Source organism: Takifugu rubripes, chromosome 12 (assembly GCF_901000725.2).
Source record: "Takifugu rubripes chromosome 12, fTakRub1.2, whole genome shotgun sequence".
NCBI lineage: Eukaryota > Metazoa > Chordata > Actinopteri > Tetraodontiformes > Tetraodontidae > Takifugu > Takifugu rubripes.
The window spans coordinates 5,704,187-5,775,456 of NC_042296.1; the positions used below are offsets into that span (position 1 = coordinate 5,704,187).

Here is a 71,270-nt window from a genome sequence, read left to right on the forward strand (position 1 = left end):
GAGTATTTTGCCCCCGGCGATGCCTCCAACCCAACCAGCCGCCACCTCTGAATTGCTCCGACTCAACCGCAAAAACCAACCAGTCAGAGCCCTGACACTGACCCGGCTCGCCAGCTACGTTTTAACAGTGCACCTCTCCTCCCTTCAATCACCCGAAGCTGTCCTGACTATAGATGAGGTTAACTACAGCATAGGCCTCACTTCCAGGAGTCACCGGGGCCAATTATATCAGCCTGACTACTCTTCCCAACCTGAGCTCTCTGATGTGGAAAATGCAGTTCCACTGGCTGCATCACTGGGGACAGAATAGGCTAGTGCTGTCTGGAGCCTCAGCCAAGTGCAGGCCAATTTGGCATGCAGAGGTCTATGGAGAATAAGCCTGATGAAATATATATATATGATCTTCTTCAAACATGTATTGTTCCACACTATCAGACTGGCTCCTTGCTGATGGTTCTCTGACTTGGCAGAGCGAGACTCTACAAGGGAAGCTGATGTGGGCCGGTGCACACGGACTACTAACCGCCTCTTTACAATAAGGAGATGACCCATATCTGGCTTATTGATTTGACTTCAGTTGTTTAAAAATAGTTGTAAATAGCTCTAACCTAGTCTGGCTTTAAAATGTATAGATGTGTTTAAATTTTGAATGCATTTAGTTTTAGTATATTGAGGTTAATCTTTTGCGTCACACAATTGTACACGCACCTTCAGGATGCGCAAAAACCCCAACCTAAGTCTCCGACGACCCCTACTGGTTGAAAGGGGAAACTACATCTGACAATTCAAAAGGAATAGCTCTTTTCCTACACTCCTTTGGTGCGCCATAAAAACAGCGGTCCTGAACTCTGTCAGGAGCGGAAAAACCTTAGAAAATAAGGAACAACGTTTACAGGAATCATTTCTCAGATACATAATTTATTAACCAATATGGCAATTTATACAGAGTAGCAGACATGACGTGTTTCAGTGATGGTGCTTCTGTTTGAACCGCAATCCACAGTAGCCGCATGTGCCAATTTTTGTATCCTTATCCTGGTAAAAAGAATAAAATTCACAGTTAGGATCTATCAATATACAGGGTTACTGTATTATAGAACAATAAAGATATGTGTGCATCATTTCAAGTTATTTCTTTATGATGCTTCATTCACCAGGTTTATGTAGACTTTGGGATGCCCCAGAGCTCCTCCACCTCCATCACAGGACACCACCCTGGATTCAACATCTGTCACTGGCTCCTCAGCCACCAGCTTGATAGCAAAGTTCTTGTTCACCTTAACATAATTTCAGTTCTGTCAACGCGTTTCTTAAAGCTTAACAGTATAAAACTGATGACAACCCTGATTGAACACAAATTCCTTCACATAAAGTAAAACAGGTTTGGAGAAAATGTTTTGTGGCTTAAAAAAACATGATTAAAGTTTATGTGGTATTTTATACATGCATACATTTTCTCTGCATGTTGGAGATCAAATTCTTACCTCCTTTTGTCTCCCGGTGAATCTGGCTCTCCTGTAGTCGTCCTCGTCGTAGACCTGACAGAAAAACACCATCATAAACCAGCATGACCCAAACAAAAATATTTCATATTTTGCTTTTGAGAGACTCATTTTGAGAAATCGCTGCATCCAAACGCTTAGGCATCTCCACACGGATATTCAATGGCACATAAATGCAAGCGTACATGTTGTACTAGGGAACCTTCTAAAGAAATGTCAACTCAATAGATCTCTAAAACCCGAGAAATAGCTAGGTAGTAAGAGGCTAAGCTAATGTCGGAAAGACGGACGGTAAAGAAGAAAACCGTTTTAATCGAAGCTTACCTGGCCAGTGTGGGTAATAACCTCGCCAGTACTGGAAGTCTCAACACTGTAATGACTGACAGAACCAGCAGACAGCCTCAAAGGTGAGACCAATAGCTTAGCATTTTTACTGAAGGACAGAAGTCTACCCACAGCAGCGGCCATGTTTACAAAAACCTCTCTTCCCGTCCTGCATTGCGCGAATATTAAAGTGGGCGTTTTAACCCCCCAGTTTGGTCTTTAAGGTGAAGTGTACTTTAAACGGTATCTCGCCCAACTTATATTTATACTATAGCTATTGGTCAAAAAAGATAAAAATCAAAATTCATTTATATGTATATTCATAGGTAAGAATGATCAGGAGGGCAGTAACACGGCCAATAGAATGTCTGATAGACCTAGCTGAGGGTTTTATATTATAGCAACACCGGAAACGGTGGAGGAACACAGTAGCGCATTGCAGCGGTCATGTTGTAGCTTCTACTGGTTGATTTTACTATTCCCAGAATAACCGAGAGGTTAGTTTGCTTCCACTTAGTGTATGAAATGTTTATCAGCAATATGTGAGACGTTTCTTTTTAAGTCAGCATTTGTCAGCAGCAGGTCAGAATTTGTGGAGCATGTCCTCTTGGCATGCTAACTGTCCTGATGCCATCAGCTATAGTGGCATTTCCAATAACTGAAGTGTATGTAGAGACTCATTTAAGGTTTTTACATATGAATGTATGAACCCTTATTATTTTCTACCGATTATTGATCATTAGATTGGGGAAGATATTAGAGGAAGATAAACATAGTAAGCTTCCTGAGTATCGTTAATGTATGAGATTAATTATAGACTAGCGTGCATGTTTTGCCATAAAGTAGTACTATATGCAAACGTGCCCTAAACCTGAAATCTACGCTTTAAAAAAATCTTTATTTTGTCCTAACTGTTTGCATTTCAATAGTTCCTGTTTCCCTTTGCAGCATTTGCCACCATGATACCCATCGTCTTCAAACACCTGGCTTTTACCTTTTCTCGCCACCTGGCCCAGATGAGCAAATTCAATCTGACGTCTTCCCCAACAGTTCATGCTTTCAGATGCCTCTACAGCCTTACCACTGCCCCTCGTGCACTTGTGTCTTCAGTGAAAAGAAGTTCCATCCAGTCCTGCTCATGCAGTCCCACCCCTGAATCTGCTCCGTCTCTGTTGGGGCAGTGTCAACATGTCCCCTGCATCCAGCCCTCTGCAGGAATGAAAACCAAATCTGCTCTGAAGAGGCGTTGCAAAGACTGTTTCTTTGTTGTGAGGAGGGGGCGTCTGTTCGTGTACTGCAAAACAAACCCAAGACACAAACAAAGGCAGGGCTAAAATATAGATGGAGTGTTTTGAAGATGGCTTTAATGTTGTGAACATTTGCAAGAACTATGTTGGAAAATAAATTGTTTCAAAAAGACTGTAGATCTAATTTATCCTGTGTGACAAAAAATACTGCATTAATACATTTGTTTAACAATATAAATGTTTTTTTTCTATTTTAAAAACAGATGAGAATGAGATTTTATTCTACACTAATCTCATATTTCTCATTTAGAGACCTCAGACCTTGGAAGCTTCACATTAAATGCAGACCAAACATACCCAGTTTTCACTGCCTCCACAAGAGGGAGCCATACACGTAAACAGCTCCCAGCGAGTAAAACGACACATTTTCAGTGCAGTCAATTAGAACTTTAAAGATTTTCATCCCATCAAAACTAAGAAAAACAAGAATTCTCTCACACTAGAGTCAGTCACATACAATTGGCCACTATTTTTTTTGCTGATAACGTTTTTTTTTACTTCTATGAACTAGAGCAGAGCCACCTGGTAATACAATACTAAATCTGATGATATATATATTTTAAATGTTCCACGATTGCTAACTTCTGGATAGCATAAAATACATTCGTGCATGATTTTTATGATATCAGTACATTAGAACTATTATTATTATTATTGTTGTTGTTGCAGAACATGGAGTCATTTATAAGAATTACATTAAAACACACAGTATTTTAATGCTTGCAAACCTTGAAGGAAAAGCAGAAAAAATAAAAATAAAATGGATGGATTGTGAAAGCTAAATCCAGCCACTATCTGTCATAACTACCAAGAAATTGTGCATTCTAATAATAGTCGAATAGAAGTCTATGGGGACAAAAATGTTTTACTTAAATTTACTAACAGAATTAAAACTTGGAACTCTATACATATGCTCAACATGAAAGCCACCAACATTTTATTGAATGTCACATTTTTAACCGTGACGGAAGTTGTGATTATTTTACTTTTACAGCGAACAGGAAGCACGTGCCTTTGTTTTGAAACAAACAACCGGAAGTCAACTGCATCACCGCAGAGCTAGCTTGCTAACGATGTCTTCTCCTCTTCCTCCTCCTCCACGCCCAGCATGACTTTCTTGTTTGAGTGACAACAGCAGACACACGAGACTAAAGAACAGCGGGCTTAACGAACACTACGGGAAATTTCAGGCACCATTATTTCTTTTTACCCGGACTCTGTTCAGCCGGTATCGAGCGATGAATTCATCAAAAATGCGTCCCTCCAGGGTGGGTAGAAACCCGTTCATCCGTGACCTGAAATTCAGCACGTCAGAGAAAATAAAGGTAAGAAAGTTTAAGTACTCCATGGTAAATGTCATTTATCTCCAGTAAAGTGTTTTTCCCATTAACATGTTGCTGTTAAACTAACGCCCAAGGCACTTTGTGATGCCGTTTCGTAGGACATCTGGTGGAGGGATATTTAAATCCTTATTTCTTCTTGAGAAATGTTCTTGCTGGACTACAACCCAGGTGGGGATCCTGTTTAAAGACTACAAAAACATCGTAACCAGGGAAACGCTCGTCCTTCACTGTAGGTTAAGGTGATATTTACCTCAGGTTTGGACTTAATGTATGATTAGAGTCAAAACACGTGCAGAGATTCATGAAACAGCCCGTTTTTACTGTTACATTTTCACAATCGGTGATGTTTACACTTAATCCTGCACTTGAGTTCTTCATTTTGATTCTTTGAAAGTCTTATACGAGGGATGGGATTAGGATGTGCTGGTATTTATCTTTTCCTGGGGGTATCCTGGGATGGATTGGAGGTTTCCTTGGCCAAATATGCATTTCATTTTCAAATTAAATGCACTCTATATCAGCAACAGGCCATGCATTTGAACACAGCTAGCCTGGCTTATTCCAACTGCACTTCCTTTTGTTCTTAACATCATGTGCTGTTGAGTTCTACTTTTATAAATATAGTAGGTTTAATGACTAAAGTAGTCATGACTGTAGATCAGGCTGAACTTACATGCTGCAACATCAGTTCTCAAGACAGTCAACCAAAAAGCCATATAGAGACACGTTCTATCCCTGAAGCACCACAATGGAAATCAAACCCTGAAATTGATGGCGTGGAGGGCTGCAGATCGGTTGAATGTCGTCCTCATCGGTCAGCCACCGAGTCAATATGTGTCCATGCTGGCTGATTTGTGAGATTGACTGACAGATTGTTTGTCTTCCTTCGTGGGTGATTCTAGATTTTCAAAGAATGACGTATAATTAAAAATGAAAGACACAGCCACTTACGAACACTTACTAGAGTTTAAAAGTTGTCCACCGTCATTCATTATCATTTTAAGTACGCTGTTTGTGCAACGGGGCAGCAGCTTTCCAGTGAACGTAAAGCAGCCCGTGTGTGTATCTGTGTCTGCTTCTCATGGCCCCCACTTGCCTGTAACATAGCATTAAGGTGTGTTTTACCACTTCACAGTTGAAGTGGAAACACACAAGAGTTGAAGCTCCACACACCTGCAGTACATGTGCCAACAAACAGAAGTTCTTATTAATCAAGAAAAGTATTCTACAGTGTTTTTCTAATTAACACTGTAGTCAGATATGTCAGAATTGCCCTTCAGCTCCACTACTTGATATTCAGGTTTCTCTTTACTACCAAAACATGAAGGTGGTAGACTGGTCGTACGCTCTGACACCAGCAGCCTGCAGACAGAGAACCTGCATTTGGTACAGGACTGTTAGATCTCACTACAATAACGGAGGTAATTACAGCTCGATCTACCACATTTGGACTATTTCTGCCCTCCAAATTTCACAACCGGTGTCACAACTTCCCGATTGTTCTGCAATCAACAAAGCGATTTATGATGCCTTCATAGCAATTCCAGTAAAAGTGTCACACTTTACTATCTATTTGCGAAACAGAATAATATTAAATCCGCTAATTAAGTGTGGTACACGGGGAAAACGGGACAAACTCGAACTTGGGAGGTAATATTGTGATTACAATTACAAATGTGTATTCAAAGCTCATTAGTGGTGAGTCCTCACTTAACTGATGCACGTGACTGTTTTAATCAGGTTTAAATAAATATCCATAGGAAGTGGAGGAATAAGTTCAGAAATAATTAACACTTTTGTCCCCATCAACGTGGGCGGATGTTTTTTGCCTGATGCAAGCGATGTCTTTGATCTTTGGAAACCAAATGGGGCTCTTTAGTGTCTCCTCATCAACTGATCAGACCCTCCAGCCCACCAACTTTGTACCTGTTGTATATACTGCTGGAAGATGTTGCTGACAGGACAACCGGACAAACAGAGCGGCAGGTTAGGATGCAACCCTCCCATGTGGAAATCAAAGCCCTAATTGAAAACCACTCAACCAGTGCAATTACCCGTCACTGCAGGGTGTTTCTAGCAGCTAAATGGGTGTTGGGCTCTGAGCAGCTGCTGAAAAGGCATCACCATTTCAGTCAGTATCAGAATACAGAGCACACCTGCACAAAGGTCAGCCTTTATCATTAAAAAATGGTAGATTTAATGTGGCCTTTATACACCCAGGAGGTAGGTTTGGAGATGAAGGGAGCCTTCCTGAATATTTAACGTGCAGCAGATTGGCCAGAACCCTGAGGCCACTAGATTTTTCCTGCTGTTTTAGTCTTCCTCATCATTAAGAGCAGATAATTGGACAGTTTTTACATTTTCCCATTATTACTGTTCTCATTTGTCGTCCCCTTGACTACACGTGGACTAAAATAATCACAACCGGATGATGCTGCTAGTTGATCACAGTGTTACGGACGATGGATTTGGGGTTTCTCTTTTCTCTATCACTCATGTGCCAAGCTCAGTCTTGTCTTTAAGAACCCCGATTAGGACCTAGTGTTTAAATATGGTCTTTATTTTCGTTGGTTGGCCTAATTACTAGTTTAGTCTCCACTCAACCAGTTTAAAACAGGCTACGTGCTATTAGCCAACTCAGCAGAAATGTTGGAATTCCATTTTATTCATGCTGATCAATATCTGTCTTAGAATCGTATGAAGGTGGGAATCAGAACTAGAATTGCATATATGTATGTTTGTGTTGGGATTGTGAGCAGGTGTTTTAGAGCTTTTTTTCCGAGCCTAGCAGCAGAATCATAAAAACATAACATCAGTCACGGACTCTATATGGTGGAGATTGTGTTCCCTGCTACAATAGCAAGTTTTTATAGCAGCTTCCTAGAGTGGATGTGCTGGTGTAGTCATAAAACAGGAGAAATTGCAACCCCCGACCCCTCCCTTGGCTCATTGTCGTCCCCCCTCCTGAGAAAATGTCAGCGGATCCTCCCAGATGGATTCGTTAAGCTCGGGTGAGGAGTGCGGCATGCGTCAGCCGTGGGGGCGGTGAGCAGAGAGAGGCGTTAGAGCATCATAAATCACCTACATCACTGTTTATTTATTAATACAGCCCTGCAGTGTGCACCTGGGCTGCTCCGCTGAGGGAAATACACATGAAATAAAGATAGGATGTAAAAACAGGGGCTGGCTTTAGAGTCCCCAGAGTGGTCGCACAAAGCATCTCAATGCTCAATATGAGGGGGAGAGTGGAACGGAGAGCTGCCTGACAGATGAAGCTGAGCAAATAGACAAGGGGAGATGGAGCCCGATGGGTAGATTTGTGGAGACGAGAAGTCCTCTGGCGAATTTACACAGAATTTACACCGCAGGCCCTGACTTTGTGACCCGCCCCCCCCCATTATGCACTAAGAAAAAAGGCACGACGAGTCCGTCATCTGATCTTCGCCTCTTCATCTGTGGCACCGGTGCACGTCTGCACAGCAACACTTAGCACTTCCACATGACCCGAGTCTGAACCTCAACAGGCACGCCGCACGGTTGTGTTTGCCGTTGGTTATCTGTATGTGTGTGTAGTGAAACTATGCTGATTTAACATAAAGGCGGTTTCATAATGTTGAAAAGGTCACCCAACAGTCACACGTCTGACCAATTTAGTCTCCTAATGCACAAACTATTTAAAAAAAACCTATACTGCGTCAAGTATTTGGATTTGTTCTCACAAAAAAATCAAGCAGAGCGTTAATGGAACGCGTTCCTCCTCGTTCTCCTCGTTCTCCTCCTCCTGCCATATGATTGTGCACTTTGAATTGGAACGGCCTCATCAGGAGTCACCCCCCTCACCTTTGTTCTCCCTGCAGGTGGGACTGATGTCTGTGACGGTGTTCCCAGTGCGCCTGCTGCTGGTGTCCTTCCTCATGCTACTGGCGTGGCCTTTTGCTTTCACCGCTTCACTGGGACGCTCCCAGTTTGTCCTGGAGCCACAGACATGGTGGAGGAGGTGTGAGGATGCAGCCAAATGTTGTCCTTTTTTAGCAAAGAATAGAAATCAACCTTATGTGTGTGTGTGTGTGTCAGGTTTGTCGACGTGTGTTTACGAGTGATCATGAGAGCCATGTGGTTCTGTGGAGGTTTCCACTGGATCAAAGTGAAAGGGGAGCGGGCAGCATCCTCTGAAGCGCCCATCCTCACCGTGGCACCGCACTCATCCTACTTTGACGCCATCCCGGTCACCATGACGATGTGCTCCATAGTAGCCAAACAAGAGAGCAGCAGCATTCCCGTCTGGGGCAGTGAGTAACGGACACTCGCCTACCGTAGCGTCCCTTTGGAGGCACTGACCACAACGTTCCAGAGTTTCCTTTTCTTCTAATGGCCTCTCTGCCCACCACTCTCTCTCTGATTGTGCTGTGTCAGTGTCCTCTGCATATACTGTCTTCTGTTCTCTTTTCAAACAAGGCGTCTTTCTGTCCCCGCAGCCCTGATCAGCTACATCAGGCCGGTGTTTGTGTCTCGGGCGGATCAGGACTCCCGGAGAAAAACAGTGGAGGAAATCAGGCGGAGAGCACAATCGGGAGGGGTGTGGCCTCAGGTACTGTGCACGTTCAATATTGAAAGATGCTTTTGAACAACAAGAAAGCAAATATGTGTCAACGTGTCCCCATAATGGAAGACAATAGACGCTAGGCTGCTGTTGTGAATACCAGTAGTGAAAGTGGCTATTAATCCTCATCTATTGTAGCTGCTCTCAACACGGCATCCAGCAGCCATTTTCACTGTTTCACTGCACATAAATGCGCAGCAATTATGGCACATTCAACAATAAACGAGAAGGGAAACGGCGACCTCGCCTGAATGATGCAAGACGCTGGCAATAAAAGGAATTGGTCTCAAGATGAATAACTCTCTTTGTTTCAGATCATGATCTTCCCAGAAGGGACATGCACCAACAGGTCAGGTCTTATCTTATTCAAGGCTGGTAAGTGCTCAGTTCCCTTTACGAGCCTCAATCTTCTCTTCGTAAACTACCTGCAATAACTTGGGTCATTTGATCCGCTGTCGTCTGCCTGGACTCCTGCATGGTTATTCATACACGGAGGTGAACCTCAGCCGCGCGGTCTGACCGTATCAGTTTGACGCCGGGCTGGTCGGCACGTTCGCTTTTGGCTCCAGCGACCTGCTCAGAGGCAGGATGCAAAAACGTTGCACTCGATCATTTTGGCCCCCTGTGGTTGCATGCGTGTGTGCTGAACCATTGTTCCCGGGCCGCTCTGTCTAATCCCCTTTCTTCCAGTCAGTAATTCTGTCATTCCCAGTAAGCCCTGTTGGTCACACTCTGTCGTGCTGTGTTTGAGCGCGAGCGTGTTCCTGTGTTTTCCCAGGTTGATGTGTTACCAGTCCTTTCTGCATGTGTCTCCTCTTGTTATGTCTTTTCACTGACTCCCACAGCAACAGTACTGCACTCTTTCTGTGTGTGTGTGTGTGTGTGTGTGTGTTTTAATGTGCCCACCTGTGTGTTACCCTGACGATAATTCCACCCATTCTTTATTAGAGGAGATGTGGAGACTTTGGACTGATGTTTAGAGGCAGTTTTATGTTCTACCTTTTAAAATGTTGATGTAAAACTGTTTATTCTGTTTATACTGTTTATTCTATCTAAATATTTACGCAGCGAGGACAATTCTGGATAGCCGAATATGTTTTTTTCCAATTGGATACCACCAACGCTTGTTTTTGCTACAACCCTTCGTATCCTGTGATAAATTCCATTCTATTGATTATATTGGCATTGTGACATCCCACAAACTTTTAAATATTCTAACAATTCAGTATCATGTAATTTAAAAAATAGCTGCCGTTCTGCAGGTCTGTGCTTTTATCCCATCAACATCCACGCCAGGACCGATTTTATTAGCTATATTAGCTTAACAGCTTGTTGTTTCTTCCTACTGGCCAAAAAAAGAGAGTTTTAGTCTTTCTCACGTAACAAAAGCTCGTGTGGTAGCATCAACGATGCTTTGCTCTGAACAAAAATGTCGACTGGAGTTTCTTTTAGCCCGTCCGTCAACACCAGAACATCATAAATTGAGAGCCCGTCTGTGCAGGTTATTCTAATCATGTGCACACACGTAGTTGCCCTGTTGAGGTTAAAGCTATACAGTAAACTATACATTCCTGTGTGTTTCAGGTGCTTTCATACCAGCACTCCCAGTGCAGCCTGTGGTGCTACGTTACCTTAACAAACTGGTAATCTTTATCTCTCTCTTTTCATCTGTGTAACTTCACCTTCCTTCCAGGAATAAGTAAACAGGAGTGTGAATGTTGTCACACACCAGTGATGTAATGGTGTTTCTCACATTAGCGTGTGTTCCGCTTGTCCTGAACGACTTGTTCAGTTAGGATGATATTTCATCCACCTATTTATCTTTCAATGATCCTCTCTCTCTCGCTCTCTCTCTCTCTCTCTCTCTCTCTCTCACTCACACACACGCACACACACACAGGTATCAAGTCTCTCTGACAGCACCTCTCCTCACTGTCATTAATAACCTATTTAGGATGACGTCGTTTTCCCCGACTTCCTTCGAAAGCCTCGGCTGCAGCTTCCTCTGTCACCACCGTCCCCCTTCTGACAACATGGCAACAATGTTGGGGAAAGAAAACATGAGGAAAAAGCCATTAAGAGTCTGAAAATGACCATAAATGCTACCCAGATCGCTGCCAGACATGTTTCCATTCCATGTGGAAATAGAAAAAAATGAGAATTCTCTTTCCAAACTTTAACATTAGACACAAAAGGGCACAGGAAACTGGCTTTAGTAAAATAAAAGTGTGTTAAATGTAGTTAAATGAAACCTGGCCTATTTTAACTTCCTTTCCCCTATTTAGCTGTTAAATCAGCACATTTTACCATAACTTTAGGTATTTTATACCACCCAGTTTAATGAAGCAATTCTGTTGTTCACAGTAAGCACCCCCGGGTGACTCTCCTCCATCAAACCCCCCCACCAATGCTGCCTGAACTCACCAAAACATCCTCTGCGTGCAATGTAAAGAACATGTACAACCGGGTTTCCCCTGGCCTCCCTCTTAACGTCGTGCCGACACAAGCTCCCTCGTCCTCCAGGAAGTTCTGGAATCTGTTGGAATGTGGCTTCAAACACATCGTGCGTGTTTGCCCAGTAATGTTTCCTCTCGCCCTCTCAACAGGACACGGTTACGTGGACGTGGCGAGGCCCTGGCGCGTGAGTGTGCTTCTCTCTTACAGCAGTGCAAACACTCGTGTGCACGCACCCTCTATAGGAGCCTCGGCTGAGTGTGTAGTTCAAACACCTGTAGGGTTTCTGTGTTCTGTGCGCTACAAAAACTCTACTGTCTTGCAGGTTTAGGATCTTATGGCTCACTCTGTGCCAGCTTCATAACGCCATGGAGATAGAGGTAGTTTAGTTAACTCTTCTAATGTAATTACCTTGATATGTTAGGACTGCAACATGCAGTTTCATAGACGAACGTGGTTTTATTGTGTTTCTTTCCACAGTATTTGCCTGTTTACACTCCATCAGAGGAGGAGAAGGAAAACCCTTCCCTCTTTGCCAATAATGTGAGAAAGGTTATGGCCAAGTATGTGCGCTTGTGCTTGTTTTTCAACATGTGACACGTGTGCATCGGTGAATGTTCTTTCCTCTTTGCTCCCCGCTGACAGAGCGCTGGAGGTGCCGCTCACAGACCTGAGCTTTGAAGACCGTGAAATCATCCTATCAGAGGGCGAGCTGCGCATATTTGACTTCAGCAGCCTGCTGGAGTTCAACCACCTGGTTTGCCGCTTGGGGTGAGTTGAGGGGGGGCTGGACCGACCGGTTAGACTGGGCAGACTCGGTGTCAGCCGTGACTTTGGGGTTTCGAGGCTGGAGAAACGCTGACGCCTTGTGGTGGCAAGGAGTATTACACCCGAGCCGTAAAAGTGACAGGCTGTCAGTAACGAATCCAGCTCGGTTCTATAACTTCTTTAACTTTCCTTATGCATCATCAGGCTGAGAGCAGAGACTTCAGAGAAGCAGCTCGAGGAGCTGGTTAGAAGAGCCAGAAAGCTGCAGGGAGACAAGATGTCTCTGGAGGACTTTGCCCAGTTCCTCAAGCTACCAGTGACGGACACCCTCACACACATCCACAGACTCTTCGACCAGGTAAACACACTCGCTGGAAGAGTATAATTTACTGTGTTTCCCACAGACGTGGGAGAACAAACAAAGCCAACTGAATCAGTGATTTTGTTTAAAGCGTGCAGAAGGACAAATAGACATCAGACATTACGTCATCGCCCTCTCCACAATCTGCCGACCAAAGTCGATGGAGACGCTCAGGCTGGCCTTCTTGGTGAGAACGGTACCCACCAAATCTGGCATCATCCAGTCAACAAGGGTTGTAATGAGAGCGTGTGTTGGTTTACAGATGTATGAGAGGGAGGAGGGTGGCGAAATTCAAGGGGCCGAGCTCGCTGCCATCCTGGAAATAATGCTGGGAGTGAAAGAAGTGGAGCTATCGGGCCTGTTTTTATCTCTGGACGAAGACACACAAGCCATCAGACATGGTGAGATTGAGTCCGATCCTCTAAACTGTTCTCTTTAAAGACCCAGATTTAATAAAGGAATAACGCCCACTGTCTCTCCCCCTTTCCTAGATGAATTTGTCCATTTTTTAGAGCAGCACCCTTACTTTGTTCAGAATTACCTCAGCTTTAAAAACCACCCGCGGTGGCACTGCTACGGCGCTCACCACAACTGCGACGTCCAGGGCAAAAAAAAAGACGAGTGACGTTGCGGCCGTGGAATCGGAGGTCATGGCGTCTCCACCAGCTGCTGCTCTCAGACTGCAGCGACGTGGAGGCCTGAGGACTTATAATTGTGATTGTTATAAAGACACTCTTCTCTGCACATATTTATTTTCTTGTCTACAGATATTTGAGAGATTAGTTGATAAAAAAACAGGCTGGTTTCTGAGGCTGTTGTTACTTTAAAACTCTGAACAAAATCTGCTGCACGGATGTCGTCTTGACAGAGCGACAAATATAAGGATCAGACTGCAGATATGAAAGGAAATAATGTAAAACTCTAAAAAATGTGTCCACTCTTTGTATTCACGGTCCTATTTTTACAGATCCGGCAAACTTAGTTGTTAAGTCAACTCACAAGGTGTCAGAACAATGCTTAGTCTTTTAGATTTTAAATCACAAGGCTTAATGAGTGAAAGCTTCATTTGATGCGGGTTTGATGTCTTCCTCCTTTGAAAGGTCAACAGTGATGCTACTGCCTGTCTGTCTTTTATACCGCTGGATCAACTTATTAAACAGATGTTCTTAAAAGGATTAAAATTATGTTCGTGGCTAAAACTGAACAAGTTACCAAAGAAATCTGTGCCCAAAAACGTTCCTTTCATATCCTTTGTTTAGACTTTTCACATTTTATGTTAACTTTAGATGTTACTGTAGTTGTTTAACCTTTTGGTTAAAAACATCCAGAGATTCCATCTCAGTGAACTGCGCTGTTCATTTCACAAATACTGATCTCAGATGCTGGATTTACATATTTTGTATGGTATTTTAATGTCATGCCTCTTTTCCTATTAAAGACAAACACAATTATTATTATTTTTGTATTTCTCCTGGCGTCAATGCCCCTATTGTGATTGGCCACTAGGAGGTGCTGTTTTTCTAGAATCACCTGAGGGTCTCTAGTACGTAAAAAGAAAAAAGTGTTTTTCTTGGTTTCAGCAACCCATCATGTTAATGTTAAGCTGTTTATCTATTATCATGATATATTTTAATTCCAACTTCCTGTGTTTGGCGTATTTGCTTGTCATAAGTATTGCTCACTATTTCTTTTACACTGGTTCATCTCTCAGCGTCCACATGGTGGCGCTAGCTCCCTAAACCAGTTACATCCCAGACACCCCATGCACCAGTGCCCACCTGATGGACAGGGAAAGCATTACCTCATCCCTTCCTTTCATTCCTCCAGGTAAAAATAGACAGATTAAGTCTCGGCTGTGATGAGAGAAACCTACAAAGGAGGTGTGGAAGCAGGGAGAGGGGGATAGAGATGGAGGAGAGAGACTAAATGGATCGTTCTGCTCCAAATCCAATTCCTAATAGCTGGAGGGCGGGCGGGTTGGTGGGAGGAGGGAGAAGAAAACAGTCAAAGAAAGAGGAGAGGGGGAGTGGAGATATCAAGTCTAACAATTAAGACCTGCCTTGGGGCTCTGAAGAAGAAGCTTTGTTGAGAACATATAAATTGCTCATTGAGCAGGGCCTCTCCGCAGTCTCTCTCAGATACTCCTCAAAGGAATCTGCCATGAAAGACAGCAGACGCAGCCCCCGACCACCTGATCCCAGCGCACGTCCGCTGGAGCTGCTTGAGGCTCCTGTGCAGTTTACCGTCGTCGCCCGGGTTCAGAACCGGCCACCATCTTTGGTCCCCTTAGGTCCTGGAGATCCATCGAGAGTAATGAGACGTGATTGTGGCTACACTGAGAGCACGCATCAAAGCATGGATTATGGGTTAAAAAAGAAGAGCAGGAAAAACGGTGGCTTTCAGAAGATAAACATGTAATTAATGAGTTACTGCAGAGAAACTGTCAAATGGGCTCAATTATGATGAAGAAAGTATAAATCCTGCTTTAATTGATCCAAATACATCTACAGACGTCCCCTATTAATGGTTTATTCCTTAAAGAAGGTCCAAAGTTCGCTTTGAAACCATCAGTTTATGCCCAACCGATGGTGCATCAACAGCGTTACGGTCCCTCGCCATTAATTAACTGACACACGCGTTTCTGCACAGCCGACGAGGAGGATCCGTGTAATAACCACGGTGGCTGCGCGCCGCATGCAGCTATCATGTCCGCACGCTCACAGCTGCATCACAATTCTGATTAAACATGAACAAAATCCATCCGACCAAACGAAACCAACGTTTTGGGCAAATTAACAGATAAGGCGCAAAATGAGGCCATTAAATGAGGATCCAAATGCTCGCCTGGTGTCTCCCGAGGGGCCCGGAACGAGACCCACCAGTGGCTGACCCTGTATTAACGTTATTTTACTCAATGAACAACGCCTTGTGGCGTTTGTTCCATCGATAAACACGTTCAAACTGGTCCTGGAAGACAACCGGAGGGGAAAGCGCCACCCAGACGAACACGCGGGTTCACCCTTTAAACCCGCGCCCAGAACCCCCGAGAAGAGGCACAAAGGCCGCGGGATTGACGCGCACGGCGCCGAAACGGCCCCGTCAACCTGCGGTGATTTAAAAAGGCGCAAGTAAAAAGGTGTTAAAGGATAGGTGCACGCTCCTGCGCTCTGCGTGCTGCATATTGATGGGCACGGGGTTGAAGCCTCAGAACCCTGCTGGAGGAGCATAATTCATCCTTTATGGTTTTTACCTCCGCGTTGCGGATACGGGCCGGCGACACGCGTTTGATCAAGAAAAGCCCCACAATGAAAGAGCGGCCGTGTTATATGGAGTCCATTAGGCCCCCAGACAAGAAACCCTTGTGTTCAAAGATGGAGAGATGCAAAGAGAATGAGATTGTGGCTGAAAGGTTCAAGGCGAGTAGCAGGGGGATAAATCAGAACCGGGTTGATGCCGTTGTCAGCGCGCAAACTGGATCCAGGACGTATCAGGTAGAACATCCCGGGAGCACAATGGAGACGGCGCTTTGTGCAGAGGAGAAACGGCCGGACAAGGACAATTACAGTCGTGATAAATGCTCTAAGTGGAGATGGGCTACGGGCCTGGGTGTGTGCGGGGGGGCTCAGCGAGGTTGTTAAGGAAGCGCGGCCTACAGGGTTCCAACGGCCAATCAGGACCCACATCCTGCTGACTTCACGACGCGTCGCACTTATTGATGAGCCACCTCTGCGATCACCTCCCCTTCGTTTCATTTGGGATTAAAACAATCAATTAAAACGGACATTATGTTTAGCTGAGCAGCGGCGAGCGGGGCTACGGCCTCCACGCTTCTTCTCTGACTCGTCTTCTCTGAGGGACGGGGGGGCCTGGGGGGGGGCCTGTTTGTGGCCACCATTATCAGCCTGTTGTCGTCGCTCCCTTTAAGACCGAGAAGAGCCAAGATTGTCCGAGCCAGAAGCTCAGACAGGCGCTCTAGTGTTTGTTTCTGGGACTATTTTATGGCGTTTCCTGTGAGGACCAGGTTGTTTGTAGCTCGTCTAGATCCTGACCCTGTAGACGGAGACGGCGGAGTCTTGACCCAAAGACCCTCCGAGGGATTCTCTCCAGACCATCTCCTCCCAGACCGGAGGGCAGCCCTGTTGGAGTGGAAGGATACCAGAAATCTGGAGGGTAAACTGAGGAAAAAGATGGAAGGAAAGAAGGAAAAATTCGGGAAAAATGAGTGATTTTGTTTGTTTTTGTCTGAAAAATGAGGATTTACTTCATTTAAACGAGCAGCGATCGTTCAAAGTCCAACCTGGACCGACGCTGACGCAGTTAGGAGGTTCGTGAATGCCAGGAAGGCTTTAAAACAGTCTGAAGGCTTCTGCAGGGTGACCTGCGGACGTGAGATAGCACGGGCCTGCGTAAAGCCATAAGCCGGCAGTTTAGTGGGTCGTTCTGGAACCCGGCACGTCGGCGCCTTTGACATAACGCTGTTGTTTCCTCACGCCGCGCCGCGCTGAAACTCCTGCCGTATCTCACAAATTGCACCTCTGAACACCGACGGCTTTTTATTGGTAGCCATTTGCATGGCGTTATCTCATAACGAGGGCCTTCTGATCAGGTTTTTATTGACTTAACATGGCGGCGAGCGTTCTTTATCTCTGCTGCTGGATATTAGAACAGGGAGGCACGTTTGCCGGTGCTGATTACGCAGCGGACGCGGGTCTAATTTATCAGAACCTGTTAGCGGCGGGCTATCCCTGCCGAGCGGACGGGTCGTCAAAACGCTGCCGGCGGGACTGAGGCCTCGCCGCTTGCGTGTGAATGTCCGACCGGGCGCGTCGGCGTCGCTCCTTTTCACTGGATCCATAATTACCACTGTCTGAGGGTAACCAGCAGTGGCGGATCTCATTATGCCATGATATGGGTCGCGTCTGCATATGCAGGCGCGTACACTGGCCATTTACATATGAATGCAGCCCCATCTCCAAACCCACACACACACACGCGCGCTCATCTATCCACCCGCCCACGCTCACACACAAACATGGCATTTACATATAAAAGCATTAATGTGCAGCCCGCGCGTCGCACGGCGCGCACACACAGCAGCCTATTCATACATGCTCGTCACACGTGCAGGCTACTCATAAATTTAGACACTTCCGTCAGAAGGCCTTCGTCAGCCGACAGGGATATGAACCCAATATAGCATCCCAGAGATAAGCCGGTGACTCTGGAAGCAGAACTAATATTATTTGCACGGTGTCGAACGTTTATCTGGCGCCGCCTGCAAAGTGATGGTTCGGTGTCACTTTTGTTTAATAATGATGTGCCAATAGTAATATGCCTGCTGGCTGGAAACCTATTACAGTTCAAAAGATTATCCAAATACAATCTAATTTGGAATATTGCGTTTTGACAGCCTGTGACTGGAGGAGGTGGGACGGCGAGGCCATATTTTCTTTCCTTTTTTAAAAATTCCAATTAGCATTTTTAATGCTCGACACACCGGTGGCGACTGCAAACACTTCCAGGTGCCCGATTGGAAAAAAAAAATCTCCTGATGGCTTTCAGACAAAGACGGATGGGGGGGGTAACTTTCCCACAATGCAAACTTTTGACGAGGCGGGGTGTCACGTTCGGGCTCCCCCCTCAGCCGACTTTAAATTGACATTCTGAATAAGAGATAATCTTTAAATACACTGTCAGGAGCGACTGTAACAGCCCATAATCACACAAAAAAACCCTATTCCACACTCTTATCGAGGACGATACCAGTCAGTCACTTAAACTGCGCCCACGTTCATATAAAATACTTATTTCCATGTTTTCTAGATTAGCCGTATTAGAAAAAGGTTGATTTAACTCTTGAAACTCTCCGTAAAATCGATAAAATAATGGAGTAGGAGGTCGGCGCTAATTCCAAACTGTTGTTGCCCATTTCAGGTTATTAAGGCCCGTCTGGGCCGACCTGCAGCCTCAAATTTAGAGCTCTTATTAGCACCTTCCTCTCATAAATACTTAACCGCCATGAATCAACGGCGAACGGCCGAGACGTTTCTGCAAGTCGTTAAAATTTGTCATTAAAGCTGAGAAATTAACCCCCCCCCCCCCAGACCACGTGCTGTAGATCATCAATATCTAATGTTCAATCCTTGCTGTGTTGGTCTGTGATGAAGTGTTTTAATTTGCTTCATTTTTATCTCAATTTTCCGCTTTTTTTAACGAAGGAATTCCAGAAACACAGTTTAGTTTGGCTGCTCGGCGCCGGTGACTTTGTTGCTCGGGTCGTACGTTTGGGTCCTTGAAGGACTGAACTACAGCGGTAAACACGACAGCAATTTCAAATGTAAATTCATTTCGCTCTGTGGTCACGGGTTCGCCGCGATTTCTGTCGCTCGGCGGTGAAAAGAGGCTGCTGGGGCAGGAGCAGATGGTATTTTAATGGCGGTAATTTGCAAATAAATGAGCCTCCCTCAATAAAGTGTAATCCTCGGTAGCATTGAAAGTTTATGTTATATGGCGGCTTCTAGTTTCCCCCTCAACTCAGGTAATTAACTGGACATCCAGAGGCGCACGTCCATGAAGCAGCTGAAGACACATTTAAAGCAACCAAAATCCACCTTAATTAGCATAACTCCACCTCATATGTTCACCTGAAGCCACAGCATAGCAGCGGATGCTATTGCTAACGAAGCCTAAAATAGCCCCTGAGATGATAATAAATGATGCTAAATCAAATTAAAAATTAAATAAATCTAAACAGTGGAGATTGAGCTGCGGCTGCAGACGAAAATAACATCTCTCCGATGTGTGAGACGTTGTCGTGGTCAACTGGATCCCTCATGACTCCAATTTAGCAAAGGAGAGTGTTGAGTGACCTCCTGCTAGCTTAAAAAGCTCTAAATCTCCTTTAAAGATAACATTCAGTCCTGTGGTGCTTGATGATTCGATGCCATTTTGAACAAATTGAGTGCTGTTGCTCCTCTGGTGGGAAGTGCAAGATTTGGAGGGAGGCACGTAAACCCCCCGCAGAGCACGAGCACAAATCACCGCGATAGCGAGGCGCGCGAGAAAAACGCACGAGGCGACAGATGCCATTTTAAAGGCGGTAATAAGAAAGTAGCCGAGGACGGGAGAGGAGGCGGGAGAGGGTGGCGGCCTGTCAGCGATGGCATCTGCTCACGGGGAAGGTGGCCGACGGTGCTCGGATCAAACCTTCAGCGCACACTCGGTAAAAAACAACTCCTTCCAGGATCAGACACGACACAAAAATACCAGATTTCAAAAAGGAGATTGACGTTTACACGTTCCACCCCCCCCCCCCCCCCACACACACACACACCTTGTCACTCCATCCTTTTTTGCCTTCTGCTTGAATGGATGCATTTAAAAGCAATAATCATATTTCTTTTTCACCATTGCAGACCCCCCCCCCCCCCCCATCCCAGCTCAATTCAGCAGCAGATGAGTCTGCAACACACGGTCAGAGATGCAGCAGCCATCCGCTGGCATGTGCACTCGTCTGGATGGACAGGTCTGCCAATCAGAGTTGCAATCCTGGGCTCTCTGCAGCCAGCCGAGCGTTCTAGCCTCCATCTCCACAGGAAGTGCCCCCCCCCCCCCGCCTCCACTTCTCTGTCTCTTACGCCCTTACGTTCACTCACTGATAAACCCGGCGTGCTCAAATCACAACATCCAATCGTGCGGTCTGGTGTCACCCGGGACAGGAGATGGTTCCCGAGATGCTCCCAGGCGTGATGTGCTAACGACTTGGCCACAAAAGGGAAGAAAGATGAAGTAAACTCAACTTTCAAACCAACGGGACCAGTTAAACCTGCACCAAAAGCATCATTAGCCTATATGATTAATCACAATGTATAGAAAAATGGCATTACCCACTTCTCTGAAGCCTGACGTCAGCATGCTAATGCTACATCACTGTTAGCTGCTACAGTTTGCATTCACCTAGCATCAACCGTCACAACCGGTGGAAACGCAGCTATTTATCAATATTTAGACCTACTTTCTTTATTTTCCACCCACATTACGATGGACTTTGTTCGCTCGGCTAAATGTTTGCTAGCGTGCTCATGGGCCTTTTGTTATCACGACCTCACCTGCTGTCTGACTCACGTTTTTTTGGGGATTTTAGCCACGGTGCTAACTCCCTTCGCTGGAATTTCATTTGGAAACATGCCAACGCTACAAATTTTGGCACTTTTCTCGCACCTGTTCCGTTTTCCAGCAATCGCTGTTTCGTTTATGGTGCGTTAGCGTTAAACTGACGACAACAATTACCCAGCAGCTCTCATCCTGTAGGTCCCATGTGTGCGATTTGGTGACACGTCATGGTGAGAACACAAGGCCGAGTGCCAGAGAACCTCGGGCGGCTTCCAGGGAATGAAATTCATTTTTCCATGGCTGCACCCACGAGTGTTTCCTGTTCTGAGGTTCTTGTTGGAGATACAAACAAATTAGCGCCCGGAATATGCATTTAATTTGCTGACTGTGGTGCATTCAGGGGCCGAGCTACGTAAAGGAAAACACAGCGCCACATCAGATTCTTCTTTTCTCTGGTCGTTCCAAGCGTCCACAGATCAACACTTGTGACATTTTGCCTGTGTTTGTTGCTTGTTTTATTCACACATTGATTTTATTCACGTCGGTGACACCAAACAGCAAAGCATCAACATCTAGTGGAACATCCCCCCCCCCAACTTATACAGAAAGTAATTCAAGTCCGCCGGAGGACCTGATCAAACAAGTGGTCTCCAAGGTGCCGGCGAAAATTCCTCATCTCGACGTTTTACTCGCTACTACTGTAAACAAAGCGTCCGATTGGCGGGGACAGGAAGGCCGGGGAGGCGCCGGGCCGAGCGCTCTTTGTTCGCGGTTGAAAATAGAGCACTTGAAGCCCGACTGTTGCCTGGAGACGCAGATTTCAGGCAATTAGGGAGCGAGATGACAGTGAGGAGAAAATAGGTGATATTGTCAATGGAGCACGATTCTGAACATGTGTGGGAGTGAGGGCGAGTGCACGAGAGCGAGCGCGTGTGAGTGTGCGCGTGTTGAGCGCGTCGTTTCTGTCCTGAGCCGCTTCTGCAGGCGCGTTGGGAACGTTGGCGCGTGAGGACGAGATGTTTCTAATGTGTCCTTTGTGCTTTTGACCTTGGGAGGCGCACGTGACCGGCGTGCACGTCGCGGCAGTTTGTCCTCATCCCGTGAACAAACAGAAAAAAGACAACGCGGATGGCCGTCTTGTTAAAAGGACCCACAAAACTGGTGGGTGAGGTGGAACTAGGTAGGTTTTACAGTAGCCGGCCACCAGGGGGCGACTGAGGCGAGTGATTATGGGATGTGATTAGAACAATTTTGCCAGTCTAACGTTGATAGATCACAACAGACACAGAATCACATGTTCTTCAGCGAGGAGAAGGACATCAGCAGACGCTACCTAAGGACCCGGCTGCTCCGTTTGCACCTTGGACACCGTGACGGGGGTCGTCCCCTTGTCCACACCTGGTGATTTCGTCACCACTTTCCCCGCGACCCTCGGGGCCGACCCCGAGCCTCCGCACTCTTCCGCTCCCCCTGCTCGCCGGAAAAGCCTTTCTTTGACTTTGGGCAGCTGGAGGACCCAAACGAGGACCCCGACGGCCGCCAGGGCCGAGCCGAGGCACGAGAGCCCGATCCCGGCGGCGCCGCTGGAGTGCACCCCTCGGTTGAAGCTCACGGCCTGGTTGTCCACGAAGAACAAGTCTCCTTCTCCGAATGACTCGATTTTAAAAGCAGTGGAGTAGCTGACGGACAGGGTGGTGATGCCTGCGGTCAGGACGAGGACACCGAGGACCAGGGACACCTGGAGGGATTTCGGAAGGTTTCTTATGGGACGGCACAACACACCATGAAGGAAAGCGGACACGATCGCTCGGACAGAGATCCTCTACCTTCCATACAGCTGAGGTCTGACACCTCCGGCTCTGGACGAACCCCTGATCCTCGGCGTCCCTGTCCCACCCGGAGGACGAACACTCCTCATAGAAGTGGTGCAGATAGGAGCGGACCCCGAAGTGAAGACAGCTGGAACCTGCCTGGGGAGATGCAAGCCTGGGATGTAATAGATTACTTTGCTCCTCTTCTAGAACAGCTGTTTAGAATCAAGAGTCGGCTGCTCATGAACATCCTGAAGCTAGTTTATTAGCATGCACATGTAGCGGCTAGGCTAATGGTACAGGTACGCTGTGGCTAGCTAACGCAGACAGCAGATCCCAACACGAAAGGCTGCTAACCTGGACTCAGCAGACTTGCTGGACTTAGCTAGATCCAAAATAACCGCAACGCGTTCCGTTTTCCTGCCGACCGACCGTCTGAGCTGAGTTTGAAACCGCAGGCTCACCTCGCTCCCGGACGACTCCCCTCCCGAGCCGGAGACGCAGGCCTCGGAGCAGAGCGCCATCACACCTGCAGCGGGAGACAGAAACGCTGTTTCTACACCGGCACGGTGGAACTACTGAACATGGATCCCCCCCCCCCCAGCTGGGGGTTACTGTTGCCACACTGGCCCTGAGGTGGCCGAGCTGCCGCCCACGAATGAGTCATGCAAGCGTACACGGCGCTGCTCTCCCACACGGACGCACACGTCGCGCTGGCTCTCTTTGATCGATTTCGTTCATTCCGCGCCACCAGGCCTTTTTCCTTCCCAAGCAAGATGGCGCGTGGATGATCCCAGACGCCGGCGTTACTAAAATGTGGGCGATTTCATCCCGACGCGCTGGTTTTCCACGCGGTCAGTCTGTGGTGTCTCGGCCTTCGCTAGGAGATGTTTTTCACGATGCTACCTTGTTCTCCACTGCAGACTAGCGCCGTGGTGCCAGGCTGTGGTAGAAGGTCATCATCGGTTTTAAAAATGAACCAGGAAGCAAAACAGACTCAAATAAAGTTTCATGATGAGTCTCTTCAGCCTGTTTTGGTTTTTTTCCATTTTGTGCTAAAATGTTTGATAAATTGGGTGAATTCATTAGCTCTTCCCTTTTGACGTTTTCCTCTCGATTAAAAGGTTTTTCCACGTAGTTTCTCCACTCTGCTGTGATCGTTTGGATCTATTTAGGATCAAATGGAGTCTGTTTGCTTGTCTTACTGTAAATGATGAACGTAGCAGCTCCGTGCGTGATTGGAACGGAGCTTTGTGCTCAACTTGGCTGTGAACTTTCCCTTTTGACCCGGACGCGCGCGGTGAGCGCAACAGGCTTCGCTCCCTTTTTTTCCACCCCTTTGCGCGACGGACAAGACGAGATTTCCCGTTTGGACCGGACCTTTTCAGCCCAGGCGGACGCGAAGCCCCCACGAGCGTCGCGGGGGCGCGAATCCCAGACCTCCGTGACTCATCGCGGCCGTTCAGCCTCTCGTCCAGGTCTCACTGCGACCGAAGCGGCTCGTCGCGGTTCTGCTCGCCAAACGCAGCTCATCTGACTTCTCCTCCAGTCTGAAACCAGTGAAAGGCTGTCTTACCCAGCTCGTCGGAGCGCCCGCGCTCAGTGCGGATCCATGTGCCGTCGGACCGCTGGATCTCCGGATCACCGCTGCTGATCGTGGATCGGGGCGCGCAGAGACACTGAGCATGCGTAAAGATGCATCAAAACCCAGTAAACTCTGGGTGACACATGACATCTGCCTCTCAACCCGCTAACTAGGCTAGTTTTTTTTCTTTCTGAGATCTAATGACTTTGATCGTTGCGCCCAGTGGCGTAAAAATAAGGATTCTAATGAGGTTTGCTGCTCTTACATTATTTATTTAGGCCTATTTATGACACACGTCATAGGCAAACTGACTCTCAGACTTCATCTTCTACATCCACTCACGCTGCACCGACCGGAGCAACCTCCAGAATAAGACTGTCAGTGGGCAGCAGGGAATCAGCACCTAAAGGGGAATTTAGTGGAATTATTGAAAAGGTACTTTAAGACTGCCTCTGTTCATCACCCTTCGTGTGTTTTATGACTTCTGCATCAGTCGAGTTGGGATGAAATCATTCCTCGCTGGAAGGTTTTCCGTTTGTTTTTTCTGCCCAAAGGGCATTTAGGGCTTTTATCCACAGGTGCTTTAGAATGTAAAAGGTGTCCTGAGCTTTATTATAACCCTGCTAGGAGCTACAAATATTGAGCTAATGAGGTTAAAAAAAAAAAAAATCATTTGGAGTCCCACAGGGCTCACTTTTAGATCCAGTGGTTTTTTTAAACATCTGTCGTGATTTGTCAGTCTTTATTGTACAAATCCTGCTGATCAAATGAGTGAATATGGGTCTTATTTATCACAGGTAAAGAATTATCTCAAACCTTCACTGGCATAATCACATAAACAATTTAATGTCAAAATATTTCATACTCAAAAGAGTGTGTGTGTGTGTGTGTATTTATGTAATTCACTGCAGCATTTTATGTTGTGTATTTGATTTAACCTGCCAACAACATCATGGATCTCTTTTTCCTCTCTCTCTCTGTCTCTCTCTGTCTCTCTCTCGCACGCACACACACACACACACACACACACACACACTTTTGTGTTGTCAATTGTGTCATTGAGGAGGAAAGATTTCCATGGTTACACGTCCTCGGAGGTCAGGCGCAGGAAGTCAATGGTAGGTGTTGATTGGCTGGTAGATAATTACGCCTCCCTTTAAGATAATGTGCAAACATTTTTTCATCCACTCTATTTAGAATCTCTTGTAAAGCATTATCAATCACTTGGGCTGCACGCCTTAGTGCCTTTATTACTTTCTATTTTTTTCACTAACATGTGAGGCGTATCCTTCAGGGTGATAAATTATGTATCGCACTTGTGTGATGTCTTAAAAATAACCTGTGCATCAAACCTCACCCGCCTATAAACCTACAGGATACATAACAGTCCCTCTAGTGGAGCAACGGCATCACGTGTATTAGAAATGAATCGAGGATTAAACCTTTTCAAATATAGAACTGAAGGGAGAAAATAATAACGCTAAGCTAATGCGCACACATGGCATTTTATTTTCTAATCTTCAGAAAAGCAGCACTGTAAAATGTCTTAAGGATTCTAGGTCTTTACGCCAGTGAGAGTCTGTAGTTGTAGATTTTGGTGGCCAATAATAGCATTTAGAGCTAATATGTGGTAAAAGCGAGATAGTCGGATGAGCAAGGGTAAGCTAAGTCAAGCTATGCTAACAGTTCCTCATCTAAAATCTACAAAATCTCCAAACACGGGTACAAATATCAACAGTTCCTGCTGTTGTTAATTCCCCGAAACAACAAATGTGTAAAACCTTTAAGGCAGGAATGACAGCAGCGTCCTGAAGCTGTGAGTCAACAAAGAAACTAAGAAAGAAAATAAAGGGGTAGAAACAAGTTAAGACACCGTGGTTTCAGGACAAATGAAAGTCTAACTGATCCTGGCTCCGATAGACATCACCAGGCTTTCAACAAGAGCTACTTTTCCAGCCGAATCCACAAACGGTATCAATTTAGCGATCACGCACTTTAATTGCATTATAAAGTGGATGCAACATGCACATTTCTTCTCCCTCTGCGCATTTTATGGAGCGGAGCGGCGCTTCAGGCGGGGTCATGATGGTGCACAGTTCAGAAGGTCACTGGATGTGCTCGCGGGAGCGGGGCCCGCCAACGAGCGCGTTACATCACGCGGAGCGTCAGATAATGGCACATTAGCATGAATAATGCATACCGTGTTGACAAGCAGAGGGAAACATACAGAGTCTAAATATTCTATAAGGAGCCAAACTCATAGAATAGAATAGCACTTTGGGAACTAATGGGCCGTCAGGTGTCACATCCTATGATGAAGAGGCAGAGGACGGCGTGCACGCGTGCGTCTTGATGCTGCTCGTTATAGCTCCGTGGGCTGCGAACCTTTCTTCTGCCTCTTCTTTGTTTAAAAAAAACAAAAAAATGCTTCCCCATTTTTTTCAGCTTCTTGAGCTCGTGAATAAGTCAGTTTAGAAGAAAGAAAAGAAGCAGCAAGTGGGAAATGTTCCTTAATTGATATCCAAAGTCTGCAGGGGGGAAAAGTATGCAAAACTTTTTTTTAGCATGATTAGCTTCCTACCTATCTATCTATCTATCTATCTATCTATCTATCTATCTATCTATCTATCTATCTATCTATCTATCTATCTATCTATCTATCTATCTATCTATCCATCCATCCATCCATCCATCCATCCATCCATCCATCCATCCATCCATCCATCCTCGTGCTGGTGTTTGCTTGCGTCTCAGACAGACTGACCCACTTCTCTCCTCTTCCACCCAGATCACACACTTTGCCTGGAGGTGCGCCGCTCGCCCATGACATAAGGCCACTGCAGAGCTGACTGGTTCGGGGGGTTTCAGGGGATCCATCTCGACAGGCTTCCTCTTCCTCCTCGCCGCTCCCCTCCGGTCATTACGGTGGCGGAGGGAATGGATGGGTTTCATTCCGACGCGGCACTTCCACCTGCTTGATCATTCAAGGTCATATCGCACAGATCAATAAGTCTGCACTGGTGCATGGGGTGGGGGGTGGGGGGGGGGGGGGGTGGAGTCTGCAGCTACACCTGCCAGGAGCATCGCCTGTTGCTACAGTTCCAGGATCTGCCGCTAGATGTCAGTGGAACGCAGCACAGGGCTCCCTGGGCGGCTCGGACCTTTGTGTCTTTGCGCTAGAATAACTGCCTACATATTTGAAGCCTTATATGTTTAACAATCATTTTCTATTACAAAAGTCACACGAATCTCCCCCCGGTCACGTGTGAGCATGGTTTCAGGGAGTTAATGTAAAGAAGGCTACTGGGGTGTGTTTACTGTGCGACGGATTCCATCATTCATCTACGGTCTTACACAGAAAAATTTCATTTGTATGAAGTAACCAATGTTTTTTTTTTTAAAAAAGCTGTCATGTAGGTTAAAGTTAAACAGTCACATTTCTCAGTAAAAGCGTCTCTGTGGCGCGTCGGGACGATGACATTAATGTTGAACAGTCAGCGGGGCCTTGAATGCACCAGCGGTTTCCATAAGGCTGAAACTTTTATTTAAGACAGTGTCTGCTGTCACATCACCGGGCGTCAAACTCTCGCCATATAGATCCGTGACGCTCGGCGTGTAATCACATTACAACAGCGGAATCATTATCACATCAACAAGCCATTAATCTCTTGATGGAACGTGAAACGTGACTGGGTGTCATTTCAAACTGGCACATAGAAACTCCAGCAACTCATTAATGGATCCCAGTGTGGCATTTTCACATGGCTACATGCTTCCTCTATCTAATTTAATTCCTCAGCCTAATAGGTTGTAATTAATTGCTCCTTTATTAATCCAGTGATGTCATACCTACACGCCTAAAGCTAATACGAAGTGTCACCGGGAACGCTTCCTGTTCGCGCCAAGCACGCGCAGGAAGTGGCCGTCCAATTTCCACCGGATTTGGTCGTGTCAAAAGCCTGGTCACGCTCGCAAGACATCCCCTCGTCAAATCCATCGCTGCTCGGGATGACCGTGTGATTACAGCCGATTACCTCAGGTCGGGAGGTTCAACCATCACTGGGGGAGGATATTACACCTCGGTGGGGCATGAATATTTAACTGTCTCATTCTGGCGAGTGCTCACTCTTTGCCTAACTGGAGCCACAGGAGATGAAAATTAGCCTGGCGGACGAGGCTAACGACCCGGGATGGATGAGCGCAGAGGGCCGTGGAAGTGCCAGCGACATGGAGAGGACGGCCCGGTTCCTGTGGGGGGGGGGGGAGAGGGGTACGACCCTTTTCAAATAAACCCGACACACTTGTGGGAAAAGTTTTCCTTGGATCGGACGAAAAGTACGGCTGTAAAAAACTCCCCCAGACAGAAGCATCGGGGCCCCACAATGCTGAGACCACAAACCACAAATGCCCCCCCCCCCACCACGGCCAACGCTGGCACCGCATGGCTGTCGACCATCTGCCCCTTTGGTGCGCGCAGCCCCGTAACCTTTAGCAGAGCGTGTTTGCGTGCGCGTCGACGGGTGTTTTGACTGCGGCGCACGCCTGCGTATGCCGCGCGTGTTCCCGCTGCCGGGCGCCCGTTTGGCCGCAGAGCGTTGCCAAGGTGAGGTGGAGGTCACCTTTACACAGCTGAATCACCGAAGAGCGCCGCGGCGCTGCCAACGCCGGGGGGGGGCAGAGGACGCCATCATCTGCGCAGGGTTGCGCCTCAAATATTCGGCCGTCGTGCGTCCAGCGACACACATTTGGATTTACAGTTCAGCCCTCGGCTGCTGATTGATGTTGTTTGTAAAAGAGACATTTCCTTGTTTATCTTCACAGAGTTGGCGGTCAACGCCCCCCCCCCCCACACACACACACACACACACCACCTTTTCTGTGCAGGGACAAGATGCCCCGTCCCCACTGAGTGTTCCTGCCTTCATCCTTGGATCTGATCAATAATGGATGGGACTCCCACAGCCTCGCAGGCCAGGAAATGCTTCGATAAAGGAAATAAATAAAAAGAAGGAAAAACTCGGGAAAAAACAACCGCCGTCACAGCGCTGCCAGCTCTGTAGACAGGGCAGCGCTTTGCCTCCAATTAGCACCGGCGTTTTACAGTCGCTCGCTGGGCGCAACTGTTTGAAAACACGCTCAAAGACACACACTCGCGCGCACACACACACACCCACACAGTGGCAGACACCTCCAGAGAGCCTCTGACCTACTCCCCTAACCACTTTATTGATCTGCGGGCCAGAGATGTAAAAGCCTATTGAGGTCATCATTAATGATTCATCATATCCAGAAAATGTCAAATGTGGCTTGGGAGCGTCAACATGAATGCATCAGATGTTATGGGCTAATAAACATGTGAAAGCTTTGAAGAAATCCTCCGTGCAGCTATATGAATCATACATGTAAGAGGACAGGATAGACGGAGCAGAGCAGAGACGGCCGACAGATGGGCCCAAGCTCCTGTTTCATCTGGGTTTGTCCTGACGCCGCCACTTCTCTCAGCGACTCTCGAAAGGAGCCGTCGGAGAGTCGGAGCAAAACCTCCATTTGCTCCTTTCTGGGTCCTCCGCGCGATTCTCCAGGATTGTGTAGAGTTGATGGGACGGTATGGGGAGGCTCCATGCCTGGAGCAGGATGGCGCCTCTGCTGATTTGATGCTTTTACTTTGTCCTGTGATAAATATTGTAGTGCGCGCACACACACACACACACACACACACACACACACACACACACACACACACACACACACACACACACAGAGCACACATTAGCTTGTCCACTGAGACCCACACAGTCATGCTATCCCACAAGGACAGATTGAGTGTAACAGCAATCCACTCTGAGACATGCAATAGTGGGTTCAGAGACCTTTTATACTGAAATATATTCCATGACATGAATAAACATTCTCCTCCCATTTGCAGTGTTTTCATGGAGTTCTTGGGCCGTCCTGAAAAAAAAAAGTTCCCGGTCATGTTTCTATATTGGGCTCGTTTCTGTAATTTGGGGCCCTTCCTCCATAGAGGGCCCGTGTGCAGCACAGAGGGCCATTCAAAAATTCTCAAGTCTGGATTTATGCTTGGGCCTGAGCATTCACTGACCTTGTGTGGGAGCCCCAGACGACACCCGGGCAGGGGACATAAATATGACTTTATGAGGGGAACTCTCACAGCTCTGCACAACCCAACTTCCATTTAAGGAAGAACATTATTGGAGCCAACTTCGTTTGTTTGTTTGTTTGTTTCTCTTGTCTTTTCCCACAACATCTCACCCCAGTACTCTCTGTAGGTATTATCATATGACACTAATATATGTGTTCCAGCCCAGTAGACACACACTCACACGTAGGAGCAGTTCCGGGTCTCCAGTTGACCTAATGTGCATGTTCTTGGACTGTGGGAGCAAATCAGAGCACTGCAAGAAGAGCATGTAAACTCCAAATAAAAGGTCCAAATGGACAAGGCAACATTTGTGCATAAGCATGTGCACAAACATGCAGATGTTTCTTATTCTAAATGTTCTGTTTTTATCCCGTATGATGACCCAGGGCACTGCACGAGGACCGGGCCCCGGACCTGCACGAGGACCGGGCCCCGGACCTGCACGAGGACCAGGCCCCGGACCTGCACGAGGACCAGGCCCTGGAGCTGCACCCCGAGGAAACATTAAACCCTAAACAGTGTCAAATTATTCACTCCTTTACTCCGAAAGGACGGTGTGAAAGTGGGCTTATTAATAGATGTCAAGGTAAAAAAAAAGGTTACGTTGAAAGGAGGAATTCTCAGCATCGTACGGAAAAAAAGGTTGAAGAAAAAAGCAAAATGTCACAAATGTCTGAGTCTCAGTTTCTAGAAACAAGGAGGAGCACCAAGAGCAGAGCTTCACTTGTGATTCTGTCCTTTCCTCTCCACACTTCTTATTAGGCCGGGACCTTATCTCCAACTGAACAATGACTTCATGTCTTAGCAGTTAATTATCTGTCTGATCCAAACCATAGAGTGGAATGAATGAACTTTAACTCCACGCTCCACACACAGGCCACGCTAATGTCCTTTCCATAGAGGCGGGCACGGGCCGAGTGAGGAGACGGAGCTATTAGACCAATGTAATGAGTTTACGTATGAGTAATGGCGGCTCACTTATTCGCACGGGGAGCTCTCCGCGTATTGCTTCCACAACAGCTCCCTTCCGTTTTTTGAGTGCGGCAAATCATCCGGCTAATTCGGCTAAAATTATTTTGGGCAAACAGCTTCTGTGTAGAAATCAGATGTTGTTACACCGCGTCTGGGCGTGTCGCAGCTCTGGGCTGGCGTGGAGACGTGCACGGGCGCCGCAGACGGGATCAAACCCAAACGCTCTCATTTCCAGCCAGAGCTCCTTTGTCGGAGGCAATAACTGTGCAGTATATTAACCTGAAACGCCAGACTGGCCCCAGCGGTGGTGCGGCGTGCGCTGAGCGCTGCATCAGTGCGTTCAAGCACCTCAGCCATCATCCCGCGGCACCGCTGTTTATTTAAATGGCTCTGGTCTGCCTGGGCTGCAAAAAGAGGAGGCATAAAACACTGAGGGCCGCTGAATTACCAGCAATAAAGCTGCAAGTCGAGCCTGTTGACTGAACTTAGCCGAGGTGGGCCAAACCGGGCCGTGCAGGACCACCAATTCCCCAAGTCGGCCTCTGACAACACGCCGAATTTGCGCTAATTGTCTCTCGTTGTCATCCCTGTTTACTCAAGCCTCACCACTCTTCCCGCCATAATGGATTCAGGGGCTCGACAAGCCATGTTTGATTGATTTCTCTCCCTGACCATCCAGTGGAAGGTCTCCTGGCTGCGTGCCAGCCGCACGGTGGGCCATCCAGGGTGTGTGAGCGTGTGTGTGTGTGTGTGTGCCTGCACCAGCACACACACAGTCTGATGTGTGCTGGCACAGATGGAGCCACTATAGCATAACCGGCACGTTACGGCTCTACAGTAGGATGCTGCGGCGTGCCGGGCTGTGCCCTGAGGGTGTCATTAACATTTAGAAACAGCCGCAGCATCAGTCACGCTGCCTCTGTTTAGGTGTGTTTAACCTTTCTATATGGAGCCATACAGCAGCCAGATCAGAGGGGATTCAGCAAAGAAACGGACCCGCTAGATTGAAGGGAAGTATTGAAATTTAAAATGACGCAAGGCGGAGGGAAAACGTATTTCTCGCTCGTTTTTTTGGCCCGAGCCGAGTCTGAAAGTCAAAGTCATACATGTTTGATGGGTGATAGAGTGGAAAAATCTGGTCTTATGAAATTTAAACTTCCATTCTGTCAAGTCTGACTCTGCAGTGTTTCAGGTTTTAGATGTGTCAGGGCTGAACAGTTCTCCTGATGGATGTGCAGGGCTGCCATCTGTGGATCGCCTCAGTTAAGATGATAGATTCAAGCCCGCAGAGAGGTCGATTCAAGTTCACCGCTCCGCAGCTCAACTTCTGCTTCGGTTTCCCTCAAGTCGGGATGGTTTGCTGATGACAATTCTGCTGATGTTTGCTCCAGTCACGCTGACGGATGGGCAGGAGGCCACTTGGCACGGAGGACAGAGCTGATTCAAATGGTTTAAATCAATGTTTCAGTGGAACATCTGCAAGAAGTTGCCTTTGAATGTTTGTGAAAGAGGGAAGAGAGGAGAGAGAGAGAGAGAGAGAGACCATGAGGGAAGCTCATTATCACTGAATAACTAAGCAAATCCTGACCTATCAATTATGGAGTGTGACTCAAAGTTGTGAACACATCTACACGCAGATGTTGCGGCAATTCGCTCGTATTGATATGCAGCAAATCCACATATTGTATTTGGCTTTAAGGTAACATTTAGCCTCACGCTCACACTTGAAATACCGCTATATAATTAGACCCCTGTAAAGCACATCGTCGTGGATCAGCATGTAATTTTGACTCTGTTTATGTCAAATATGCAAAATGTTGTTGGCATGCGTTGTGGCTAAATCCCTCAAAATGTCATACAATTACAGTCGGCTGCGGCGTGGAGCATGCGTCACAATTAAAGAGTGCTAGAAAGCTGAAGAATGTGCGCCGCATGGGATCTAAACCCAGTAATCTAATGGAAAATTATGAAGCATGCTTAAATAAAAGACGAGCATTAGCTATAGCTGTCAGCTTACGCTGATTGATAGGCCGCACAAGTCGCGGCAGACAGGTTGAAGTATTGAGTGTTGAAGACTTTGCCCGCACACGTGTGTGTGTGTGTGTGTGCATGTAATTGCAGGCTGATGTTTATTACAGTTATTATCAAAGAGGTAAATCACATTACGAGGTAACCCTGCTTCCTGATGAATGTGATGTAGAACATACGGTTCAATATGTCAAATATAGAAGACAGTATGGATGTAAAACTGTAATCAGAGGCTAATCCTTCCACGTGTCGATAGAAGCCGACATGGCGTATCCCACCGCGGTACAGAGCCGTTCCCGTGCCAAGTCGCCAGTTATGAATAGTTCCTTTAATTCCGTACCTGCTTTAAAACAGACTTGTGCTAAAGCCAATTAGTTTAAACCCTTTCTGAGCTGTGAATTTTAATTTGGAATGTATTAGGAAGGAGACGCGAGAGCCTAATGCTTCACGAATGTGCGGAACACATATAGAAAGCCTGGTGTGCGTGAGGGCGCGCGTGGGATCCGACATTTGTTCTTTGTCCCAGCTCCGTCATATTCAGCAGTTTGGAGGACGCAAAAGAAGTTTGAAGTTTGGAAGAAAAACGAGAGTCAAAACTGGAGCGCCGAGCCCGGACGGAGTGGTTTTCAGGTCCGTGCCTCCCAGTTTTTCACCTCCATCTGTGTCTCATTCAGCTGCTGAATAGTAACCGTTGCCATCACGACCAGACGTCTCCTTCCAAGAAAACCTACAGCTTTCATATCAGCGCGAGCCGGAGAGATCTGATTAATAACTCCTGTCGCTCAGGAGACCGCTGTTTCCATTTGATCAAAAGCACCCTTTTCTATTGAAGAGCCGCCCCAAAAGGAATAATTACTCCTCACTCACCACTAAGTATGTGAAAGTGACGATCCGATTTTTGATTAAATGCCCAGAGCGGCTCTTAAGTCGACTGGTTTTCCATGTTCCAGGTGACACATCCTAGGTTCTCCTTCTTGGCTTATTTATAAATGGCCCCCAGATCGATCTCAGCACAGATGCACCTTGGGAAACCTGAGACAATATTAACTGGAACTTCACAGGTCTGAGGGCCAAAAGGAAAAAAAAAGAAGAACCACTCCTCCACATGAAGAAAGAGACCCTTGGACAGACCTGGAACATGTGGGAAGGATGTTAAAATTTCATTTTGTCTGGCAGCGTCGCTGGATCCCAAAGGAGGAGGTGAAGAACCAACTGGAGCAAGGTGCTAGTGTTAGCCAGATAGCTCTCCACTTGCCAGTTTTGGAAACTCTCATCCTTAAACGGCCTTTTATGACAGCAGCTGAGGGAGCAACATGACGCGTCTGGATCCGCTCCTCGAGGCCGAGCGTCGGCCGACCTGCACGTTCAGCCGCCTTTGTTTTCCACGTTTATGCGTTTTTATAATGAGCAAGCGCTCGCTGTGGTTACATCATTTCCTGTTTTTGAAGGAGCCGACTGTGATTTGGGCAGGAATCTTCCCACCGGTGTGACCTGATATGACGCGCAACCAAATAAGACTTTTACATTTACTGACCCAGCTCCGAGGTTTTCCCCACACGGGCCAGGATGTTGGAGACGGAACTGAATAGTAGCTGGATAAAATGTAGATCCCGTTAGCTAAAATGATGAGCGCTCTCCGGCGAATAAAGGACGTATCAAGGACACCTGCGGTTCTGCTGAGGAGCCGACACGCGAGAGGCTGCACCAGGCCGAGCCGAACACGACAGGAAACGCTGAAGCATTTACGTTTGAGGCAGCAGAGCTGGGAAACTGAGGCCCGACTCTGCAGTCTGTCAGCGTGAGTCGCAGCGTCGCCTCGCAGGTTCACTTCGGTGCAGTTAAATATAAAAAGGAAGGAGGCTCTTGCACAAAAAATGCCCCCATTATTTTATTTTTTATTTTTATTGATTTCACCGCGCTGACATTTGAGATGCAGCAAACTCGGAGGTGCACGCGAGGGCCACCGGCGGACCGCACTTTAAATGGAAATTTCCCATGTGGATTCCATGACTTGCTCTCGGCACGACATAGGTTTTCCACGCACGCCACCAGGATCCGGAACTCAGCACTCAGACATTCTTTACAGAGAAGACTGTTAAACTGAAGCAGACAGGCGTTCCCGAAGGAAGGGGGGTGCGATTGCCAACGCTGAAACTTTCGCCATCACGAACAAACAGGAGCCCGTTCAAAGAGGAATCCACCTCAAAGTAAAAGCGGCCGGCCGCTTTCATCTCATCACTGTTTTGATAGCGATGAACCGAGTAAATGTTGCTGCGATGATGAGCCATATAGCGGGAAAAATGCTATTTTTTCCCCCGTCGTTGCTTTGACGCGACCAACGGCGCCAAATACGGTTGGAGGACAAGCTGAAAACGAAACGTGCGATCGAGGCCCCCGAAAAATCAACCAGTGCATTAATGTGATGTTAAATTATACGCACATCTGTCGCTAACACGTGCACTCTTGTTGCAGATTTTATGGGGAAGTGACAGATTTACAGGATCGCAGCTCTTGTGACACTTGGAGGTGTTTGCTTATGTGTGTGTGTGTGTGTGTGTGTGTGTGTGTGTGTGTGTGTGTGTGTGCGCGCGACCTTTGCACCATGACAACGTTGATTATCCCTGGATATACAGTAAATGGAAAGATTTTCCTTTCTGCTGGGCCTTTGTTCAAATTGGCCCACCTTAGCCTTGCGAAGCAGTAATGACATCACTTCTGGGCTCGATCACACACATTCACCCTCGTGCGCAAGGTAATTGTGCAGATTTCTCTCTCTTTTTTTTTTTTTGATGCATTTGGGTCAAACGGTCTTGAGATATTTGCTGTCTGCCTGAGCCCCACTGTTTGGAATTACTTGTATGGTAATTTGGGAGAAACTATACATTTAGAAGAGCCCATTTCTATAGCTCTGAAGAGATACGGGCGGTTTAGGTCAGGATGGTGCGCCCATTTTCTCCATCATACACAGACCGAGTGAGCCATTCAAATCTACACAACCTTGCCTACTTCTCCATTCATTGCTCATTTGGCGACGGGAAGATGGGGACGAGATGAGGAGGACAAGCCCGTACTCAGGCCGCCAAATGGAGCCTCGCGAAGGATCATTTGAAAGAATATTACAGCCGCAACTTAAAGCTGGAGCCGCGCCAGCAGCACAAAGGGCTGAATTTCACTCTTAATCTGTTACTCGCTCTTTCCCTCCAACATATTTTCTCTCCGTCCAATCTCACTCATTCTCCTACCTCATCATCTAATCCAGCCTGAGGGCAGAAGTGCGTTTGTGTGTTTGTGTGTGTTTGGGGGGGGGGGCGGGGGGAGGGTCAGAGCAAGGCTAAAACCAGCTCATCACTCTCACACACATGTATTCATGCACAAAGACACACTGCTGGCATGGTGGGCTTAGGTGAGGCCAGGCTTCGCCTGTGATTAGGAGGGCAGGGGTTACCATCTCGGCGCCGAGGTGCCATGCTGCATGTATTATACATCGAACAATGGATCTTTAGAGAAAATGGTAATCCAAACACAGATGAAATATTCATGCTGCATGGCTGTGTGGTTCACCTCTCTTTGCTCTTTAGCCAGATAAGATCCATGCGGGGTTAAAGCAGAGGTAAATGAGACAGAGAGAGGAGGGGAGAGAGTGCAGGGAGCGGAGGAAAAATGAGAAATAATGTAGTGAAGCATGAAATCATGGCTGGCTTGTGTAATTTAGCTCTGGGATGGAGCTCGCCGGCTGGAATTTCTATTCCCCTGGGGCCTGCTTTTAAGACACACTTCTACACACACACACACACACACACACACACAGACATCCGGAAGTGTGCATTATAGCCTATACATAAAAAAACAAATACAATGAAATAATTAATGAGCTGTATTCCACTTATCTTCACAAGGCCTTTTCAATCTATTCATTTCTCCTTGGGAAACATTGCTCACACTTGTCTTTATGCCTCTCCTCTGACCGCCTCCATCGGCACTTTCAGCCCAGCCTGGTTTTTTTTCCCGTCTCTCTTGGAAAGGCGAGCCTGCTGTCGGTGCCACTTGCCCGTGTTTGTCTCGGTGGCCAGAGGAGGAGTCACAGGAGATGCCTGTTGGAGGGAAGCTGCTTGAAAAAGTGAATTGTTCCTCCACATCTGCAGTCGCTTTGCACTTAATTGACCTCGTTAATTGTACTGGCCAGGTATCAAATCCCAATGAATGTTAACGCCTTCATTCGTGCTCATCTCATCTCATCTCATCTCATCTCATCTCATCTCATCTCATCTCATCTCATCTCATCTCATCTCATCTCATCTCATCTCATCTGAGGTGAAATACTGCAAATATGTGATGTAAATGATAGAAAAAACAACTGCTAGAACCAGAAACCTTAACCAGCGTCGCTCTTCAAAATCCATTTGTGTGGGCTTACATCAGGAGAAACATCAGGCCACATTATGCTTTCAGAGTTTTAGTGGCCTTATAACACGAGGACCAAAGTAGTTTGTGTAGTGATTCCTTTTTTTTTTTTTTTACTGGCGGTCCATGAGAGCACTGGCCTGAGGGTGGAAACTGTACATGCAGGACACTTGTTTCATTTTGCCAGACTCCAATGATCTCCGACAGTTCTGTTTCATTCAGAGGCTTTTGTATTATTGAAGGCGATCGGATCAGCACACCAAAGAAAACGGTTAAATATGCTCGATCAAATCTGTGAAATGGGTCATTAATATATTTAAGCCCGTTATTGGCATCTAAGTGCTCGAGCTGCCTTGCTGTTTTATCATCTGCAAATAAAAAGTAAGGGGCCAATGTTATGGCCCTGAGGATCACCCGTCTTACATGGGGTGGAGGAGGGGGGGGGACTTGCTGCTTCTGCAATCTCCGCAATGCTGCATTGATTTTCTGGGGGTTTTAAGCTGCTTGTTTGATGAATCTAAGATGAATTATGTTTGGCCAGTTTGAAGCCAGAAAATACAGAAATCCATGAACACCATTCATTCTTTAATGGAGATTAAAAGGACCCTATAACTATAAGATTGAATCAACTGTGTTGCTGACACTGAAACCTTTTCAACCCTTGAAACAGTCAGAAAAACACACCAAAAACTCCTCCTCCAAAAAAAAGAAAATGACCTCCTTACGTTCACATACTGAGAAAGAAAAGCACAAAGACACCCAGTCACACAGAGCATCTATAAAACACCCTATTAGGCCTCTTCCCATCATATCTGAGCCCACCTCATCACTGACCTCACGCTGTAAACTTTAACTCACCTTGGTGTGCATGAACACCCTCTGCAGTGTCATTACGGCGCCTCTAATAGGGTTGTGCGTGTGTGTCGGCTCCTCTGGCTTTATTTGCTCTGTGTTTCCTCCGCAGATGGAGGCTTTACAAGCCCAGGAGCCCGTTATTGGCCTCCTGTCACCGTCCCAGTGAGCTGTGGTAAATCTATAACCAGCTGACAGCTGAGCAGATATTGGCCGACTCTCCATGAACCATAGCTCAGCAAGGGAGACACTGTTGCCATCAGTTGGAAAATAAAAGAAGAGCAGGGTCAGACAATGCTGCTGCTGATCACCGTCGCGGGCATGTTGGTGCTGCGCGCGGAGACGCCGAGTGTTTGTGATTCTGCAAGCGTGCGAGCGACCTCCCAATTCACGTGTCGAGGATGCTACTCTACCATTAACGATGGCGCCACCTGACTTATTTCACACTTTTGAACATACTTTTCACCTCCGCCCTGTCAGATCACGCTTAATGGATTCACGCACGCAGCCGCGGATCCGCGATGTCTCCTGCAACACACAATGAGCGCGGACGCATTAGTGGCTGCCACCGTGCACATTACAAAGGATAATTGCCTATGCATATTTCCTCATGTGCGCTCCCCTCCTCTCCCTGACTAGAGATGGATTGGATTCGAGCGGCAGTTGCGGACCCATTAATAGAAATTAAGTGCCGGCAAGAGCTACTGGAGAGGGACCAGTGCAGCCGGAATGGAGTTTATGCGAAAGATAAATACATTTCTACAGCAGAGTGCCCCCGTTTATTGGCTGGGAAATGCGCTGCGATATGATAGAGGGGCAACAAATGAGTAAGGAACGGGCCGATATGGCTGAGAGAGGAGGACGCTGTGGAAATAGAGGCCTGAGTTGAATCAGCAATGCAACCAATAAAGTTATGGCGAGGCCTCCATTCGAGTGGCGAAAGATCAACCCCCCCATGCAGCGCTCTACTTAAGTATGACTGCTGCACATTTGCCATTTAAGCTTTCATTTACCAACAAGCGAGTGCAGAACCAAATCAACCACTGCTGCCACCCAGTCACTCTGGATTTGCTCTCCCCGTCATGTGAATGGCGAGTTATTATCCATCATCCCTGGAGTGTCTCTCCCTCTTGGCCAGCTGGTGTCAGACAGATTACATACTCATCACGCAAACTGCAAACATGCGCGCGCGTTTTCACTTGAGCTAATGAAAATTCCGCCTCATCCCCGGCTGCCTAATGGGCCTAATAACGGAGAGTCACCGGGGGCCCCGCGTGTGTCAGGCGCATTACGGGGCACACATGGACTTGACAGGCAGGTCCTTGGCATTGACACACCCACCCTGACACATGTAAATGCAGAAATCCACCCTCTCCCGTAGGGCAGAATTGGTATGGTGCAATTAACTCTTTGGCCACTAGGGGGCAACAGTGAGCTTTGCCACGCTACTGTCTGGGGCTCCTCATAACAGGCTGAAATGTAGAATCTTCAATTACACCCATGACTTATCCCATTGTCATGTTGTTCTTCTGAGCAACAGATCATGTTGTGCATATGTACTGTACATTAGCTCTTGCTCTCTAAAAAGATTCCATTATCAAACTGCTCTGTTCCCCTCGTTCCCTGAACAGCATGGATGATCACTGAGTTGGATCCCAAAAGAGCAGCGATTTCTGGGCCATAACCTCTGTTTGCAGTTTTCAGTAAGGAGGTGGGTTTATCCGCGGATCCTTCCCATCTTTTATGGCGTATCAATAAACTTTTGTTTTGTGACTGTAGTTTGAGGTGAAAATAAAACGAGCTTAGCGCATAAAATAAAATCTGTACCTAATAAAGCGACAATAAAGGTGACTTTTAGGTCTTGATGATGACAAAAACATCTGTCATATTGTCATTATAGGTACTATCCCAATGTCACATTGATTCGCAGGCTCGCTCCCAGAAATCTGAACCAACTGTACACTTAAAATATACAACAAGGAAGAGATAAAAAATGAACTGAGAGAGACATAAAAGAGCTAAAGGAAGACAAAAGGACAGCAAGGACATGCACCACTGGCAAGTGCACCACATTAATGGAGCTGGGGAGGCTTATACATGTTGCTCAGGCATCATTGTCTCATAATCCATTCGTTCTTAAAAGCAAAAGAGAAGCCCATTAAACCTAAGTGAGCCCAATGTCAAACGTGGACACAGCGGCTCATTTGATCAAACACAAAGCAGGAAGCACAGGGGACGGAATTACGACTGCCATTCCGGGGGGCTTTGAGCTCCCAGGTTGATCCCATGTCAAGAGGAAACCATGGGAGATTTTCATGTGTCGGCTTAGACGAGGAGAAAGAGACAGAGACAGAGACAGAGAGAGAGAGAGAGAGGGGCTTGGGGTCTCCGTCTGAACTCTACCTGAACTCCAAATAACTTTCCCTGTGGTCACCCGAACTCTTTCAGGGTGTATATGTGTGTGTGTGTGTGTGTGTGTATGTGTGTGTGTGTGTGTGTGTGTGTGTGTGTGTGTGTGTGTGTGCGCGGGGGGTAGATGGGTGTGGGGGAGGGGTGGTGGAGGAAATTTGCATCGTTCTAAGAAAAGATAGAAGAGAGAGGGATGAGACGGGAGACAGAAGGGAGGAGCGATCTCACACTCCTTCAATAATTCAGAATTCTGCGTATTATCGATCCCTGATATGGAACATCTGGGTTTTTTTTACAGATGGTTTCACGAGTCCCCTTTGCACCTTGAATATTGATACCTATTGACCCGGCCCGGGTAAGTAAGCGACTGTAGGCATTTCCATTCATACTGAGGAAGAAAGCAAAAGGGGAAAAGGTTGCGACATCGAATCCCTGGATGAGCGAGGAGGTCTTCCAGGCAGCTAACTTGCTCAACAATGACTGATACGATCCAGGGCAATGTGACGGGTTCAAAGTTGCACGTCTGAGCCCACATCGTCCCCCTCATCTTCATCATCGTCCTAACAGTAGCTACAGTATTGTGCTGTTCAACTTCTGTTCAATTTTCATTACAAAAAAACCCCCAAAGTGTCCTGGAAATGGATCGAAAATGTTTCTACACCTTCACTTCAGCATTCCTCTTGACTACATTTGGAGCTTCACCTCCTTTCTGGTCCAGTTTTGGTTTTCGGTTGCCGGTTCCTGAGATAAAAACGAGCTAATGGAAGCACCAGAAGGGTTTCTGTTCCATGGCTGATACGTTCTAGGCTGGTGCACGGTGAGAACGTTATTCCAGATACACAGGATTCTGTACTGTTGTACTAACATGGTAAACAAAGAAGAGGGGGAAGCTAAAGTAGTAGCATCCCAATTGAAATTCAGTTGATAATCTCTTAATGTGTTGTGTTGTTCGTCCTGTTTGGAATCAAGCAGCTGGAGGGGAAGTGGGCCGTTCAGTAGGCTGTTTCTGGGGTCCCAGTTATTACAGTGGGTGGGCCTGACACGTAGCAAGGAAATGATTAATTCATCACAATATTGTTCTAATTTAGTCGACGCCACAATCATTCCCATCCGTTGTGATGCTTTTCTCTCCGTGTTGCACTTGGAGTTTTCATATGGGGCCTTTAATTTATGGCGACCGCTATCATTCTCTAATCTCAACCAAGTGTTTTCTCCTCAGAAAACCAAACTGTTAATCTGTTAAACGTCCCCAACCGCAGTCTATTTTTTTTTTTAAACCATATGAATCTATCCAACCCTAAAATTGTTCCCATGTGCACGTATTGTTAAAGGCAAGCGCTCTAAAAAAAAAGGTTGCAATAATCGTCCCAGAGTCCTGCAGAAGGTACAATAACACGTAACCAGTATCTTCAACCTTTGATCTGTCTGCTCTTCCTCACGCTCGTGCCAATAAAGTTTATTTTCTCTCTGAAGACAAAAGAAATAGTAAAATAGTAGAGATACTGGGGAGAATGCTGATTGGTTCCTGCTGCTCTGGTGCTGCTGTGGTGTGTCCAGTGGAAATATGGGGTCAGAGCTACTAAGTGTCCTGGGAAACTGTGCTGCACCCACCAATGTATAGATAATATCTATGTATCTGTGATTTACCAACCCATAAACAGACAAACGCTGGTTTCTTTAGATTCAGGTGAGAGCAGCCTCCCAGTATCAAGCCAGCTCTTCAACGAGACGCTAATGCTACAGCTAACTTCTGCATTATGTTGCTAAAATGTTAGCTTGTCCAACTTTTGTTTCTCCCACATTTGGTGAGTGCTGGACACATTTCACTACTGAAATGTGACACTAGAGGGGAACCTAGCATGCCACAAGTCTGCTAATCATGCTAGATCACATTCTCTGGCTGTCAGGTCCAGGTTTATATTTACTGCCTTAAATTTGATCCATGACTTGTTTGCAACAATTTCATGTTATTTGTCAAGTTTAAAATGAATGCAGGCAGAGGTATATACAACAACAACTAGATCAACATCTGGAGAGCCCTTTTTAAAGCCTGCCTATAGCTTGTAATGGGATTCTTTTAGAAACAAACCCGGAGCTACAGTACTGGAAGGCGTGTCTCTCATTGTGCCCGAGGCTGCACCTGACTGAGCTTCATTATTTGCAGAGAAGGGAGGAAAAAAACGCAGCCGCTGAGTATTCTTTCCTTTGCAAAGTTCAAACATCCGAGCGCAGCATCCATACAAATCCTTCTAATGACGTTTCAAGCTCACAGGTGAACTCAATGAACTCTTCAACCGAGAGCAATCCCGGATGAATCAAAGTTGGAGAGCAAAATTATGGTCATCCCACATTTTGACCATAAGAAGAGCCCAAATGGAGCCTGTTTCTGCAGGCTCCATTTCCCCTGCAACACCCCCAAACACCCACACACAGCACCAACCCCTCCCACGCTCTGCCCCCCCATCCTGTTAGTAAGCTTGGACATGCTTCCCAGCCCACTGCCCACACATTTCTCGGCTCCTCTTCATTTTGGACACTCATACATTTATGGAGCGATTCGGTGCTGCTCGCCCTCCAGGGCATCCAGGATTACTGCACATACCGAGCTGTGGCGAGCAGAAGGGTGAGGAGGGGTGGGGGTGGTGGTGGGGGTGCAGACAGGGGAGTGGAAAGTGGGGAGGATAAGGGAATCTTTAAGTAAGGGATGAAAAGACGAATGGAGCGGTGGCAGAGTGGTTTCCAAGAAAAAAATGAAAGGAAAAAAAATGATAATGGGGAAGAATCGAGATTGTTTTTCAGTCAGTCCAAGAGTATTTCATTTGCTCCCCAGTATAGGTCTCTATGAGTGTGTGAGGCGACAATATAGAGACATCTGTATAGTGTGTGTGTGTGTGTGTGTGTGTGTGTGTGGGTGGGTGAGCCTTGTTTAAGGTGTCAGCAGTAATTTAAAGCCCACTTTTGGTGCAACACCCACTTTTCTTGCGTGATAAAGCACTGTCTGTATCACCCGAGAGCCTGTGCTCTCTCTCTGAGTGCGTGTGTGAGTAAGCAAGGGTGTGTGTGTGTGTGTGTGTGTGTGTGTGTGTGTGTGTGGTACTCTAATTAGCACCTAAACACACAGGAGAGTGCTGAAGCCAGAAAGCAAATAAATCAGACAAAGCCATAAGATAGTAACGCCCTGACAGTAGATATCAGCTGCACTGCAGCTTTAACACACTTGATAAATCGACAGGACGGCCGGAAGCTAAAAGCAACCGGCTCCTTTCCTGATTCCAGAGCGGCGGATCGGGCGGACAAATTTGTGTTTGCACTGCAGCTTTTCCCAATTACAAAGATACAATAAGTAATGAGGCATGCATCAGAAGGGATTTGTTCCACATTCATTTGCTAATACATGCCCACTGCATTTCTATATGTTTCCCTCCAATTACCAGCATTACTCAAAGTCAGAGCCTTTCCCCGCACATTTCTCATCTTTCACTTTCCTTGCTCTCATCCATTAATTTGAATATGTGGTCCCCGACTGGGCACTCGCAGGGAACCCATCAGTTGCTGCGTAAAGGAGCCTGCTCGCTGTTGTGTGCCGTTGCTCTTTCGTCTCTTTGCTGCTACGGGCAGGCAAAGAGGCCTCGGAGGAGACAGATCCCAGCAGCACTCAGGGGCCTGACAACGGCGTGTCCCTGCCCCAGGGGAGTCTGGGAGAATGAGTCCCACTGGAGGTTTGTTTAAATGCTAGAGGGAGGGTTTGCCCCAGACTTGCCTACCCTGCACTAATGGATGTGTCCTTTTTATTGATAGTAGAGCTGGGAAAAAAAATGAACACAAGCTTTTTTACACGTTCATTATACGGTGGTATATTAGGTGGCGTCTCACTGCAAAGACAATATCTGTGCCGCATGATTCCGAGACTGTTCTCCTCATAAAAACAATCGCACAGGAACCTTGGCAAATCACAGCTGTATGTTAGGATGAAGTGTTCTCTTGTGGGTCGGAGGTACGACAATCTAGGAGTCCAGATAGCTGCATGAGAGGGATGTTGATCCCTGTGCAATACCTCTAGGAGGCAATTATTAGAAGGGAAATGTGGCTACCATGGCTAAAAGGTGTGGGGAAACTGGATCACCCAGGCCTGGCTGGCCAAAGACATTCAAGTAGAAGAAGGAACTGGGCTTGTTTTACCACCTCCCAGACATTTTTATCCACTTCCTGTTTTCCAGCTACAGAATCTTTTGGCCCAGGTGCCCCGAACCGCTCGACAGGGTCATCTGTCCTCGTCGTGCAGCCCCAAAGCCTTCAGCTAATTATTGGGCATGTTTCATACTGAAAACATATCAGTTATCATCACTTGGAGCAATCCTAAAAACAGATGATCGGGGAAGAAAGTCAGCAGAAAATCTGAAGACAAACCTCGAGAAGCTGAATTTGCACTGGCAAAAAGGGTGGGTTGAAATTTACCACAATAGCCTAAACATTCGGTGGCGAGTCCAGAAAGCGTCACGTCAACTATAATCAGGACAGCAACAACAGAAAACGTTGCTCATGGGATCTCCTGACAGCTACATGATGTCATCAAACTGCAAAGGAATGTAAAAAAAAAGGTGTGTTGCAGTTTAGATGACGTGTTCTAGCCGGACAGTGAAGGAAAGTAACAGTTACACGCTCTTTAGTGACTCATTCCATTCTGTTCGGGCTTGCCTTTGAACCAGATGGGTGTAAATGCGTGTTTCTCCACACTGTACCTGACACTTAAGAGGAGCCGCCTGCATGTCTGTAGTTCAAACAGCTTTTCATCTCCCCGCCGTCACGGCGCTGAAAGGTACGATAAGAGAAATGAGAGACAGAGCGCAAACGAACTAGAGGACCTGGTGCAGAGAGAGAGTTTACTCAGACACAATGCTGTCTGGCTTCAGCTGAGACGGTCTCCGGGAGACATTATGTCATGTGTTATGCCAGCTAAAGTGAGAAGCTAGTCAATAACTTAAAGCATGTGTGCGTCTTTCTCTCTCTCTTTTAACAGGAGTGAAAACTCTGGACATTTGCAGGTGCTTTTTTTTCCCAGGTGCCGCGCTCCGAAAGCAATTTAGAAATGCTCGGCGGAAGTACGAAGGCAATTATTTTATTTTTTTCCCCCTTCCGTTTTATTAATGGCAGATGGTATTTGCACCCAGGAATGAAGGAAATCCAACATAGCTCTTCGCAGACGTCTCACCCCTCACCCAGACCCTCGGAGAGAGCGCCGAAAAGTATATACTGCACATATCTGTGAGTTACTAAGTAAAGTAGGGATGGATTCTGTTGGCAACATGAGCCAAATACTGCCCATATGACATCATACAAGGCTAGGGATTAGAAATAGGGGAGGAATTGGGGAAAAATGTTGAATGAGCCCCTCATCTAACACTGAATGCATGAGCACAAGGTCTTTCTGGAAATCCTCTCCTGTTGAATAAAAGAAAAATCCTTTTCACCATTATAAAGTGTGAAATAGCAGCTCTAACAGCTGGTCAGGATGAGCAACGTTATGCAGATATGCAGGAAATAGATGTCTTCGGGATACAAACCATGACTAATGATGGATGCTATGATGGATGCAAGCGCCGCTCCCCTCTTTCTCCCCATCCTGCTTTACTTGGCTGGTCATCGAAGGTCTCCCTCCGTATGAGCCTGGTCCTGCTCAAGGTTTCTTCCTGGGGGTCTGTCTTATGTGCCCAGAGATCACAACAGCCCCCCCCCCCCCCCCCCCTCGTATAAATAAAGCTGAATAAAATGGAAGGCTTGAGTGTATTTCATACATAATTCAATCCCAGAAATTTTCTTCCAATATTGGATCCATATGGAATAAAACCACGCATCCTCCCTGACTTTAAACGGGTGACTTTTAATTCTGACAGTAATTTCCCAGAGTGCCGTTGATTTTCCACCTTGGTTGAAGCCTCTTTTCTGACACATACATATTCACGTGGATCTCCTGAGCATCAGCTCCGGATCGCTGCTGGCAAGGTTAGATCTGTTTATGAATCCTTCAATTACACATATTTAATTTAGTAAGAGAAGAAACGCCGCCACAATGACTGAATCCAGACCGAGTGTCCCCCTGAGCACCGGGATAAATAGAGCAAGGGAAGAGGAGGAGGAGGACGAAGAGACGGAGGGAGGGATTTCATTAATTCTGTCGTCCATCTAATTGGAACCCTGTTGGACCCTACAGCTAAAACGAAGTCCGAAATCAGTTCTAATGAGAAAAATGAAGTGAGGGGGGCGGGGAAAGTTGGAGCTGCTAATATCTAGAGGACAACCTTGGGCATCATCAAGACTTCCTGTACACCGTGGACCCGGGGGACGGCCGCAACTCCCTCAGTGGATACCCATTCGGATCGGACGGCGTTCATTTGAAATAACAAACGAGCGGAACGTTCCTCAGCTGACTGTTGTTGTGGCGCAGAAGACGCAAACAGGTTTACGTTGCACATCTGTCGCACTCCGCAGGCGGGAAATAAACATTCAGGGGGATTATGTGCGGCACGTTTATCCACTTATGCGCTGCTTTAACTGTGTTGAAGAGTCCTGAAGAGTGAAGCTGAGATGCGGCTCGCAGGCGGCTGGATCTGCCATTTCATCCTTTCTGTGGGCTGGAGGGCGGCCAACAACAAAGCTGTATCGCCACGCCGCTATTACGTAACAACGAGGCCCTTCTGGTAAAAACGATGGTCCGGGTGATCAGAACTCCACCTGCGCAGCCCCAGCCATAACACGTGCGGTCACAGAGGCGACTCGGGTCACTGTGGCATCGGCGCATCAAGCCCTCGCCTTTAATTATGGTCGCCATGAAAGCCCAAACCCACGCCACAAATTATATATAAAAAAAGAGGTGAACACGGAAAACAAACAGAAGTGCAGCAGAGGCGCGCCAGGGAAGGCTTGAGTCGGGTAAAAGAAGAGGGCACCGTGCCGTAAGAGGAGACGTAGAGGTGGATCCAACAGGTCTGACAGCCTGTCAGCATCTCACCGGCACTCTGGGAACCATCGTCCACCCCGGAGCAGCGGGCCCGGACCCTCACTGTGAAAATAATTAGTCTAATCGAATTCATGGGCCACGACGCCTCAGCTGCATCTTGGACTCCATTCATGGACACACAAACTCACACTCACTCACACACACTCTCGCACTGTCCTGCTCTGTACATCCCCTTCCCAGGAAAAGACTCAGTGTTCTGCGGCATTCCGTCACCAATCCAATTAGGTTTGATTTCAATTCAATTACTGGCCTGTTAGGGCAGCAGAGTGGAGATCTATTCAATGAACTTTACTTGGAAATTCCATTACAGGGAAAAAAAAGCGGCTGGAGTCCATAATCTAGATGGGAATATGGTGGCGGAGGAGAGAAAAGCTGACATTAACCCCCACTATTTCCCCTGGAATAAAGTGGCGGAGTAGCGGCGCTGACTGCCACAGTGGCGCTTCCAGTGGAACAGGGGAATCATTAAGTGGAAGGCCCGGCGCAGGAAGACATCTGTTACCACAGACCACAAACAATCAACAACCCCCCCCCACCACCACCACCACCACTCTGTGTGGGCTCATGAGCAGTTACACGACACGCGTGTGAAAGCCGGTGGGTGTAAAACAGCAGATAACCAAATGCAGCCGAGGACCGCTTCCTCCGGGAAAAAAGGAGCCGCCGTCGCCTCGGATCCTTTCAGTGTAAAATTCTCAACCACAAACTCCGGATAATTTTCCAACAAGTTGTCACCAACATGGCCTCTCTCCGCTCCTGGACCACGCCTGCACCTTAAACCCCCCTGAACCGACGTCAGGGCGAGATAGACATCAGCATCATCGGGATGACTAAAATCCGCACCAGGATTCTGGAGAAGTGGAGGGATTTTCCACATTGAGTTTAATGATTCCTGAAATAAGTCAGAAATGGGCGTGTTATTGAATATTGTTCTCTTAAAACCTTAAAGTAAAGAGAGGAAACAGAGGTTAGTTGTACATGCACGGAAAGACTCGGTTCATCTGCTGCTTTCAGCAGCGTGCACGATATGATATAATACTTCAGAGATTACAGGAAGTTCTCCGACAGGTTCTGCTAACAGATAAGAGGTGATGCTGATCGGAGACAATGGGTTGTTTATGTCACCGTACCCACATCCAGCACAGGGGGAAAATGACCTCACTAACTTTTTAATATCATTGCCTTAAAAAAATCCCATATTGTTTCCTACTTTTTGCTCAGAGGACAACACACGGACCTCGGATGCACTCTGGCGACCCAAAGCCTGTGAGTTTCCCAGGCGTGCGAGCCAGACACCTCTGCGGTCAGTCTATTGATCCTGTTGCTAACCTGATGAGCTTTGTGTTAGCGTCACCCTTTGCTGAACGACTGAACAAGGACAGAGGGACCGACCTCTGACCCTGTGCGCTGGCTCTCTTCTTCAGCGCCGTCAGGTTCTGTTTGGTGGGCGTTGGTGTTGACGGCAGAGATGATGGGGACGTTGGAAGGCTGCTAGCGCCCATTACTTACTCGCACCTGTTGGCGCGCACGCCGCTGGACATGAGTAACACTCCCGCCACACGCTCGGCTCCTCCGCTCCATCATCCACCCATCCGCTCAGCCGGAATGACGGTTTTCCTATTGCTTCCTGTCACTTCTCTGATGGTAAATGGTGTTTGGACGGCGCTTCTCTCCCCATCGCTGAAGCCTTCTCCGAGTTTGAGTCCGTTGTAATGTGTCGTTAGTCTTGATGTTGGTGTTTGGATAAAATCAACACTCCTCCGCTGATTAATCTTGATCATTCTTTGAGCAGCAGTCCATGGGCGACCGGGACGTTCTGCATCATATCTTTGCACGTTTTGTCCTATAATTAAGCCCAAATGGTCCCTGACTGATCAAAAACATCATAAATCTACATGAATCAACTCATTCCTTTTTCCAATCTACTGCCCTCTTTTCACTGACTGGGATTCGGTCTGCAAATTTGTAACGGACAGCGAGACGGTTGTGGTCTTTCTCTGAATTGTCCGTCACTGTGACCGTGTTAGCGATGATGGGTCTTGTGGTGGACTGGTGACCTGTCCAGGGTGTATTCCTGTTAGTTACCCAGATGTTGCGTCATAAAACTGGTAGGTTTAGTCTAAATGGTATTTTTTTGCAGTGGAAAGAACATTTTTATTACAGCCCTCTTTCATTGCTGCAGAAAGGAAACAGACAGGTAACAGACAAAAAAAAGTGGTTTTACCGGCAGCTTTAATCTATTCTGGTCCCAATCTGTACAGCTCAAAAGAGATTATCTGTAGCTGTATTGGAAATGCTTTTATTTTTCATGTTTTTGTTGCACCAGATCATGTTGCTACTGCTCTCTGAGCACCGTCGGCAGGACGGGCCTGTCGATTATTCTCCCTCTGTCCTGTTATATTTCTCTTCCAGCTTGTAATTATGCCTCATCAGCTGAACGTCTGTACATTAACTGTCTAGTTCATATAGAGGAAAATAATTTGAAGATGATTTCATCCTGTATAGAATTATAGATCTCGTTTCCATGAATCGTGGAACCAAATTTAGGTTCGTGTTTAGCTGAGGAAACGGTCACAAAACAAGAGAGAATCTGCTCTTGCGTAGTTTACTGCGGTTGCCTCGGATGAACACTGCTGCTTTATGCCTTCTGACCAAGAATTGGTGCATGTTTATCTCAAACATATATATGGTTTATGGCCAAGCAAACAAAACATCCTTTCCCTTTCTGTACATCCCGTCCTCCAACTAAAAAAAATCCCCAAGACTTCTGTAGAAGCAGCTAATTATGGTCCATAATTACATCACAAATGTAGAATAAGTGTAGTACACACAATGACACTGAATAAAAGCAGCCAGCTTATGAGCACGGGCAGGAAGAGTGGATGTAGTTTTTTAAAATCTTATTACAAAACGTCTCTCCGCCCAAATTACCTTATATAAAACATCGCTGTTTATGGGTGACGTGGGATTTACCCCAGGACACATTTGCACTCCAAACATGATGATATTTGTCCTCGAACTAAACCCACGATTTACAGTGTGTCATCCGGCGTGTAGCCACTAGGGGCGCTAATAAGGGAATAATGTAATGCAATAAATTACTTTTTCCCATCCTGTTTTGGTCTGAAGTCAAACAGAGAACTTTTCTAAATCCATATTTTATCAAACAGCAACACCTTTTGCTTGTTGTGCACCACTTTCTGTGCAATAATATACTGTTCTCAATCTATATTTAAAGTGTGGAGCTGAATGCATGATTGAATGATTTGCTTGGTTATTTCAAATATAGCACATGACACCAGTCAAGGCTGCAAAGGTTGTCATTAAATAAACAATTCTTGATGAAAGAATAATGGGACATTAAAAAAAGGACAAAAATACCCCATCTGCAGGGGCCATATTGGTGAAAATTGGTGTATTAATCTTATTAAACTCAGAGTGCTGCCTTTATTTACGGAATTTAAAGTGGCTACGGAGGAGTGGAGAACAAAGGGAAAATGTGTTATAATGAAAGTGTTCATCCCGACTCCAAGCAAGCACTCAAGCAAATACTATAGCTGACAGAGTAGATGAAAATATTATAGACCGGGTAGTCATGTGACTTCAGAATGCCAGAAAAACAGTTTCTGGCTTTACCGTAACATTAGCAAACAGAACTCCACACACCCTGAGGCTGAAACACACACAAATGCCAACACACACATAATCCCATGCATGCACAAACACACACACACAGACACCAAAGAACACAGCGAGCTTCTGGAGTCATGCCCTGACCTCTGGTTCCCAGTCAAAGGGGTGCTGTTCACCAGTATACAACAGCACTACTGATCCCCAGTGTTCCTCTTGTAAATTTTGCTCTTTCTCCTCGGGGCTCAGAGGGGTCCTGTGTTGTTTCATGAAAAGGAGGAGGAGGCATGGAGAGGCGAGAGAACAGAGGAGTGAAGCCACTGTCTGTGTGCGCCCGCTAAATCACTGCGTCTGTATGAAGGCTGGGATTGTGTGTGCTTGTGTGTGTTTGCGGGCACGTGTGTGTGACCCACTACAGTACATGCGGACATAAAAAGTGCGACGAACAAGGGATCTTTAGTCTGGGATGAAAACATAGTCCAATGTTACAGGCCAAATGAGATTAAATGCTCTGATGGACACACTTATTTTCATTATTCTGCATCGTTGCTACGGGCCGGAGAGAACCGGCTCGTTACTACTTGTGGCCCCGCGGCAACATTGTCCTGAAGAAGAAGCCTTCCCTCATCCCGCCCACTTTTACAAGAATTCAGTCATTCATTTGCCGTCTTGCCAAATTAAAAGGCTCCCTCAACAGGAAATTCCTCCTGTGATGATAATTTATTCATTAGAGCATTCAGAGGAATCACTTATGTCATTTGTGACAGTACATTTTGCAGCATCTGTCCATGAAATTTAATACGGGCCCGTCCTTATTGCAGCTGGAAATGCTGGTCGGCACAGTTCGGCGTAATGAGCCTAAATAAATCAGTGATTCTGAGGGAGGGGCCATTCCCCCCGCCCCTTCACCCCAATCTGGACCTCCTCATTAACACAGATGTAAATATGCAAATGAGACGAGACAGCATGGAAATAGATGAGCCTATTACACAATTAACATGACTGCTTGATTAAGGGAGACTCCGCTGCGTCACCAAAGACTGTTTGATGTCCCACAAAGATGCAACTTCATGCAAAGTTCAGTCAGGACTGCTGTTAGCTGTTTTTATTCTAGCTTAGATTTGTAAACTTGACAAAATCCAGATGTTGTGATAACCACGTGACCCCATGAAGCCATATATCCACCCCCCGATTACCTAAGAGCCTGATGCCATCTAAATCTGCTCAATATTTTCAGGCGATAATCAAGTGAGATGGAGAGAGTGACAGTCAGCGCTGCCGTGATCACAGCGCCAGCCAATATCTTGATTTAGATTAAACCAGGCTCGTCAAACGGAAAGCACCCATCTCTAATATGACCGTATATCAGCAGACGCGTTAAAATCCGAGGTTTCATCAAGTCCGCGAGGAGTCCGTAAAACGGGTTGACTGAATGAAACAAGATGGGTCAAGGAGGAAACGGAGGAAAGAGGAAATAACAACAAGTAAATGTTTTTGAGACCAAGCTGTTAGTCGTCAACACAGTCTAAGAGCTCTTTGAGCTGAAAGCTCAAAAACAGCTAAAAAACCTGCCCGAGACCTACATTAAGAACAGAATTTTGCTGAAGTTAGCATTTTTCTGACAGTTTTGCCTCAAGCAATTTGAAATATTGTGACAATTTTATTCATTTTACTACCTTGATAGTCCACAGGTCCAGTCCAATATAGTCCAGCCAAGTCTAGTCTAGATAAAGTGGAGATATAGTCCAGATCCACTCTAGTCTAGTCTAGTCTAGTCTATTCTAGTCTAGTCTAGTCTAGATATAGTGGAGATATAGTCCAGATCCACTCTAGTCTAGTCCAGTCTAGTCCAGTCTAGTGTAGTCTTGTCTAGTCTAGTCTAGTCTAGTCTAGATATAGTGGAGATATAGTCCAGATCCACTCTAGTCTAGTCTAGTCTAGGCTAGTCTAGATACAGTCCAGATATAGTCCAGATCCACTCTAGTCTAGTCCAGTCCAGTCTAGTCCAGTGAAGTCTAGTCTAGATATAGTCCAGATATAGTCCAGATCCAGTCCAGTCCAGTCTAGTCTAGTCTAGATATAGTCCAGATATAATCCAGATCCACTCTAGTCTAGTCCAGTCCAATCTAGTCCAGTCAGGTCTAGTCTAGATATAGTCCAGATCCAGTCTAGTCTAGTCCAGTCCAGTCCAGTCTAGTCTAGTCTAGTCCAGTCTAGTCCAGTCTAGTCTAGTTTAGTCTAGTCTACTCCTGTCCATGCATACTCAGTTATCCTCATGTGACATGAGAAATGAATTGTCATTGTCTGTTTATCATCAAAAAGATATTTGCTATAGATGTCCGACAGATTTAACGTGATTACATCTGCAGACTGTCCACTCTGGCGTAACCATCTTAAACCGGGCTATTTAAAGAAAAGCTGAAATAGAAGAAAGGAAAATTGAGAGATCCGACACACTGTGACGCAGATTTTTTTCCGGACACAACTTTGTTGAGGGAGAAGAAGAGAAAAAGATGAGGATCACATGAGGATCACATGCGCCACATTAGCGCCGCTTCACTCCGACAACAACTGCACGAGAAATCTTGACCTCAGGAGCACAAGGATGAGCCTTGTGGCGACTTAAAGATATTTATATTGCAGTAAAATGACATTTTAAGAAAATTGGATTTCTTTCCTCGTAATTTTGAAAAACAATTTGATTTTTAAATCAAAGGTAACCGATTGTATCTGATGTAAATAACGTTAATATCGTGTGGAAGAATTGAAGGTTCAGGATTGTGTATTAATTACTTATACTTTGGCCCTAAGGTGCCTATATTAGCAGAGAATTACCTTGAATATCTAACATGTAGCATTTTTTCGGCTATGAGCAGTTCTTTTCTGCAGTCAGAGGCTACGTTCCCACTTCCTGGTGGGCTCAATAGCAAAGGTGGGTACGGGTCGGTCCCCCACTGGCTCCAGGAGCCGTCATACCCGCTGACCCTTTGACCCACAGCCCAAAACTTGATACATTAATTCTTTAGCTCAATTATGACCCACTCTTACCTTTAACAGGTCATTTTTCAATGTAAAATCGTTTCTCCAGCACAAATATAATTTCTTCCCAGACTCTAATGGCAGATTCCATTTGTCACCATCACTGTGGTACGAGACCACCTCCACGGCCCAAACAAGCTCCAATCTTCGCTATTCTTCCGCTCTCTCCATCACCTGAAAATGAAAAAAAAAATGCATCGCGCAAAGTGTCTCGCAATCAATATAGTGATGAGAGCTGTTGTTTTGGGGCCCGGTACAACACAAGAGTAATGAGTAGTATCTACAGATTCTGTAACAGCCATGAATTATACTTTATTGGTTGCACTCTGTCAGATATACGACTCTCGTGCCTCCTCATATATGTATTCTGCAGCTGACAAGATTTGATACATGCGCCGGCGTGTATCCACATAGGACAGAAAAAGAGATCGGGTTCTATAAACTGCCCATACGTGACCCACAGGCTGTCCACCAACGCAGAGGGGGGAGTAAGAAAAAAAATACAGATGAAAGCTTTAAGGAACAACACAACGAGACATTTTCAAATCAATACCGCTATTCTGATTCAGTTTTCTCCTGTCTTGAATAGTGCTTGATGACCCACGCCATTAGAGCGGACTCTGCCGACATGCTCGATAGGCCGAGCGGCACGAACAATGCCGGGGATGATTGTAAGAGCATGTACGCACCTGAGGGGGTTAATAAAGGGGATTGTTCTGCGTTGTATTTTTGCTTTACTCATTTATGTTCAGCTAGGTGGAGGTCAGACGTGGTGTCCCTGAAGCCATACAGTTGGGTTCATGTTTTCAGTAGGATGAAACTCAGTGGCCTTGACTAGCAAGCACACACACACACACACACACACACACACACACACACACACACACACACACACCTTCTCTGCTCCACTGACTAAATCAATCTTTAATACACCATCCGGCTGCCTTCTAGGAAACACACACCATGGATCATGTGTTACATACATGTACATGCCTGCGTCCGCCCGCATGTGTGAACGCACAGGCTGCATAAATGTTAAAGCGCGAGGCAGGTTCAAAGATCGGAACGGGCCCGAGACAACCCTCCCCACGTCGGCGTGAAAAACAAAGTTGCTGCAGCCGGGTCAGCGGCATGAAAAATAGGCGCCGGGACCCGCTCACACGTGAGCAAGCGTCTGGTTCGTGGAGAAAGTAGATACTTTCCAGGTCTACCCGTCCGCTCCGAGGAACCCGTTCATTCATTTCTCCGGCTTGCCTGAGAGATTTGGCTAATGACATGACAGAGGAGCTCCATGCAAATAGCCAACATCTGTCACAGCGCCAGCTCCTCTCCATATATTTATTTGCTGATCCTACTTAATATTTCTGCATATTACCGGCTGTTTGTCGGAGGCGGACAGTGATGCATGTTCCCGCATGACGCCGTACAAAAGAAAGCAATCTCCTGCAACCCCTGCATTCACTCCTGCTGCTTCTTCTAAATGCATATTTTGTGCTGGCTTTGCAGCCCCGCTGAAGGTCAGGGGAAGTGAGGCCCCCTTTATTGTGGAAATGGGAGAAACACATTTGGTGGAGTTAATGCGTGCTGCATTTATCACCGACACAATAAGGAAGGCTAGATAATATATCTCACGCAATGCGAAGGGAATACATTACTGAAGGGGCCGTGATGGCTGAATCTGGGAGCTACGTATCTGCGGGGGGTTATTTAGGTTTATCTTGTATCCTGGTGACATTCAGATCTGGAATATCCAAGGTGCCCGCTGACTTACTTTAAACTCATTCCACCATGTAAATGCAAATGTTTATATGCCCACACTAAAACTTTAATAACTCACACATTTCCTCTTATCTAGAAAATAGAAGCTGGTCAGATAGAAAATCCTCCTGAGAAAACCTGTTTGGCATTTCACCGTCAGTCCCTCATCACCTCAATCTGCCATCTTTCCCAACTTCTTTTTATTCTCCCCATTTGGGGGTGGGGTCAAACGTCGGCACGGCTGATATCCTCCCTCCCCGTGTCTCTGATCCAGTGTCAGCCTTCAGATATAATCCCTCACTGACAGGGGCTTGTCTCAGGTGCCCCCGGTGCTGACTGGCAGGACTTGGAAGTGGTGAACTGCCGCAGCCCGGCGTTCAGTCAGACCTCTCGCTCGCTGACACATCCAGACAGATACATCAGTGAGGTCCAATGACAGCTCGTTATTGCTGGAGATGATAGAAGCTCGCCACGGGGATTTGTATCAAAGCGGGAATGTTTGTGGGGGCAGGTGTGTGCGTCTGCCGGCGCGTTCAGACTCCTCAGAAGAGGAAGGGAAATGCAGGATATGAGCACGGCTAATGTTCTTTTTAAAAATTACCTGAGCTTAACGGGGAAGGAGGTCAGAAGTCACAAATTTGACTCCTTGAATGAAATGAAATACAACGCTGCATATCTTAAAGAAACAACCAGCAGTAACAGTTGTTTAGGTTGAAGTCAATTTGCATACGGCTCATTAACTTAATTTGGAGAGTATCAACGTTTAGAGATGCAGTTGGGTGCCGCCTCATCAGAGGAGGGGGGTCATGTTGGGTGCCTTCAGATTTCATTACTTGCACGCCGATGCCTGATTTCAGGTGAAGAATACGGGGCGTGTGGAGCCTTCTCGGGCCGCTCGGTGGTGTAGATTTTAGGACGGATGTGTGGCTCTGTGTCAGTGGGCTACATCCTCATCATCATCAAGCCATAAAACAATCAATCCGATCCACAATAAGCGCTTTTCATGCGAGGGCCGGGGTAAAATGACGCCTTCATGCGCAGACAGTGAAGCCTATTGATCCCGTCCATGTAATCTGCCCTGACTTGTGTGTTATTATTTCTCTTGTACTCCGTGACCCACTTACAGCATGAAACGGGTGTCTGTGTGTCTTAGGTGTTGATTTGCCTCTTTTTATATCTGACCTCAGTTATGCAACGCAGGTTATTCAACACGCAAGGCCAACAGGAGGGTTACAGCGCTCTCTCTCGCTCTTTTTTTTTTAAAGACTAATCTGCGCTCAGCAGTTTAGGAACAGTGTTGAGGACAGTGGAGGAGTGGTGAGTCATGGTCGAGCTAAATCTGGAATACATACATAACCACCGTGTGTGTGTGTGTGTGTGAGAGAGAGAGAGAGAGAGAGAGAGAGAGAGAGAGAGCTACAGTTACTAAATGAATGATATCATCCCGCGCAGCAGATGTCGATGGTATCGTCTGCGCTCTCTCCCTCTCAGACCCAAAGATGCCAGCGCAGCAGTGACTGAAATTGATTTCCATAAATGAATGTCAGCTCGTGGTGTCCAGTCACCAGTTCCCATTCCACAATAATGATTTCATCAGTTTTAGCTATCGGCAGCTGTAACACGGTGCCGGCAGGTCTTTTCTGGAGAAAATCAAGTGACCCAAATAAATAAATGTGTGTTATGTTACTGGTCTATTCGTAAGTGACCTTTGGACAAAAGCAGCAACGGCAACAATGGAGAAAATAAAACATGTTATGAAGGATAAGAACATGTCTGACCGACATCAGACAACAAATACCGGCAGTTCCACCTGACTGCATTTTACATTCAGCAGTAATACTTTTGCAGTTTTAAATATGCTTTTGATGGTATCTTGGCACAAATTAAGCCATTTACTCCGTGTATTTTATCCCCTCTTAAAGGTTTTTCAACACGTGCTGTTAAACACATTGTGGTCCAGGCTCTTTTAAAGAAATCGCACCTTTTTTCCTCTGATTTCAGTCAATTTTGAGTAGCTTCGACTCAGCTTTTGAAATTTGTCTTGTCAGATTTCTTTGAGAAATCTCAGTGGGACGTCAGAAATTACCTTTTCTATGAAGCCCATGGGAGAAAGAGTTCATTTTTACCATCAGAAACTATTGCTCATTACCACCTGTAGCACACCACAGTCCATGTGGTGTGCCACAGGGTTTCATTTTCGGTCCTATTTTATTTTCCTTTCTTAATATGACTAAATAGTGAAATTTTTCAAAGACACAATGTTCAATTTCACTGTTGAGCAGACAGATAAATTTACCTGGTTGATTAATTTTGTCACTTCTTGCCAATCTTGGTCACCTACCCACTGTGACATTTGAATCCCACCTCTGTTTCAATCAGCACATCAAACAAATCCAGACATCTCATCAGAGCCCAGCCTGTAGAAAGCCATCTACACCTTCATCTTCCCCACAGAAAGCGTCTACATCTCCAACACTCTCTCTCCCACCTCCCCCTGGTTCAAAAGGCAACAGCGGGGTTGCTGACAACTTCACTCCCGTACCGGCTCCATGTTGCTAATTATCTTTACAGCATGTTAGGGTTTGTCCTCGAATCATTGAAATTACTCCACGTGAGGCTGAGCTCCTCAGCTGAGGCCACTCCTGTTGTTCCAAAGTCGAGGTTAAAGCCTAAATCGGAGCGGGCTTTTGCGGTCAGGGCCCCTTGACTTTGGGACAAACTGCCTGAGGAGATTAGACTGTCAAGGTCAGCGAAGTCTTTTAACTCTTATTAAAGGCAGACGGCTTTATGAGATGCTGGACCACTCTTTTTTATGTTAAAAGTGCTTAAAGGAGAAGGAGCAGAGGAGGGCAGCTTGTACAAACTAAAATCGGTTCACTGGTCTTCTGGGACACCTTTGTTTGGAATCCACCTTTGTTGAGAACCCTAACTTCATAATTTGTGGAATACTCAAGTGGCTGGATGGTCAAACTTGGCAGAATGTTCCCATTACCAAGAAGAAATGGGAACGTTTGGCTGAGTTTGACTGGTTCTTTATTGTTCGTGTGCAGTAATGTGGCATTTAAAGGCCACAGTTACCCAAATGGGACCATGATAATGGCAGATCCACAAAGTCGCATCATCATAATAGTAATCGGAGTTGAGAAATCCCTCACGCGTGTTCATGAAATAATGTTATGCTTCTTTATGACGACAGGCCGGGATGGATTTTTCCATATGTGAGCATGTTTGGATCCTGAGGGAAACGGGACTGTCAAGCATGCAGAAACCATGGCTTTAACTATAAATAGTGCTGACGGCCCATATTTCAGGTGAACAAACAACAGCCGGCTTACAGGGCTGGTTTCGGCTCAGAAGATATCAGATTAGCCAAGTTTAAGTCTCTCCGATGGGAGCCGAGTCCCATCATCCCTATCAGAGTTTGTTTTCTTGCTTCATTTAAATGGTATTGAGACCAGGCCACCGCGTGTGTGTTCACGTAATGCTCATCAGTATTCATCAGCCAGAAATAGGCATTTTTAGAATTGGCCGTCTCCTCGCTGTGAAAGTGAGATAACACCAATACTGCTACCTTTCTGAAACGGACTGAAAGGGGACAAATCTTTAAGCACTTGACCCTCTGCCCTGCTCAGGAAAATAGCTAAGTATGTAATTTAAAAGTGTGAAACGTGATTGCATGTTTTTTAGCGCTAAAACCACTTGCAAAACCATTTTGAGATTTTCCCCCTGCCTAGATAAGGAGACTTTGAAGAAGCAATTTCATGTGATGTTAGTCCAAATCCATTCCCCAGAAGCCTTTAAGCTGGGGCTGAAATCTCGCTGGTGTGAGGAGTTTGTGTCTTACTGATCGGCTAAGCCGGGCGCCGCTTTAGCCGCCACTATTCACAGCACCTCTTCCTTATTGGGACACACTTTAGCTTCAGACAAGTCTGGAGTCAGGGTGGTGAAGAGCAGCACGGATGGGGTCAGAGTTAACTGCACGGCTTTAAAAAGCAGGAAAAAAACAGCTTCTGGGTCATCCTAAAACAAAAGAATAACATTACAGACTAAAAACTGGAGTTCTTCAGCCCCCCGTGTGCATCTCCTTTAAGTTTTTCTAATTCCAATCACTTTCCACTTTCTGTCTGCAAGATGACGCGACACAAATATGAGGGAGTGGTGAGGGGGGTGGTGGTGAGGGGGGTGGTGGTGGGCGGGGTGACACGAGACGCCGCGAAGCAGGCAGAGGGATTGCAAGGCGATTGCACGAGAGGTAAACATCAACAACCCGCGACAGCAGCAGCAGCCATTGATCACGTCTACCACGGCGGTGCGCGAGTCACTGTGTCGCATTTAAGTGGCGGATTTGCATATTTTTTAAATATGAAAGCCGTGTCTGATGCATCTTTTGAAAGGCGTGAAACGCGCTAAAGCGAATTCGAACAGACCGGCCTTTGTTGGCAGGAAAAAGAGGATCTAAATCAGGGAAAATGTCTAAATTCATATAATATTGCTCTTCTCTTCAGGTTTCATTGCGGTGGAAAATTTATTGGATTACTTTTATATTTGACTACGATATTGATGCATTTATCCATCCTTCGATGCATTTAGCATTGATTTGTCTGATTCATAGTCATAGACAAAGATGAGTCTGATAGTTTATCACTTCATCTCGTGGAACTGTTGTGCATCGGTCGCATACGAAGGCAGGTTTCCCCCCTCTTTTGAACTCTACTGTGATTTAGATAGAATTCAAAGACACATTTATGAAAATGAGTTGAAAGAGCTGAGAAGAGTCTGCAGCATCATATGTTGATTGGTTATGCTGCAAATCTGATGACATCAAGGGGAGGTCAATGTGTGACTGAGGTTAGTGTGTGTGGGGGGGGGGGGGGGGAGAGCACATTGCTGCAGGGGAGAAGCATAACGGTAAACCTGATGAACTCGTGTTATCTAATCCCTACTGGAGTACACACACTGTGTATCTCTGTGGCTCATTTGCTCTTCCACCCCCCACCATAGCCCCAGCACGCTACCTTAAATAAAACGGCTTTTCATCAAGTCCAACATTACGCTGAGGAATCTTTCATTTGTGTGTGTGCCCTGTGTGACTCTGACCCTGACTGAGGATGAAGACCGGAGCATTTGTGTCAATAATTGATGGCATTCACAGGAACACAGTCTCTGATAAAAACACAGCACAGAGGGCTTCCAGGGGTGGAGAGGAGAAACGACTCGGTGCAAACGATTAGTCACCGCTGCACACACACTAGAGGGTGACGCTTGATCAAAATATTGGCCGGGTCTAAAAGCCGGGGTTCAGGCTAATGTGTCTGAAGATGCCACAGGCATCTGGTTCTAAGATCAGTGGCCTTGAAAGAGTTGCATCTAAAATGTACATACTAAGGCACTTCAATGCTACTGTAAAACTATAATTAACCACAATGACAAGAGTCCCTTCTTTACCATTTGTTCACCCAGAGCCTTATTTTTAAGGGATTTAAGGTGTTAGCTGGTCAGTTAGCAATAAATGAATGGTTTCAATAGTAATAACCTCTTATGTAACATTAATTAATGAACATTTTAGCTGAAACCATTTAGAAAACCTAAACTTTAATGAACAATCTCGTAAAGTAACTTTAAGAACAGATGGAACAGTCCAAAGTTTTTACACGGTCTTGCATAACTCCTGCCATACTTACCTCACTAGTGCATACCTCCAGGCAAGGTCTGAAGATAGACAAGCAAAACTGTCTGCAGAACTCAGAGCTCATCTCCGGGACCGAGCCTTTTAATGTAAAATCCAATAGTTTCAGGGTCAGCTGATCTCTGGCAGCATGTCTGGATGTATTATTCAATGCTGGTGGATCCTCCAGCAGCAGGAGGATGGACACAGGATTACCGACAGGCCGCTCTGTCCATACTAAAGAAACAATCCAAGAACACGGCCTTCAAAGAAGGCAGAGACGAAAACAACAACCGATTGTTGTTTTCTGTCAGCGCGGTTGCCCATTATGCAACAGACTGAAACGGCAGCTACGAGCTTCCAAGACGGAGTCTGACTCCAGGAGGGTCACGCTGAAGTTCTGCCGAACAGATTCGGATACAGCTCACGTAGAAGGTCTCATTTCATTTTTATTGCTCCAGTGTTCGACTGGGTCACCTCTTCCTGCCTCCTGCTGTCTCTCCATCTTGTATCCTTCACTCCAAACCTCCACCATTTTCCCTCCTGACACAAAAAGGTCCTTGCTGAGACATAAACCATGCCTTTAATTAAAAGATTCCTCAATGGGAATCTGTTCAGTAATCTGGGCTCACCGCATCCCGCACGCACATGGATCATTTTACTAACGCACAACTACCCATGCATTAATGAATGTATAATTATCCATATAAACAACTGCTCTGGGAAAAGAGGGACAGGGGAAAAAAAGAGAAAGACTGATTGTTAATAGTTTTATGACTGATAAACAAAGCAATCGATCAATCTGTGGGTCGCACAAAGAGGCACTTACATGGGTTCCTGGATTGTGGGGAATAATTTGTCGTCTCGTGGTGTTAACCCTTCCAAGCGTGGAGGATGTGGATTAATTGTGAGAGGAACGGGCGGATCTCTCCACCATGCAGAAATGATTAACGCTGCAGTTAGGCCGCGCCACAAACATAACAGCTGCAGTAAATGTCTGAGCGCATATGAGTGATTTTGCCCGCGCATGTGTGTGCAATTATGACTTTTCCATGAAGACGTTACAGGAGGAGCGGGGTAACGGCACGCGCGGACCTAAACTTGAGGAATTTATCCTGAGAGAGTAGTAAGAAATCATCTTATTGTCCTGTAAAAAAAAATAAAGCAACCCAAAACCAAACCATCACGGTCACATTACAGTGGGTGAACACGTTCATGGAATTTTTATTTTTTTAACAAATGATTATTGCACGCCGTTGGGGTATAGGCTGAAACTGTCCCTATAGAGGCCAGATCATGCAGCCATCTGCAACATCCCATCTGGGAGAGTCTATCATAAACCTTGATTTGGCCAAAAGCACGTTCTCTCTAAACACACAACAGTTTGCCAAAGGGGGCCGTTGCCAAGACGAGCAAAAAAACATTCACACAGTTTCACAGCTAATTGTAAAACATCATCAGTAGAAGACCAGCGTGCCAATTCAGTCGAATCGGCATCAGAGGAAAGGAAGAACTTCTGCAAAATAGACAGTGGAGCGGCCAGGAGAGACAATTAAAACAACATTTCCCTTTTTTTCCACCGCTGCTTACACCTTATTAATATTCACTGCTGAAAAATCATCACATTTCTCTATCTGTTACAACTTTAGCTACAAGTTGAGGAAGCAGGAAACCAGGGTTTGGTTTGGACCCCTCGTGTCTGTTGCTGTTCCCTAAAACAGCAGGGAGATTGTTCACTCCACCCTCCACAACATGTGATTCCTTTTCCAGGCTTCAGATGGGATCAATGCCTTTCTCTGTCAAAGTCACATGTGCGACTATCTCCTTTAAACCTCGCTTTCAACCCCCCCCTCTGCATTTTTACACTTTGGCGTTCCCGTCATCGAGCTGTCTGAAGGACGTGGGCACCTTTACACCTCTTCATTACGTTCTTGTCTCTCGCTAATGGGAGGAATTCTTCAGTCTGGACGAACGCAACCTTGATGACTGACAAATAGGACAAGCGTACTGGAATATCCCCCCTCAGACACAGATCTGTCCCACAGCTTCGTAAGAGCACAACGTGCATGAAAACGGGGGCGTCAGATTTGGTTTTAGTGATGGATTTTCACATATAAGCTCCCAAATTAGTGCTAAATCAGGCGTGATGATGTCAGACGTGGGCGTGCTCCCTTTCTGTTGCTTTTCAGACAAATATTGCTACGCTGCGGTGATTATTTTGGGGAAAATTTTCAGGAAAAAATGCGTGCCAAATATTCCTCGCATATTTGCATTCTGTTGAACAAACATTTGGACTTTGCTCATTGGCTCCAAATTTTAATTGGAAGACTTTTTTCTGCACCAGTAAGGCCTTTGTCCTCCCTGCTAATCAGTCACCTATTTATGTCCAGATAGAAACTTCAGAGTAAATATGTTTTTTAATCAAATGATGCATTATCATTTTGAATTAAACCAAATAATTCTACAGAGTCACCCCAATGGTGACTCTCCAGCCATGAGGAAAATTTGCATTTAAATTGAACAACATCTTTTCATGTGCATAAGGGCGGCTCGGCGGCGGAGAGTAATGCTACTGTGAGACCAAATGTGGAATTTGCATGCACACCCACTGGCAACCGAGGCAGCATTCCCAACATTTTGGTTATGAATGTAACAGTAAATGACTCCGCGTTGCCAGCAGTCAGAGATCTGTTCTACACGGCAGCGGACCTCGCCGCCGCTGCGGGCTCCAGATCCCAGCAGCACGCGAGGCTTCTAATGGGGGCAAAGATTGTTGACAGTGAGTCAAAGTGACAGACAGATCACAGTTTTCATCAGCAGTGATCCCAAACCGCAGCGGCACCAGCCCCCTGAACCGACACCTTCGGTTTCACTGTGGTGTCATCACCCTGGTTTCCCCTCCTCACCTCACCTAAGCCCACCCCTTTATCGCTCCTGAATCCCCCCCCACCCCCAGCGCGAACGGCAACAAAAAGGAGGCCGAGGTTTGCGGCCTATACGGCGGCCGTGTTCAAACGGTCATTCACACGCCTGGACGCCGTGAGTGACGCTCCATCGATGTATCGTGATCAATGCCTTTTATTTCTTTTGTGCTCCGAACGCAGCGTGAGGTTCCGCCGCCTTTGGAGGAGGGCTGATTAAATGTTTCAGCGAAACGAGCTTTGGATTAATTATTGTTGGGACTGCAGAGGCGTCTCTTGAATGCTGCATTTGAAATGGTTTGTATTCATAAAAACCATCCCGATGACCTCGACTGACTCCGCGCTGCAGCAGCGGCAGCCTCGGGCCGCCGGCGCCGCTCCCCTCCACAGCATGGGCGTGTTTGGTGCTGCTGCGTTCTGGGCGCTTCGTCTTTGGACAGTAAGTATTAATCTCGTGAAGACGATGCCACTGAGATAACACGGAGCCTTTCCACTCTTACAGTGGGGTTTTTTATGTTTTCATGACATATCGCATAGCTGGAGGTGTAAATCTAATGTGAGACACATCCATGACCAACCAGCTGCCAAAGAAAGACAATAAATCAATTATTATATGACGCTAGATTTAAAATGTGATCTATGGTCTGTATTTTGCCTTTAAAGTTGTGTAAATAAATAAATAAACCACGGTGGCGGGTCAGAGCAGCGTGTGGCATCACCTCAGCTCACCTCACATCCACATAGGAAGCAAACGATTGTTGCGCTTCGGCTTTATGGGCGAAAGAGAAGCATTTGCTCCATTTAGAAAAGGAAACGGATCAAAGATAATGTGTCATTTTGAGACACACCGAGTATGGATTTGAGGTTTAGGTTTGTTTTGAACTTTGCCTGATTTAAACAAACAATTCTTCTGTAAATTCAGGTGAAAATGTTCCGATCAGGTTTCCAGTTTTCCCTCTATCGACAAGTAATTGTGGTTTCAGAGCACAATTATGTTCATTTTACGGTTCCTTTGATAACACCATAATTAAAAAGGAGTTCAACCGATCTGTCATTTGGAATTCAATTAAATCAATGCGCAGAAAGACCCACTGACATATTGTCCAACATATTGTCGTGAAAACTCAGAGAGTGACGGATGAGTTCCAGGGAATGCTAAAATAGATTTTCATCATTGGTTGGGTTTACAGATTACTTCTGGTACCAGATGGTTTAGAGCAATTTAGAAAGTTCTTTGGAAGGAGTCTGGAAAAGGGTGGACACATTTGGAAATGAATGTGTGACAGGTGATTGGGTGAATCAGTTTTCTAGCAGCATCCATCTCAGACTTCCCTCCATCATGCCAACCAACCATATGGTTCTCCCAGTGGATGCCAACTGGGAAAAAGGTTCTGAGCGAAAACATCTCTCTGCTCTTCATTCAGAAGCTAAAACCACAATCGTGTCTTCAGGGCAAAACGCAGCTGCCAGTAAGTCCACATAGACTCTGAGGGTGCCATCACACTGGCGCTGGTTGGTCCACTTTAAACAGACCAGAGTGTCTGCCTCAGATGTCAGCTTCCTTTATTTAAACCTTATCTGAACTCTGGTGCGGGGGGGGGGGGGGGGCAAACAACAAGCAGGTGGTCCTGAAACCTTGGGTCTAGTCTAGTTTGTAAGTGGACCCTGGTCCGGTTCGCATACAGCTTGAAAGAGAAAACGCCGACCAGAGGAAGTGAACCATAGAGAGGAAGTAATGTTGTGCAACAGGGGCCATGTAACTGTAGAAAAAACTGGTGTGAAGACCACATAACGCCCGGGTTATATTCTATCTGGTCAGGGCTCATTGTGAGGCAACACTTTAAGACTAGTTAACCAAGATTTTGGGCACGGAACTACATCTTGGTGTCATCTTAGTATAACGCAGATGGAATCAGCTTCTCTTGTCAGGGTCTGACTTCAGTTTTCCTTCACAGTCTCCAGCTCCACCAATGGAAGAACTGAGAACTGTTTGAAGCGGGTGAGCTAATTGCGCTCTGTCAACTACATCAAAACCTTTTACATCTTTGGCTTCTTCACTCCAGGAAGTTATTCTCTTTTTTTTTTCTTTTTTTTTTGGAGATCATTAGCGTGAGGCAGACATCCTCAGTCACAATGTTGACTACAAACGACCCTGACTGAAAGTGTTTGGAGAGTAAGACGAGTCTGGTAAATTTCACTCCTCTTGCAGGCTTCACCTGCCACGCGAGGTGGAAATGGCGATAGACTCAGCAGGCACGTCTCCGAGCACGTCTCCGAGCACGTCTCCGAGCCTCCTCACTGGCTGTCTTTCCGTTCATCTCACCCTCCTTCTCCTGGTGCCCCGCCACGCCCTCTTCAGCAGCAGCTGTGGGGAAACCGGGGATGTGAACACACACCTCTTTGCCAAGCCTCACAGTTCCCCTGGCACCCTGCTGCAACATAACACCTTCCAAACCCACCTCCTCCCCCCTCACTGCCCCCCCTTTCCCCTCTCCCAGCATAGTGGAGCAGCATGTTTGATTTAACAGGAGCTATCTCTGCTAGGGTTTGACCTTACTGGGTTTTCAAGGCCGGTACTGGTATTTTTGGACATAATCTGCCGATCGCAGCGAGTCCGGTACCGCCAGCGGCCGCTTCGTCATTTGTTGAGGCTGGAAAAACAAATCTGGAAAAGAGCACGTGGCCAAGTAATCGCAGAAAAGACACACTTATCTCTCTTTGGACCACAGGATGCTTGTTAGCTGGATTTAAAACCAGAAAGTTTCCCCTTAAGCTTCAACGGCACCATCTTTTTTTTTCTTTGTTTTTTTGCTTTGCTTAACGAGTTTTGACTAACTGGTACTGAGTTTGAACCCCTGCTTTCAAGTCCAATCTACATCTGAGCTCTGAGGTTTATCTATGAGTCAGATTTATTATTTAGAACCTGGGATGGGTCAGAATTTGATTTATGAATAAAACAGAAGATGCTAAACAACAATCTGAAGCGATGGTCTATAATTGGAACCATGGCTGGCCAGTATGTGGCAGACCAGCATCTGCCTGGTCTTCAATCCAACAACCCTGACAGGATGTGTTCTCTCGCCCTTCCCCCCCTCCTCGTCTCCCTCGCTCGCCCTTGCACCTCACCAGCTGCCTCCAACATGGTAATGACAGTTTTATCAGTTGAACCACGTCTGCCGTATCCAGGACCGGGCTGCTCTCCAGTCCGGTCCGCTGTGTGCTCAGCTTTGCTCAGCTAAAACCGGACACTAACAAGAGCCCCCTTGTATGTGGACTGAGCAGATCTTGGCGAGCACGCGTGGCCGTCCTATATGAACTGAAACTTGTCCAGGTTAAACAGAAAAACTCGCCTGCCAACATCTTTTTCCCCGACACCTATTGTCTTCCAAATAAAACCCGACTGTGAGGTGCTCTGGGCTGTGAAACTGTGGAGAACCTTGAATAGTAAAAATAAAGAGAAGAAAACGTATATGCTGCATATAAATCCCACAAATGAGAGGCAGATTTACCAAATGTGCCTGATGAAGAGAAATCCACGGGATATTTGAGCTCTGGACGTCTTGCATCATCATGCCCTGTCTGTTTCGGCGCCACGTGGAGGAGGACCAAGCAGGGTTCAGGCCAATAAAAAGTCAACTTTAATTCAGTCTTATTGCATCTTGACATTATCGCCAGAACTGAATCAGCAGTCATACTCGGCTTCAAAATTAAATTTTCCTCCCACTTGAAGAAGGAGCTGCGGAGTTGCATATTCTATTCCAGGCTGCCCGGGCTCACATCATTGTTTGTTTAAGCGGGCCGACCTTCCTCTGGTATTTATAGGTGCCGAGGCCAGGAGAAAGACCACAGTAGCTCCATAAATAAGCCGCCCGGGTCTCTCGCGAGCCTCCCGACCAACAAAAGCCCAGTCATTTCACAGGCCATTACCTGGAGCTGCCTCCCAGGGAGGCCGGCCTGGCCTCCGAGGCAAAGGGAGGGTCGCACGGCTTTGAGGGCAGGACAACCCGGTGGGAGGAAGGGAGATGTTTGGATTAATAATAAATATAGTGATCTGTTTTCTGTGACTGGAGCCGGTGAAAAGGCGAGGGGAGTAAATGGAAAATAAACTACAATGCTCTGCATCGGGGTCCTTTCACCAGTGTGGTCGCGCCATTTTAACCTTCATCCCTCACATCTCTCACGCCGTTCCCTCTGCTTTCATCCACCAAAGCCGTCACGCGCTTCTCTTTCTCCCGCTCCACGTCTGAACTTTTGGCCTCGGGATCCTGTTAGAACCTCACCCAGCTGCCCCCTGGCTCTCAGAAATAGATTATCCGAAAAACATCACACGCTCGCGCGGGCGCGGCGAGCCCGCCCGTGACGTCACACATCAACGGAGGGCGTGCGCGCCACGCGTGTGTCGCCACTTATCTCTGCCCCTGCAGATGCTCTGGAGAAAGCCAGTCAGCGCGGTCCAGAGCCAACGCGCTCAGAAGCCTCTCTGGCAGCCGGACCACGCCGCTCCGAGGAAGCTGCACCCCTGCAACACAAACAACCCGTTAGCCGCAGCAGCGCTCCGGTGGCGACCGCTAATCCCGGCGCCTCCCTGTGAGCTACAGCACAGCAACACCCACACGGCTTCAGGAAATGGATGTGATCCTCCCCTCGGCTTTTATAACCAGCGTAATGAAATATTCAAAGGCTTTGCTTGGCGGTGCATTTTTCCTAAATATTGCTGCGCTCATTTGCTGGGTGGTGACAGTGATGATTCCATAAAACACATGAATGAAGGGAATTGTCATGTGGATGTGGCCGAACACTGAAGGCTCATGATCTTAAATCAGGGGGGGAGCGCCGCTGACTGGCACACTGGGAATTCCAGGGGAGCGACTTTATCCACTAATTTGTCGCAGAATGGCCCTTTACGATTTCAAGGACACCATAACTGTTAGATGAGGATATGTTTTCTTATTTTCCGATTGTGTCCGAGCGGTATGCAGGGAGTGTGGCGAGATAAGATAGGGGAATGAAAGCAATATCTTTTCCTGCGCCGGTAATATCTTCAGAAATACCCACAATTCAAACATACTAGCTTTGTGTAGCTGCACCTTTAATGTCACCGCCAGAGTAATGGTGTCAGGGCGCTAAAGCAGACTAGTGTGTCCTTGAGGAATACCCCTTTATTAGCCTGAGACGTAGTAACTTCAGGCTTTGCTGCAGAAAAAAACCCCAACAGTCTTTCTGTAAACAACTAAGGAAATTAGGGGAAAATCAGGGGGAAGCCAGTACTGTAGTGGAGTATTATTGGATTTATGCGGTGGGATTAGTGGAGTCAGCCACCGTGGTAACAGCTTTTTGACCAAGTTATGTAAAGCATCTATAACAAGCTATGTTTATTCAGTGCTGCTGCATTATTTTACCTTCTTTGTGTGCTTCTCACATATTTATATATCGGGCACAGTCTTGAATGTAGATGACACGTTTTCCTGTTTCCAGGAGACAGATGCTGTGCTTGATGCTGTTAGCAATTAGCGCCCTGTCACTAGCGTCATTTTGAACCTTGACATGTTTCTACCCAAATACCCAAGGAGAAAACGTTACCCAAGCCTGAAAATGTCCCTTAAAATAGCCCAGTAGAGAGGTGGGCCGGAATACTCAAGGGTCGGAGCGTCGTGCTGAAGAATGCTGAACTGCGGAAGACGCATAATATTCAGTTTCACCTTCGTTGCGCGGCGCTCATTGTGGAAAATGCTGCAGAAGAAGGGAAGGTATGGGAAGTGGACGGAGGTGGAGGTCCAGGGTCCTCGGAGTGGATTTCCCAAGGAGGAAGGTGGTGAGGTTTTGAGTCAGTGACTCATAACAAGAGAGTCTATGGAAGAAGCTAAACACAGAAAGAAATCTGTGAAAAGCTGAAGAATCTGAAGGACCCCGACGGTTGCTGAGAGCTTTTACCACTACACAAGCGTTCCTCATCAGCCCAAATTCCCTTTCATGAACTATCAGGTGTGGTGGAAACAGGAAACACACCCATTGTTTTAGCCGGGTGAAAAAAAATGCTGGAAAACTTTGGTGTAAACGGGGCTAATGTTTGTCTTCGCTTGCATTGTACTAAAGAAAAGCTCAACCCACCAAACCTGGCTCAGTCCAACACAAGAGGAGGTCGAAACCTCCAATTGTACAATGAATTCGTCAATATTCTATGGAGCAAAGGCAGAAATGTTGATGAATGCCACGACTACAACGCAATCGATACTCAAAGGACAGCGTAAAC

General features: G+C 46.5%; 3 protein-coding genes across 6 annotated transcripts; 1 reads left to right on the forward strand and 2 right to left on the reverse strand.

The window, feature by feature from the left end:
* Positions 1-898: 898 nt before the first annotated feature.
* Positions 899-2,013, reverse strand: ndufs6 (NADH:ubiquinone oxidoreductase subunit S6). Its single transcript, XM_003968955.3, has 4 exons — positions 1,827-2,013; positions 1,485-1,538; positions 1,155-1,277; positions 899-1,035 (listed from the first exon to the last, which is right to left on the reverse strand). Exons 1-4 carry the CDS (start codon positions 1,968-1,970, stop codon positions 967-969), a joined length of 390 nt encoding a protein of 129 aa, XP_003969004.1. The 5' UTR covers positions 1,971-2,013; the 3' UTR covers positions 899-966.
* Positions 2,014-4,118: 2,105 nt separating this feature from the next.
* On the forward strand, positions 4,119-14,113 carry lpcat1 (lysophosphatidylcholine acyltransferase 1). Of its 3 annotated transcripts, none has more exons than XM_029845354.1 (15): positions 4,119-4,458; positions 4,575-4,705; positions 8,334-8,473; positions 8,551-8,765; positions 8,952-9,064; positions 9,391-9,451; positions 10,661-10,719; positions 11,683-11,717; positions 11,856-11,910; positions 12,011-12,093; positions 12,176-12,301; positions 12,503-12,656; positions 12,751-12,846; positions 12,922-13,060; positions 13,151-14,113. In XM_029845354.1, the coding sequence occupies exons 3-15, from the start codon at positions 8,343-8,345 to the stop codon at positions 13,282-13,284; spliced, it is 1,401 nt and encodes a 466-aa protein (XP_029701214.1). In that variant the 5' UTR covers positions 4,119-4,458; positions 4,575-4,705; positions 8,334-8,342; the 3' UTR covers positions 13,285-14,113. The 3 variants fall into 3 exon arrangements, with proteins under 3 accessions (XP_029701214.1, XP_029701215.1, XP_003969052.3); XM_029845355.1 differs by having other exon boundaries at positions 4,575-4,644; XM_003969003.3 differs by lacking the exon at positions 4,575-4,705 and having other exon boundaries at positions 4,120-4,458.
* A 7,180-nt stretch (positions 14,114-21,293) lies between these two features.
* nrsn1l (neurensin 1-like) lies at positions 21,294-24,779 on the reverse strand. 2 transcript variants are annotated; one of them, XM_029845573.1, is made up of 4 exons: positions 24,159-24,762; positions 23,047-23,111; positions 22,598-22,741; positions 21,294-22,509 (listed from the first exon to the last, which is right to left on the reverse strand). In XM_029845573.1, the coding sequence occupies exons 2-4, from the start codon at positions 23,104-23,106 to the stop codon at positions 22,105-22,107; spliced, it is 609 nt and encodes a 202-aa protein (XP_029701433.1). In that variant the 5' UTR covers positions 23,107-23,111; positions 24,159-24,762; the 3' UTR covers positions 21,294-22,104. The 2 variants fall into 2 exon arrangements, with proteins under 2 accessions (XP_029701433.1, XP_029701432.1); XM_029845572.1 differs by lacking the exon at positions 23,047-23,111 and having other exon boundaries at positions 24,159-24,779.
* Positions 24,780-71,270: the final 46,491 nt, after the last annotated feature.

Coding starts and splice junctions, on each gene's coding strand:
- ndufs6 (XM_003968955.3), bottom strand. CDS start 1,970: ATGGCCGCTGCTGTGGGTAGACTTCTGTCCTTCAGTAAAAATGCTAAG. Junction 1,278..1,484: donor TCACCGGGAGACAAAAGGAG/GTAAGAATTTGA, acceptor AATTATGTTAAG/GTGAACAAGAACTTTGCTAT. Junction 1,036..1,154: donor CCAAAGTCTACATAAACCTG/GTGAATGAAGCA, acceptor TCTTTTTACCAG/GATAAGGATACAAAAATTGG.
- lpcat1 (XM_003969003.3), top strand. CDS start 4,372: ATGAATTCATCAAAAATGCGTCCCTCCAGGGTGGGTAGAAACCCGTTC. Junction 8,474..8,550: donor CCACAGACATGGTGGAGGAG/GTGTGAGGATGC, acceptor TGTGTGTGTCAG/GTTTGTCGACGTGTGTTTAC. Junction 9,452..10,660: donor TCTTATCTTATTCAAGGCTG/GTAAGTGCTCAG, acceptor TGTGTGTTTCAG/GTGCTTTCATACCAGCACTC.
- nrsn1l (XM_029845572.1), bottom strand. CDS start 24,317: ATGTCATGTGTCACCCAGAGTTTACTGGGTTTTGATGCATCTTTACGC. Junction 22,742..24,158: donor CGGGCGCTCCGACGAGCTGG/GTAAGACAGCCT, acceptor GCATCTCCCCAG/GCAGGTTCCAGCTGTCTTCA. Junction 22,510..22,597: donor AGACCTCAGCTGTATGGAAG/GTAGAGGATCTC, acceptor AAATCCCTCCAG/GTGTCCCTGGTCCTCGGTGT.